Source organism: Colossoma macropomum, unplaced genomic scaffold, assembly GCF_904425465.1.
Source record: "Colossoma macropomum unplaced genomic scaffold, Colossoma_macropomum, whole genome shotgun sequence".
Classification (NCBI taxonomy): Eukaryota; Metazoa; Chordata; class Actinopteri; order Characiformes; family Serrasalmidae; genus Colossoma; species Colossoma macropomum.
The window spans coordinates 78054-145689 of NW_023496047.1; the positions used below are offsets into that span (position 1 = coordinate 78054).

At 44.4% G+C, this 67636-nt stretch overlaps 1 protein-coding gene across 1 annotated transcript; it reads left to right on the top strand.

Moving 5' to 3' along the window:
- Positions 1-27463: 27463 nt before the first annotated feature.
- On the top strand, positions 27464-41497 carry LOC118804443 (butyrophilin subfamily 3 member A2-like). Its single transcript, XM_036564951.1, has 4 exons — positions 27464-27610; positions 34401-34457; positions 40635-41000; positions 41115-41497. Exons 2-4 carry the CDS (start codon positions 34403-34405, stop codon positions 41495-41497), a joined length of 804 nt encoding a protein of 267 aa, XP_036420844.1. The 5' UTR covers positions 27464-27610; positions 34401-34402.
- The last annotated feature ends 26139 nt before the right edge of the window (positions 41498-67636 follow it).

The window sequence follows — 67636 nt, forward strand, 5'->3', positions numbered from 1 at the left end:
TACCCCAAACAAATCTGATGATAGATTCCGGGCCTGGGTGGGAAAAGGACTCTCGAGTTATTACACATTTACTGACAAGGGAAGCTTTATGAGTTTTGATTCTCTGCAGATGAAATATGGTTTGGAATGAAGTGACTTTTACAGATATCTCCAAGTCCGACACTACTTTAATCAAAATCTGGACAAAGCTGTAAAGACGAAGTAGGAATTCTTAAGGTATTTTTGTCAGCATGTAAATCGAGATGGGTAATAAAGTTATTTCTAGGTTATATAAAGGGCTTCTTCAGGCAAAATCTGAAAACACAATTTATGTCAAAGAGAAATGGGAAAAAGAGGGAAATGTGTTAATTACAGAAAATGAATGGCATGGAATATGCCAACTACAATGGAAATCAACCCGTTCAGCGTTGTGGAGAGAATCTGCTTGGAAAAATACTATACGCTTTTTATCACACCGTTGCAAAAACGACATTCAGGTGTTGACTCAGGATGCTGGAGACACTGTGGGGAAAATGATGCTGACCATATTCATGTCTTTTGGGGATGTGGGGCTCTTGCTTCCTTCTGGAAGGAGATACATAAAAATTTAGAAGCTTTTTTTTGGAAATGAAATTCCTTTCAGATGTGATTCTATATATCTGGGTAATATTCCTTTCGAGATGTGGAACAGCAAGGATAAGAAATTGGCTCTCATACTTTTAGTAGCTAGTAAAAAGGCTATCACTAGAAAATGGTTAAAACCAGACCCACCTACTGTGAATGAATGGATGGATGTAATGATACTTATATGATGGAAAAGCTCTCCGCTCTCTCTCTCCAACCCTCCTCTCCCTTCCTCTCACACACTCTCTCTTCTCTCTCCATCTCTCTCTCTCTAACCCCCTCTCCCTTCCTCTCACGCACTCTCTCTTCTCTCTCAGTCTCTCTCTCTCTAACCCCCTCTCCCTTCCTCTCACGCACTCTCTTCTCTCTCCATCTCTCTCTCTCTAACCCCCTCTCCCTTCCTCTCACGCCCTCTCTCTTCTCTCTCCATCTCTCTCTCTCTAACCCCCTCTCCCTTCCTCTCACACACTCTCTCTTCTCTCTCCATCTCTCTCTCTAACCCCCTCTCCCTTCCTCTCACGCCCTCTCTCTTCCTCTCTCCCTCTCTCTCTCTCTCCCTTCCTCTCACCCACTCTCTCTTCTCTCTCCATCTCTCTCTCTAACCCCCTCCCTTCCTCTCACGCACTCTCTCTTCTCTCTCCATCTCTCTCTCTCTAACCCCCTCTCCCTTCCTCTCACGCACTCTCTTCTCTCTCCATCTCTCTCTCTCTAACCCCCTCTCCCTTCCTCTCACGCCCTCTCTTCTCTCTCCATCTCTCTCTCTCTAACCCCCTCTCCCTTCCTCTCACGCACTCTCTCTTCTCTCTCCATCTCTCTCTCTCTAACCCCCTCTCCCTTCCTCTCACGCCCTCTCTCTTCTCTCTCCATCTCTCTCTCTCTAACCCCCTCTCCCTTCCTCTCACGCACTCTCTCTTCTCTCTCCATCTCTCTCTCTCTAACCCCCTCTCCCTTCCTCTCACGCACTCTCTCTTCTCTCTCATCTCTCTCTCTCTAACCCCATCTCCCTTCCTCTCACGCACTCTCTCTCTCTCTCCATCTCTCTCTCTCTAACCCCCTCTCCCTTCCTCTCACGCACTCTCTTCTTTCATCTCTCTCTCTACTCTCTCTAACCCCCTCTCTCCCACTTCCTCTCTAACCCCCTCTCCCTTCCTCTCACGCACTCTCTCTCTCTCCATCTCTCTCTCTAACCCCCTCTCCCTTCCTCTCACGCACTCTCTCTTCTCTCTCCATCTCTCTCTCTAACCCCCTCTCCCTTCCTCTCACGCACTCTCTCTTCTCTCTCCATCTCTCTCTCTCTAACCCCCTCTCCCTTCCTCTCACGCACTCTCTCTTCTCTCTCCATCTCTCTCTCTCTAACCCCCTCTCCCTTCCTCTCATGCACTCTCTCTTCTCTCTCCATCTCTCTCTAACCCCCTCTCCCTTCCTCTCACGCACTCTCTCTTCTCTCTCCATCTCTCTCTCTCTAACCCCCCTCTCCCTTCCTCTCATGCACTCTTTCTTCTCTCTCCATCTCTCTCTCTCTAACCCACCTCTCCCTTCCTCTCACGCACTCTCTCTCTCTCCATCTCTCTCTCTCTAACCCCCTCTCCCTTCCTCTCATGCACTCTCTCTTCTCTCTCCATCTCTCTCTCTAACCCCCCTCCCTTCCTCTCACGCACTCTCTCTTCTCTCTCCATCTCTCTCTCTCTAACCCCCTCTCCCTTCCTCTCACGCACTCTCTCTTCTCTCTCCATCTTTCTCTCTCTAACCCCCTCTCCCTTCCTCTCACGCACTCTCTCTTCTCTCTCTCTCTCTCTAACTCCTCCTCTCCTTTCCTCTCACGCACTCTCTCTTCTCTCTCCATCTCTCTCTCTCTAACCCCCTCTCCCTTCCTCTCACGCACTCTCTCTTCTCTCTCCATCTCTCTCTCTCTAACCCCCTCTCCCTTCCTCTCACGCACTCTCTCTTCTCTCTCCATCTCTCTCTCTCTAACCCTCCTCTCCCTTCCTCTCACGCACTCTCTCTTCTCTCTCCATCTCTCTCTCTCTAACCCCCTCTCCCTTCCTCTCACGCACTCTCTCTTCTCTCTCTCTCTCTCTAACTCCTCCTCTCCCTTCCTCTCACGCACTCTCTCTTCTCTCTCCATCTCTCTCTCTCTAACCCCCTCTCCCTTCCTCTCACGCACTCTCTCTTCTCTCTCCATCTCTCTCTCTAACCCCCTCTCCCTTCCTCTCACGCACTCTCTTCTCTCTCCATCTCTCTCTCTCTAACCCCCTCTCCCTTCCTCTCACGCACTCTCTTCTCTCTCATCTCTCTCTCTCTAACCCCCTCTCCCTTCCTCTCACGCACTCTTTCTTCTCTCTCCATCTCTCTCTCTCTAACCCACTCTCCCTTCCTCTCACGCACTCTCTCTTCTCTCTCCATCTCTCTCTCTCTAACCCCCTCTCCCTTCCTCTCACGCACTCTCTTCTCCTCATCTCTCTCTCTCTAACTCCTCCTCTCCCTTCCTCTCACGACTCTCTCTTCTCTCTCCATCTCTCTCTCTCTCCCCCTCTCCCTTCCTCTCACGCACTCTCTTCTCTCTCTCTCTCTCTAACTCCTCCTCTCCCTTCCTCTCACGTACTCTCTCTTCTCTCTCATCTCTCTCTCTCTAACTCCTCCTCCCTTCCTCTCACGCACTCTCTCTCTCTCTCTCTCTCTCTCTAACCCCCCTCTCCCTTCCTCTCACGCACTCTCTCTTCTCTCTCCATCTCTCTCTCTAACTCCCCCTCTCCCTTCCTCTCACACACTCTCTTCTCTCTCCATCTCTCTCTCTCTAACCCTCCTCTCCCTTCCTCTCAAGCACTCTCTCTTCTCTCTCCATCTCTCTCTCTCTAACCCACTCTCCCTTCCTCTCACGCTCTCTCTCTTCTCTCTCCATCTCTCTCTCTCTAACCCCCCTCTCCCTTCCTCTCACGCACTCTCTCTTCTCTCTCCATCTCTCTCTCTCTAACCCCCTCTCCCTTCCTCTCACGCACTCTCTCTTCTCTCTCCATCTCTCTCTCTCTAACTCCTCCTCTCCCTTCCTCTCACGCACTCTCTCTTCTCTCTCCATCTCTCTCTCTCTAACCCCCTCTCCCTTCCTCTCAGCACTCTCTCTTCTCTCTCCATCTTCTCTCTCTAACCCCCTCTCCTTCCTCTCAGCACTCTCTCTCTCTCTCTCTCTCTAACCCCCTCTCCCTTCCTCTCACGCACTCTCTCTTCTCTCTCCATCTCTCTCTCTAACCCCCTCTCCCTTCCTCTCACGCACTCTCTCTTCTCTCTCCATCTCTCTCTCTCTAACCCTCCTCTCCCTTCCTCTCACGCACTCTCTCTTCTCTCTCCATCTCTCTCTCTCTAACCCCCTCTCCCTTCCTCTCACGCACTCTCTCCTCTCATCTCTCTCTCTCTAACCCCCTCTCCCTTCCTCTCACGCACTCTCTCTTCTCTCCATCTCTCTCTCTCTAACCCCCTCTCCCTTCCTCTCACGCACTCTCTCTTCTCTCTCCATCTCTCTCTCTCTAACCCCTCTCCCTTCTCTCACGCACTCTCTCTTCTCTCTCCATCTCTCTCTCTAACCCCCTCTCCCTTCCTCTCACGCACTCTCTCTTCTCTCTCTCTCTCTCTAACTCCCTCTCCTTTCCTCTCACGTACTTCTTTCTCTCTCATCTCTCTCTCTCTAACCCCCTCTCCCTTCCTCTCACGCACTCTCTTCTCTCTCCATCTCTCTCTCTCTAACCCCCTCTCCCTTCCTCTCACGCACTCTCTTCTCTCTCCATCTCTCTCTCTAACCCTCTCCCTCCTCTCACGCACTCTCTCTCTCTCCATCTCTCTCTCTAACCCCCTCCCTTCCTCTCACGCACTCTCTCTTCCATCTCTCTCTAACCCCCTCTCCCTTCCTCTCACGCACCTCTCTCTTCCTCTCTCTCTCTCACCCCCTCTCCCTCCTCTCACGCACTCTCTCTTCTCTCTCTCTAACCCCTCTCCCTTCCTCTCACGCACTCTCTCTCTCTCTCCTCTCTCTCTCCCTTCCTCTCACGCCTCTCTCTTCTCTCCCATCTCTCTCTCTAACCCCCTCTCCCTTCCTCTCACGCACTCTCTCTTCTCTCTCTCTCTCTCTCTCTACCCCTCTCCCTTCCTCTCACGCACTCTCTCTCTCTCTCTCTCTCTCTCTCACCCCCTCTCCCTTCCTCTCACGCACTCTCTCTTCTCTCTCCATCTCTCTCTCTCTAACCCCCTCTCCCTTCCTCTCACGCACTCTCTCTTCTCTCTCCATCTCTCTCCATAACTCCTCCTCTCCCTTCCTCTCACGCACTCTCTCTTCTCTCTCCATCTCTCTCTCTCTAACCCCCTCTCCCTCCTCTCACGCACTCTCTCTTCTCTCTCCATCTCTCTCTCTCTAACCCCCTCTCCCTTCCTCTCACGCACTCTCTCTTCTCTCTCCATCTCTCTCTCTAACCCTCTCCCCTTCCTCTCACGCACTCCTCTTCCTCTCATCTCTCTCTCTAACCCCCTCTCCCTTCCTCTCACGCACTCTCTTCTCTCTCTCTCTCTCTCTAACCCCCTCTCCCTTCCTCTCACGACTTCTCTTCTCTCTCCATCTCTCTCTCTCTAACTCCTCTCTCCCTTCCTCTCACGCACTCTCTCTTCTCTCCCATCTCTCTCTCTCTAACCCCCTCTCCCTTCTCTCACGCACTCTCTCTCTCTCTCTCTCTCTCTCTAACCCCCTCTCCTTCCTCTCACGCACTCTCTTCTCTCTCCATCTCTCTCTCTCAACCCTCCTCTCCCTTCCTCTCACGCACTCTCTCTCTCTCTCATCTCTCTCTCTCTAACCCCCTCTCCCTTCCTCTCAGCACTCTCTCTTCTCTCTCTCCTCTCAACTCCTCCTCTCCTTTCCTCTCACGTACTTCTTTTCTCTCTCAGTCTCTCTCTCTCTAACCCCCTCTCCCTTCCTCTCACGCACTCTCTTCTCTCTCCATCTCTCTCTCTCTAACCCCCTCTCCCTTCCTCTCACGCACTCTCTTCTCTCTCTCTCTCTCTAACTCCTCCTCTCCCTTCCTCTCACGTACTCTCTCTTCTCTCTCCATCTCTCTCTCTCTAACTCCTCCTCTCCCTTCCTCTCACGTACTCTCTCTTCTCTCTCTCTCTCTAACTCCTCCTCTCCCTTCCTCTCACGCACTCTCTTCTTTCTCTCTCTCTCTAACTGCTCCTCTCCCTTCCTCTCACGCACTCTCTCTTCTCTCTCCATCTCTCTCTCTCTAACCCCCTCTCCCTTCCTCTCACGCACTCTCTCTTCTCTCTCCATCTCTCTCTCTCTAACCCCCTCTCCCTTCCTCTCATGCACTCTCTCTTCTCTCTCAGTCTCTCTCTCTCTAACTCCTCCTCTCCCTTCCTCTCACGCCCTCTCTCTTCTCTCTCCATCTCTCTCTCTCTAACCCCTCTCCCTTCCTCTCACGCACTCTCTCTTCTCTCTCCATCTCTCTCTCTCTAACTCCTCCTCTCCCTTCCTCTCACGCCCTCTCTCTTCTCTCTCCATCTCTCTCTCTCTAAACCCCTCTCCCTTCCTCTCACGCACTCTCTCTTCTCTCTCAGTCTCTCTCTCTCTAACCTCCTCTCCCTTCCTCTCACGCACTCTCTCTTCTCTCTCCATCTCTCTCTCTCTAACCCCCTCTCCCTTCCTCTCACGCACTCTCTCTTCTCTCTCCATCTCTCTCTCTCTAACCTCCTCTCCCTTCCTCTCACGCACTCTCTCTTCTCTCTCCATCTCTCTCTCTCTAACCCCCTCTCCCTTCCTCTCACGCACTCTCTCTCTCTCTCTCTCTAACTCCTCCTCTCCTTTCCTCTCACGCACTCTCTCTTCTCTCTCCATCTCTCTCTCTCTAACCCCCTCTCCCTTCCTCTCACGCACTCTCTTCTCTCTCTCTCTAACTCCTCCTCTCCCTTCCTCTCACGTACTCTCTCTTCTCTCTCCATCTCTCTCTCTCTAACTCCTCCTCTCCCTTCCTCTCACGTACTCTCTCTTCTCTCTCTCTCTCTAACTCCTCCTCTCCCTTCCTCTCACGCACTCTCTTCTCTCTCCATCTCTCTCTCTCCAACCCTCCTCTCCCTTCCTCTCACGCACTCTCTTCTCTCTCCATCTCTCTCTCTCAACCCCCTCTCCCTTCCTCTCACGCACTCTCTTCTCTCTCCATCTCTCTCTCTCCAACCCTCCTCTCCCTTCCTCTCACGCACTCTCTTCTCTCTCCATCTCTCTCTCTCTAACCCCCTCTCCCTTCCTCTCACGCACTCTCTTCTCTCTCCATCTCTCTCTCTAACCCCCTCTCCCTTCCTCTCACGCCCTCTCTCTTCTCTCTCCATTTCTCTCTCTCTAACCCCCTCTCCCTTCCTCTCACGCACTCTCTCTTCTCTCTCTCTAACTCCTCCTCTCCCTTCCTCTCACGCACTCTCTCTTCTCTCTCTCTCTCTCTAACTCCTCCTCTCCTTTCCTCTCACGTACTTTCTTTTCTCTCTCAGTCTCTCTCTCTCTAACCCCCTCTCCCTTCCTCTCACGCACTCTCTCTTCTCTCTCCATCTCTCTCTCTCTAACCCCTCTCCCTTCCTCTCACGCACTCTCTTCTCTCTCTCTCTCTCTAACTCCTCCTCTCCCTTCCTCTCACGTACTCTCTCTTCTCTCTCCATCTCTCTCTCTCTAACTCCTCCTCTCCCTTCCTCTCACGTACTCTCTCTTCTCTCTCTCTCTCTAACTCCTCCTCTCCCTTCCTCTCACGCACTCTCTTCTTTCTCTCTCTCTCTAACTGCTCCTCTCCCTTCCTCTCACGCACTCTCTCTTCTCTCTCCATCTCTCTCTCTCTAACCCCCTCTCCCTTCCTCTCACGCACTCTCTCTTCTCTCTCCATCTCTCTCTCTCTAACCCCCTCTCCCTTCCTCTCATGCACTCTCTCTTCTCTCTCAGTCTCTCTCTCTCTAACTCCTCCTCTCCCTTCCTCTCACGCCCTCTCTCTTCTCTCTCCATCTCTCTCTCTCTAACCCCCTCTCCCTTCCTCTCACGCACTCTCTCTTCTCTCTCCATCTCTCTCTCTCTAACCCCCTCTCCCTTCCTCTCACGCACTCTCTCTTCTCTCTCTCTAACTCCTCCTCTCCTTTCCTCTCACGCACTCTCTCTTCTCTCTCCATCTCTCTCTCTCTAACCCCCTCTCCCTTCCTCTCACGCACTCTCTTCTCTCTCTCTCTCTCTAACTCCTCCTCTCCCTTCCTCTCACGTACTCTCTCTTCTCTCTCCATCTCTCTCTCTCTAACTCCTCCTCTCCCTTCCTCTCACGCCCTCTCTCTTCTCTCTCCATCTCTCTCTCTCTAACCCCCTCTCCCTTCCTCTCACGCACTCTCTCTTCTCTCTCCATCTTTCTCTCTCTAACCCCCTCTCCCTTCCTCTCACGCACTCTCTCTTCTCTCTCCATCTCTCTCTCTCTAACCCCCTCTCCCTTCCCTCTCACGCACTCTCTCTTCTCTCTCCATCTCTCTCTCTCTAACTCCTCCTCTCCCTTCCTCTCACGCACTCTCTCTTCTCTCTCCATCTCTCTCTCTCTAACCCCCTCTCCCTTCCTCTCACGCACTCTCTCTTCTCTCTCCATCTCTCTCTCTAACCCCCTCTCCCTTCCTCTCACGCACTCTCTCTTCTCTCTCCATCTCTCTCTCTCTAACTCCTCCTCTCCCTTCCTCTCACGCACTCTCTCTTCTCTCTCCATCTCTCTCTCTCTAACCCCTCTCCCTTCCTCTCACGCACTCTCTCTTCTCTCTCCATCTTTCTCTCTCTAACCCCCTCTCCCTTCCTCTCACGCACTCTCTCTTCTCTCTCTCTCTCTCTAACTCCTCCTCTCCTTTCCTCTCACGTACTTTCTTTCTCTCTCAGTCTCTCTCTCTCTAACCCCCTCTCCCTTCCTCTCACGCACTCTCTCTTCTCTCTCCATCTCTCTCTCTCTAACTCCTCCTCTCCCTTCCTCTCACGCACTCTCTCTTCTCTCTCCATCTCTCTCTCTCTAACCCCCTCTCCCTTCCTCTCACGCACTCTCTCTTCTCTCTCTCTCTCTCTAACTCCTCCTCTCCTTTCCTCTCACGTACTTTCTTTTCTCTCTCAGTCTCTCTCTCTCTAACCCCCTCTCCCTTCCTCTCACGCACTCTCTTCTCTCTCCATCTCTCTCTCTCTAACCCCCTCTCCCTTCCTCTCACGCACTCTCTCTTCTCTCTCCATCTCTCTCTCTCTAACCCCCTCTCCCTTCCTCTCACGCACTCTCTCTTCTCTCTCTCTCTCTCTAACTCCTCCTCTCCTTTCCTCTCACGTACTTTCTTTTCTCTCTCAGTCTCTCTCTCTCTAACCCCCTCTCCCTTCCTCTCACGCACTCTCTTCTCTCTCCATCTCTCTCTCTCTAACCCCCTCTCCCTTCCTCTCACGCACTCTCTTCTCTCTCTCTCTCTCTAACTCCTCCTCTCCCTTCCTCTCACGTACTCTCTCTTCTCTCTCCATCTCTCTCTCTCTAACCCCCTCTCCCTTCCTCTCACGCACTCTCTCTTCTCTCTCCATCTCTCTCTCTCTAACTCCTCCTCTCCCTTCCTCTCACGCCCTCTCTCTTCTCTCTCCATCTCTCTCTCTCTAACCCCCTCTCCCTTCCTCTCACGCACTCTCTCTTCTCTCTCCATCTCTCTCTCTCTAACCCCCTCTCCCTTCCTCTCACACACTCTCTCTTCTCTCTCCATCTCTCTCTCTCTAACCCCCTCTCCCTTCCTCTCACGCACTCTCTCTTCTCTCTCCATCTCTCTCTCTCTAACCCCCTCTCCCTTCCTCTCACGCACTCTCTTCTCTCTCTCTCTCTCTAACTCCTCCTCTCCCTTCCTCTCACGTACTCTCTCTTCTCTCTCCATCTCTCTCTCTCTAACTCCTCCTCTCCCTTCCTCTCACGCACTCTCTCTTCTCTCTCCATCTCTCTCTCTCTAACCCCCTCTCCCTTCCTCTCACGCACTCTCTCTTCTCTCTCCATCTCTCTCTCTCTAACCCCCTCTCCCTTCCTCTCACGCACTCTCTCTTCTCTCTCCATCTCTCTCTCTCTAACTCCTCCTCTCCCTTCCTCTCACGCACTCTCTCTTCTCTCTCCATCTCTCTCTCTCTAACCCCCTCTCCCTTCCTCTCACGCACTCTCTCTTCTCTCTCTCTCTCTCTAACTCCTCCTCTCCTTTCCTCTCACGTACTTTCTTTTCTCTCTCAGTCTCTCTCTCTCTAACCCCCTCTCCCTTCCTCTCACGCACTCTCTTCTCTCTCCATCTCTCTCTCTCTAACCCCCTCTCCCTTCCTCTCACGCACTCTCTTCTCTCTCTCTCTCTCTAACTCCTCCTCTCCCTTCCTCTCACGTACTCTCTCTTCTCTCTCCATCTCTCTCTCTCTAACTCCTCCTCTCCCTTCCTCTCACGTACTCTCTCTTCTCTCTCTCTCTCTAACTCCTCCTCTCCCTTCCTCTCACGCACTCTCTTCTTTCTCTCTCTCTCTAACTGCTCCTCTCCCTTCCTCTCACGCACTCTCTCTTCTCTCTCCATCTCTCTCTCTCTAACCCCCTCTCCCTTCCTCTCACGCACTCTCTCTTCTCTCTCCATCTCTCTCTCTCTAACCCCCTCTCCCTTCCTCTCATGCACTCTCTCTTCTCTCTCAGTCTCTCTCTCTCTAACTCCTCCTCTCCCTTCCTCTCACGCCCTCTCTCTTCTCTCTCCATCTCTCTCTCTCTAACCCCCTCTCCCTTCCTCTCACGCACTCTCTCTTCTCTCTCCATCTCTCTCTCTCTAACTCCTCCTCTCCCTTCCTCTCACGCCCTCTCTCTTCTCTCTCCATCTCTCTCTCTCTAACCCCCTCTCCCTTCCTCTCACGCACTCTCTCTTCTCTCTCAGTCTCTCTCTCTCTAACCTCCTCTCCCTTCCTCTCACGCACTCTCTCTTCTCTCTCCATCTCTCTCTCTCTAACCCCCTCTCCCTTCCTCTCACGCACTCTCTCTTCTCTCTCCATCTCTCTCTCTCTAACCTCCTCTCCCTTCCTCTCACGCACTCTCTCTTCTCTCTCCATCTCTCTCTCTCTAACCCCCTCTCCCTTCCTCTCACGCACTCTCTCTTCTCTCTCTCTAACTCCTCCTCTCCTTTCCTCTCACGCACTCTCTCTTCTCTCTCCATCTCTCTCTCTCTAACCCCCTCTCCCTTCCTCTCACGCACTCTCTTCTCTCTCTCTCTCTCTAACTCCTCCTCTCCCTTCCTCTCACGTACTCTCTCTTCTCTCTCCATCTCTCTCTCTCTAACTCCTCCTCTCCCTTCCTCTCACGTACTCTCTCTTCTCTCTCTCTCTCTAACTCCTCCTCTCCCTTCCTCTCACGCACTCTCTTCTCTCTCCATCTCTCTCTCTCCAACCCTCCTCTCCCTTCCTCTCACGCACTCTCTTCTCTCTCCATCTCTCTCTCTCCAACCCTCCTCTCCCTTCCTCTCACGCACTCTCTTCTCTCTCCATCTCTCTCTCTCTAACCCCCTCTCCCTTCCTCTCACGCACTCTCTCTCTCTCCATCTCTCTCTCTAACCCCCTCTCCCTTCCTCTCACGCCCTCTCTCTTCTCTCTCCATTTCTCTCTCTCTAACCCCCTCTCCCTTCCTCTCACGCCCTCTCTCTTCTCTCTCCATTTCTCTCTCTCTAACCCCCTCTCCCTTCCTCTCACGCACTCTCTCTTCTCTCTCTCTAACTCCTCCTCTCCCTTCCTCTCACGCACTCTCTCTTCTCTCTCTCTCTCTCTAACTCCTCCTCTCCTTTCCTCTCACGTACTTTCTTTTCTCTCTCAGTCTCTCTCTCTCTAACCCCCTCTCCCTTCCTCTCACGCACTCTCTCTTCTCTCTCCATCTCTCTCTCTCTAACCCCCTCTCCCTTCCTCTCACGCACTCTCTTCTCTCTCTCTCTCTCTAACTCCTCCTCTCCCTTCCTCTCACGTACTCTCTCTTCTCTCTCCATCTCTCTCTCTCTAACTCCTCCTCTCCCTTCCTCTCACGTACTCTCTCTTCTCTCTCTCTCTCTAACTCCTCCTCTCCCTTCCTCTCACGCACTCTCTTCTTTCTCTCTCTCTCTAACTGCTCCTCTCCCTTCCTCTCACGCACTCTCTCTTCTCTCTCCATCTCTCTCTCTCTAACCCCCTCTCCCTTCCTCTCACGCACTCTCTCTTCTCTCTCCATCTCTCTCTCTCTAACCCCCTCTCCCTTCCTCTCATGCACTCTCTCTTCTCTCTCAGTCTCTCTCTCTCTAACTCCTCCTCTCCCTTCCTCTCACGCCCTCTCTCTTCTCTCTCCATCTCTCTCTCTCTAACCCCCTCTCCCTTCCTCTCACGCACTCTCTCTTCTCTCTCCATCTCTCTCTCTCTAACTCCTCCTCTCCCTTCCTCTCACGCCCTCTCTCTTCTCTCTCCATCTCTCTCTCTCTAACCCCCTCTCCCTTCCTCTCACGCACTCTCTCTTCTCTCTCAGTCTCTCTCTCTCTAACCCCCTCTCCCTTCCTCTCACGCACTCTCTTCTCTCTCTCTCTCTCTAACTCCTCCTCTCCCTTCCTCTCACGTACTCTCTCTTCTCTCTCCATCTCTCTCTCTCTAACTCCTCCTCTCCCTTCCTCTCACGTACTCTCTCTTCTCTCTCTCTCTCTAACTCCTCCTCTCCCTTCCTCTCACGCACTCTCTTCTTTCTCTCTCTCTCTAACTGCTCCTCTCCCTTCCTCTCACGCACTCTCTCTTCTCTCTCCATCTCTCTCTCTCTAACCCCCTCTCCCTTCCTCTCACGCACTCTCTCTTCTCTCTCCATCTCTCTCTCTCTAACTCCTCCTCTCCCTTCCTCTCACGTACTCTCTCTTCTCTCTCTCTCTCTAACTCCTCCTCTCCCTTCCTCTCACGCACTCTCTCTTCTCTCTCTCTCTCTCTAACTCCTCCTCTCCTTTCCTCTCACGTACTTTCTTTTCTCTCTCAGTCTCTCTCTCTCTAACCCCCTCTCCCTTCCTCTCACGCACTCTCTCTTCTCTCTCCATCTCTCTCTCTCTAACCCCCTCTCCCTTCCTCTCACGCACTCTCTTCTCTCTCTCTCTCTAACTCCTCCTCTCCCTTCCTCTCACGTACTCTCTCTTCTCTCTCCATCTCTCTCTCTCTAACTCCTCCTCTCCCTTCCTCTCACGTACTCTCTCTTCTCTCTCTCTCTCTAACTCCTCCTCTCCCTTCCTCTCACGCACTCTCTTCTCTCTCCATCTCTCTCTCTCCAACCCTCCTCTCCCTTCCTCTCACGCACTCTCTTCTCTCTCCATCTCTCTCTCTCCAACCCTCCTCTCCCTTCCTCTCACGCACTCTCTTCTCTCTCCATCTCTCTCTCTCTAACCCCCTCTCCCTTCCTCTCACGCACTCTCTTCTCTCTCTCTCTCTAACTCCTCCTCTCCCTTCCTCTCACGCACTCTCTCTTCTCTCTCTCTCTCTCTAACTCCTCCTCTCCTTTCCTCTCACGTACTTTCTTTTCTCTCTCAGTCTCTCTCTCTCTAACCCCCTCTCCCTTCCTCTCACGCACTCTCTCTTCTCTCTCCATCTCTCTCTCTCTAACCCCCTCTCCCTTCCTCTCACGCACTCTCTCTTCTCTCTCAGTCTCTCTCTCTCTAACCTCCTCTCCCTTCCTCTCACGCACTCTCTCTTCTCTCTCCATCTCTCTCTCTCTAACCCCCTCTCCCTTCCTCTCACGCACTCTCTCTTCTCTCTCCATCTCTCTCTCTCTAACCTCCTCTCCCTTCCTCTCACGCACTCTCTCTTCTCTCTCCATCTCTCTCTCTCTAACCCCCTCTCCCTTCCTCTCACGCACTCTCTCTTCTCTCTCTCTAACTCCTCCTCTCCTTTCCTCTCACGCACTCTCTCTTCTCTCTCCATCTCTCTCTCTCTAACCCCCTCTCCCTTCCTCTCACGCACTCTCTTCTCTCTCTCTCTCTCTAACTCCTCCTCTCCCTTCCTCTCACGCACTCTCTTCTCTCTCTCTCTAACTCCTCCTCTCCCTTCCTCTCACGTACTCTCTCTTCTCTCTCTCTCTCTAACTCCTCCTCTCCCTTCCTCTCACGCACTCTCTTCTCTCTCCATCTCTCTCTCTCTAACTCCTCCTCTCCCTTCCTCTCACGCACTCTCTTCTCTCTCCATCTCTCTCTCTCCAACCCTCCTCTCCCTTCCTCTCACGCACTCTCTTCTCTCTCCATCTCTCTCTCTCCAACCCTCCTCTCCCTTCCTCTCACGCACTCTCTTCTCTCTCCATCTCTCTCTCTCTAACTCCTCCTCTCCCTTCCTCTCACGCACTCTCTCTTCTCTCTCCATCTCTCTCTCTCTAACCCCCTCTCCCTTCCTCTCACGCACTCTCTCTTCTCTCTCTCTCTCTCTAACTCCTCCTCTCCCTTTCTCTCACGTACTTTCTTTCTCTCTCAGTCTCTCTCTCTCTAACCCCCTCTCCCTTCCTCTCACGCACTCTCTTCTCTCTCCATCTCTCTCTCTCTAACCCTCCTCTCCTTCCTCTCACGCACTCTCTTCTCTCTCCATCTCTCTCTCTCTAACCCCCTCTCCCTTCCTCTCACGCACTCTCTTCTCTCTCCATCTCTCTCTCTCTAACTCCTCCTCTCCCTTCCTCTCACGCACTCTCTCTTCTCTCTCCATCTCTCTCTCTCAACTCCTCCTCTCCCTTCCTCTCACGCACTTCTCTTCTCTCTCCATCTCTCTCTCTCTAACTCCTCCTCTCCCTTCCTCTCACGCACTCTCTCTCTCTCTCCATCTCTCTCTCTCTAACCCCCTCTCCCTTCCTCTCACGCACTCTCTCTTCTCTCATCTCTCTCTCTCTAACTCCTCCTCTCCCTTCCTCTCACGCACTCTCTTCTCTCTCATCTCTCTCTCTCTAACCCCCTCTCCCTTCCTCTCACGCACTCTCTTCTCTCTCCATCTCTCTCTCTCTAACCCCCTCTCCCTTCCTCTCACGCACTCTCTCTCTCTCTCTCTCTCTCTAACTCCTCCTCTCCCTTCCTCTCACGTACTCTCTCTCTCTCTCTCTCTCTCTCTAACCTCCTCTCCCTTCCTCTCACGCACTCTCTTCTCTCTCCATCTCTCTCTCTCTAACTCCTCCTCTCCCTTCCTCTCACGCACTCTCTTCTCTCTCTCTCTAACTCCTCCTCTCCCTTCCTCTCACGCACTCTCTTCTCTCTCTCTCTTCTCAACTCCTCCTCTCCCTTCCTCTCACGCACTCTCTTCTCTCTCTCTCTAACTCCTCCTCTCCCTTCCTCTCACGCACTCTCTTTCTCTCCATCTCTCTCTCTCTAACTCCTCCTCTCCCTTCCTCTCACGCACTCTCTTCTTCTCATCTCTCTCTCTAACTCCTCCTCTCCCTTCCTCTCACGCACTCTCTTCTCTCTCCATCTCTCTCTCTCTAACTCCTCCTCTCCCTTCCTCTCACGCACTCTCTTCTCTCTCCATCTCTCTCTCTCTAACTCCTCCTCTCCCTTCCTCTCACGCACTCTCTCTCTCTCCATCTCTCTCTCTAACTCCCCCTCTCCCTTCCTCTCACACACTCTCTTCTCTCTCCATCTCTCTCTCTCTAACTCCTCCCCCTTCCTCTCACGCACTCTCTCTCTCTCTCTCTCTCTCTAACTCCTCCTCTCCCTTCCTCTCACGCACTCTCTCTCTCTCCATCTCTCTCTCTCCAACTCCTCCTCTCCCTTCCTCTCACGCACTCTCTTCTCTCTCCATCTCTCTCTCTCTAAACTCCCCCTCTCCCTTCCTCTCACACACTCTCTTCTCTCTCCATCTCTCTCTCTAACCCTCCTCTCCCTTCCTCTCACGCACTCTCTCTTCTCTCTCCATCTCTCTCTCTAACCCTCCTCTCCCTTCCTCTCACGCACTCTCTCTTCTCTCCATCTCTCTCTCTCTAACTCCTCCTCTCCCTTCCTCTCACGCACTCTCTCTTCTCTCTCCATCTCTCTCTCTCTAACCCCCTCTCCCTTCCTCTCACGCACTCTCTTTTCTCTCCATCTCTCTCTCTCTAACCCCCTCTCCTTCCTCTCACGCACTCTCTTCTCTCTCAGTCTCTCTCTCTCTAACCCTCCTCTCCCTTCCTCTCACGCACTCTCTCTTCTCTCTCTCTCTAACCCCATCTCCCTTCCTCTCACGCACTCTCTCTTCTCTCTCTCCATCTCTCTCTCTCTAACCCCTCCTCTCCTTTCCTCTCACGCACTCTCTCTTCTCTCTCCATCTCTCTCTCTCTAACCCCCTCTCCCTTCCTCTCACGCACTCTCTCTCTCTCTCTCTCTCTCTCTAACTCCTCCTCTCCCTTCCTCTCACGCACTCTCTCTTCTCTCTCAGTCTCTCTCTCTCTAACCCCCTCTCCCTTCCTCTCACGCACTCTCTTCTCTCTCCATCTCTCTCTCTCTAACCCCCTCTCCCTTCCTCTCACGCACTCTCTCTTCTCTCTCCATCTCTCTCTCTCTAACCCCCTCTCCCTTCCTCTCACGCACTCTCTTCTCTCTCCATCTCTCTCTCTCTAACCCCCTCTCCCTTCCTCTCACGCACTCTCTCTCTCTCTCTCTCTCTCTCTAACTCCTCCTCTCCCTTCCTCTCACGCACTCTCTCTTCTCTCTCTCTCTCTCTCCTAACTCCCCTCTCCTTCCTCTCACGCACTCTCTTCTCTCTCCATCTCTCTCTCTCTAACCCCCTCTCCCTTCCTCTCACGCACTCTCTTCTCTCTCATCTCTCTCTCTCTAACCCCCTCTCCCTTCCTCTCACGCACTCTCTCTTCTCTCTCTCTCTCTAACTCCTCCTCTCCCTTCCTCTCACGCACTCTCTTCTCTCTCCATCTCTCTCTCTAACCCTCCTCTCCCTTCCTCTCACGCACTCTCTCTTCTCTCTCTCTCTCTAACTCCTCCTCTCCCTTCCTCTCACGCACTCTCTTCTCTCTCTCTCTAACTCCTCCTCTCCCTTCCTCTCACGTACTCTCTCTTCTCCTCTCTCTCTCTAACTCCTCCTCTCCCTTCCTCTCACGCACTCTCTTCTCTCTCCATCTCTCTCTCTCTAACTCCTCCTCTCCCTTCCTCTCACGCACTCTCTCTTCTCTCTCCATCTCTCTCTCTCTAACCCCCTCTCCCTTCCTCTCACGCACTCTCTCTTCTCTCTCCATCTCTCTCTCTCTAACCCCCTCTCCCTTCCTCTCATGCACTCTCTCTTCTCTCTCAGTCTCTCTCTCTCTAACTCCTCCTCTCCCTTCCTCTCACGCCCTCTCTCTTCTCTCTCCATCTCTCTCTCTCTAACCCCCTCTCCCTTCCTCTCACGCACTCTCTCTTCTCTCTCCATCTCTCTCTCTCTAACCCCCTCTCCCTTCCTCTCATGCACTCTCTCTTCTCTCTCAGTCTCTCTCTCTCTAACTCCTCCTCTCCCTTCCTCTCACGCCCTCTCTCTTCTCTCTCCATCTCTCTCTCTCTAACCCCCTCTCCCTTCCTCTCACGCACTCTCTCTTCTCTCTCATCTCTCTCTCTCTAACTCCTCCTCTCCCTTCCTCTCACGCCCTCTCTCTTCTCTCTCCATCTCTCTCTCTCTAACCCCCTCTCCCTTCCTCTCACGCACTCTCTCTTCTCTCTCAGTCTCTCTCTCTCTAACCTCCTCTCCCTTCCTCTCACGCACTCTCTCTTCTCTCTCCATTCTCTCTCTCTAACCCCCTCTCCCTTCCTCTCACGCACTCTCTTCTCTCTCCATCTCTCTCTCTCCAACCCTCCTCCCTTCCTCTCACGCACTCTCTTCTCTCTCCATCTCTCTCTCTCTAACCCCCTCTCCCTTCCTCTCACGCACTCTCTTCTCTCTCCATCTCTCTCTCTAACCCCCTCTCCCTTCCTCTCACGCACTCTCTCTTCTCTCTCCATTTCTCTCTCTCTAACCCCCTCTCCCTTCCTCTCACGCACTCTCTCTTCTCTCTCCATTTCTCTCTCTCTAACCCCCTCTCCCTTCCTCTCACGCACTCTCTTCTCTCTCCATCTCTCTCTCTCTAACCCCCTCTCCCTTCCTCTCATGCACTCTCTCTTCTCTCTCAGTCTCTCTCTCTCTAACTCCTCCTCTCCCTTCCTCTCACGCCCTCTCTCTTCTCTCTCCATCTCTCTCTCTCTAACCTCCTCTCCCTTCCTCTCATGCACTCTCTCTTCTCTCTCAGTCTCTCTCTCTCTAACTCCTCCTCTCCCTTCCTCTCACGCCCTCTCTCTTCTCTCTCCATCTCTCTCTCTCTAACCCCCTCTCCCTTCCTCTCACGCACTCTCTTCTCTCTCCATCTCTCTCTCTCCAACCCTCCTCTCCCTTCCTCTCACGCACTCTCTTCTCTCTCCATCTCTCTCTCTCTAACCCCCTCTCCCTTCCTCTCATGCACTCTCTCTTCTCTCTCAGTCTCTCTCTCTCTAACTCCTCCTCTCCCTTCCTCTCACGCCCTCTCTCTTCTCTCTCCATCTCTCTCTCTCTAACCCCCTCTCCCTTCCTCTCACGCACTCTCTCTTCTCTCTCCATCTCTCTCTCTCTAACCCCCTCTCCCTTCCTCTCACGCACTCTCTCTTCTCTCTCCATCTCTCTCTCTCTAACCCCCTCTCCCTTCCTCTCACGCACTCTCTTCTCTCTCTCTCTCTCTAACTCCTCCTCTCCCTTCCTCTCACGTACTCTCTCTTCTCTCTCCATCTCTCTCTCTCTAACCCCCTCTCCCTTCCTCTCACGCACTCTCTCTTCTCTCTCCATCTCTCTCTCTCTAACTCCTCCTCTCCCTTCCTCTCACGCACTCTCTCTTCTCTCTCCATCTCTCTCTCTCCAACCCTCCTCTCCCTTCCTCTCACGCACTCTCTTCTCTCTCCATCTCTCTCTCTCCAACCCTCCTCTCCCTTCCTCTCACGCACTCTCTTCTCTCTCCATCTCTCTCTCTAACTCCTCCTCTCCCTTCCTCTCACGCACTCTCTCTTCTCTCTCCATCTCTCTCTCTCTAACTCCTCCTCTCCCTTCCTCTCACGCACTCTCTCTTCTCTCTCCATCTCTCTCTCTCTAACCCCCTCTCCCTTCCTCTCACGTACTTTCTTTTCTCTCTCAGTCTCTCTCTCTCTAACCCCCTCTCCCTTCCTCTCACGCACTCTCTCTTCTCTCTCCATCTCTCTCTCTCTAACCCCCTCTCCCTTCCTCTCACGCACTCTCTCTTCTCTCTCCATCTCTCTCTCTCTAACCCCCTCTCCCTTCCTCTCACGCACTCTCTCTTCTCTCTCTCTAACTCCTCCTCTCCTTTCCTCTCACGCACTCTCTCTTCTCTCTCCATCTCTCTCTCTCTAACCCCCTCTCCCTTCCTCTCACGCACTCTCTCTTCTCTCTCCATCCTCTCTCTCTAACTCCTCCTCTCCCTTCCTCTCACGCCCTCTCTCTTCTCTCTCCATCTCTCTCTCTCTAACCCCCTCTCCCTTCCTCTCACGCACTCTCTCTTCTCTCTCCATCTCTCTCTCTCTAACTCCTCCTCTCCCTTCCTCTCACGCCCTCTCTCTTCTCTCTCCATCTCTCTCTCTCTAACCCCCTCTCCCTTCCTCTCACGCACTCTCTCTTCTCTCTCCATCTCTCTCTCTCTAACCCACTCTCCCTTCCTCTCACGCACTCTCTCTTCTCTCTCCATCTCTCTCTCTCTAACCCACTCTCCCTTCCTCTCACGCACTCTCTCTTCTCTCTCCATCTCTCTCTCTCTAACCCACTCTCCCTTCCTCTCACGCACTCTCTCTTCTCTCTTCATCTCTGTCTCTCTAACCCACTCTCCCTTCCTCTCACGCACTCTCTCTTCTCTCTGTCTCTCTCTCTCTAACTCCTCCTCTCCTTTCCTCTCACGTACTCTCTCTTCTCTCTCCATCTCTCTCTCTCTAACCCCCTCTCCCTTCCTCTCACGCACTCTCTCTTCTCTCTCCATCTTTCTCTCTCTAACCCCCTCTCCCTTCCTCTCACGCACTCTCTCTTCTCTCTCTCTCTCTCTAACTCCTCCTCTCCTTTCCTCTCACGTACTTTCTTTTCTCTCTCAGTCTCTCTCTCTCTAACCCCCTCTCCCTTCCTCTCACGCACTCTCTCTTCTCTCTCCATCTCTCTCTCTCTAACCCCCTCTCCCTTCCTCTCACGCACTCTCTTCTCTCTCTCTCTCTCTAACTCCTCCTCTCCCTTCCTCTCACGTACTCTCTCTTCTCTCTCCATCTCTCTCTCTCTAACCCCCTCTCCCTCCTCTCACGCACTCTCTCTTCTCTCTCTCTCTCTAACTCCTCCTCTCCCTTCCTCTCACGCACTCTCTTCTTTCTCTCTCCATCTCTCTCTCTCTAACCCCCTCTCCCTTCCTCTCACGCACTCTCTCTTCTCTCTCTCTCTCTAACTCCTCCTCTCCCTTCCTCTCACGCACTCTCTTCTTTCTCTCTCTCTCTAACTGCTCCTCTCCTTCCTCTCACGCCCTCTCTCTTCTCTCTCCATCTCTCTCTCTCTAAACCCCCTCTCCCTTCCTCTCACGCACTCTCTCTTCTCTCTCAGTCTCTCTCTCTCTAACCTCCTCTCCCTTCCTCTCACGCACTCTCTCTTCTCTCTCCATCTCTCTCTCTCTAACCCCCTCTCCCTTCCTCTCACGCACTCTCTCTTCTCTCTCCATCTCTCTCTCTCTAACCCTCCTCTCCCTTCCTCTCACGCACTCTCTCTTCTCTCTCCATCTCTCTCTCTCTAACCCCCTCTCCCTTCCTCTCACGCACTCTCTCTTCTCTCTCCATCTCTCTCTCTCTAACCCCCCTCTCCCTTCCTCTCACACACTCTCTCTTCTCTCTCCATCTCTCTCTCTCTAACCCCCTCTCCCTTCCTCTCACGCACTCTCTCTTCTCTCTCAGTCTCTCTCTCTCTAACCCCCTCTCCCTTCCTCTCACGCACTCTCTCTTCTCTCTCCATCTCTCTCTCTCTAACCCCCTCTCCCTTCCTCTCACGCACTCTCTCTTCTCTCTCCATCTCTCTCTCTCTAACCCCCTCTCCCTTCCTCTCACGCACTCTCTCTTCTCTCTCCATCTCTCTCTCTCTAACCCCCTCTCCCTTCCTCTCATGCACTCTCTCTTCTCTCTCAGTCTCTCTCTCTCTAACTCCTCCTCTCCCTTCCTCTCACGCCCTCTCTCTTCTCTCTCCATCTCTCTCTCTCTAACCCCCTCTCCCTTCCTCTCACGCACTCTCTCTTCTCTCTCCATCTCTCTCTCTCTAACTCCTCCTCTCCCTTCCTCTCACGCCCTCTCTCTTCTCTCTCCATCTCTCTCTCTCTAACCCCCTCTCCCTTCCTCTCACGCACTCTCTCTTCTCTCTCCATCTCTCTCTCTCTAACTCCTCCTCTCCCTTCCTCTCACGGCCCTCTCTCTTCTCTCTCCATCTCTCTCTCTCTAACCCCCTCTCCCTTCCTCTCACGCACTCTCTCTTCTCTCTCCATCTCTCTCTCTCTAACCCACTCTCCCTTCCTCTCACGCACTCTCTCTTCTCTCTCCATCTCTCTCTCTCTAACCCACTCTCCCTTCCTCTCACGCACTCTCTCTTCTCTCTCCATCTCTCTCTCTCTAACCCACTCTCCCTTCCTCTCACGCACTCTCTCTTCTCTTCATCTCTGTCTCTAACCCACTCTCCCTTCCTCTCACGCACTCTCTCTTCTCTCTGTCTCTCTCTCTCTAACTCCTCCTCTCCTTTCTCTCACGTACTCTCTCTTCTCTCTCCATCTCTCTCTCTCTAACCCCTCTCCTTCCTCTCACGCACTCTCTCTTCTCTCTCCATCTTTCTCTCTCTAACCCCCTCTCCCTTCCTCTCACGCACTCTCTCTTCTCTCTCTCTCTCTCTAACTCCTCCTCTCCTTTCCTCTCACGTACTTTCTTTTCTCTCTCAGTCTCTCTCTCTCTAACCCCTCTCCCTTCCTCTCACGCACTCTCTCTTCTCTCTCCATCTCTCTCTCTCTAACCCCCTCTCCCTTCCTCTCACGCACTCTCTTCTCTCTCTCTCTCTCTAACTCCTCCTCTCCCTTCCTCTCACGTACTCTCTCTTCTCTCTCCATCTCTCTCTCTCTAACCCCCTCTCCCTTCCTCTCACGCACTCTCTCTTCTCTCTCTCTCTCTAACTCCTCCTCTCCCTTCCTCTCACGCACTCTCTTCTTTCTCTCTCCATCTCTCTCTCTCTAACCCCCTCTCCCTTCCTCTCACGCACTCTCTCTTCTCTCTCTCTCTCTAACTCCTCCTCTCCCTTCCTCTCACGCACTCTCTTCTTTCTCTCTCTCTCTAACTGCTCCTCTCCCTTCCTCTCACGCACTCTCTCTTCTCTCTCCATCTCTCTCTCTCTAACCCCCTCTCCCTTCCTCTCACGCACTCTCTCTTCTCTCTCCATCTCTCTCTCTCTAACCCCCTCTCCCTTCCTCTCACGCACTCTCTCTTCTCTCTCAGTCTCTCTCTCTCTAACCTCCTCTCCCTTCCTCTCACGCACTCTCTCTTCTCTCTCCATCTCTCTCTCTCTAACCCCCTCTCCCTTCCTCTCACGCACTCTCTCTTCTCTCTCCATCTCTCTCTCTCTAACCCTCCTCTCCCTTCCTCTCACGCACTCTCTCTTCTCTCTCCATCTCTCTCTCTCTAACCCCCTCTCCCTTCCTCTCACGCACTCTCTCTTCTCTCTCCATCTCTCTCTCTCTAACCCCCTCTCCCTTCCTCTCACGCACTCTCTCTTCTCTCTCCATCTCTCTCTCTCTAAACCCCCTCTCCCTTCCTCTCACGCACTCTCTCTTCTCTCTCCATCTCTCTCTCTCTAACCCCCTCTCCCTTCCTCTCACGCACTCTCTCTTCTCTCTCCATCTCTCTCTCTCTAACCCCCCTCTCCCTTCCTCTCACACACTCTCTCTTCTCTCTCCATCTCTCTCTCTCTAACCCCCTCTCCCTTCCTCTCACGCACTCTCTCTTCTCTCTCAGTCTCTCTCTCTCCAACCCCCTCTCCCTTCCTCTCACGCACTCTCTTCTTTCTCTCTCCATTTATATATATATGTCTACGGTCATTGTTCATAACACACCACCACCTTATCAGTGTTACTGCAGTGCTGAGAATGACCCACCACCCAAATAGTACCTATAGCAAAATTTATCCGGGCCACATGCTTGGTTTAATTCTGGCCCAGTTCTGGCTCGGTCCCCGGCCCAGATCTGGCCCATATACTGTAAAGTGAATAGAACTAACAGATGTTGCCCAGCTCTGGCCCACATACTGTAAAGTGAATAGAACTAACAGATGTGGCCCAGATCTGGCCCATATACTGTAAAGTGAATAGAACTAACAGATGTGGCCCAGATCTGGCCCACATACTGTAAAGTGAATAGAACTAACAGATGTGGCCTAGATCTGGCCCATATACTGTAAAGTGAATAGAACTAACAGATGTGGCCCAGCTCTGGCCCACATACTGTGAAGTGAATAGAACTAACAGATGTGGCCCAGCTCTGGCCCACATACTGTGAAGTGAATAGAACTAACAGATGTGGCCCAGCTCTGGCCCACATACTGTGAAGTGAATAGAACTAACAGATGTGGCCCAGCTCTGGCCCACATACTGTAAAGTGAGTAGAACTAACAGATGTGGCCCAGCTCTGGCCCACATACTGTAAAGTGAGTAGAACTAACAGATGTGGCCTAGATCTGGCCCACATACTGTAAAGTGAGTAGAACCAAGGGTTCAGGCCCAGCTCTGGCCCATATACTGTAATGTGTGCAAGTTTAATGGCTGTGGTCCAGATCTGGCCCACACACTGTAAAGTGACCATATTTAAAAGGTGTGGGCCAGATCTGGCTCATATATGGCACACAGTTACGGCTGACTACCCACCTTGGTCCCTGGCCCAGAAGTGGCCCTGCAGGATGCCACACTCATTTATTGCAGAACATGCAAAATATTAGTAATATTTCTTCCTAATAATCGATAAGTGTTGACAGAAGCCATTTCAGAATGAAAACTCCATGTTGATTTGGTTAAATAAGTAAAAACAAAGCTTCACCTTTGTGACAGGTCATTATCTGCAGTCTTTGTGTGTACATCTTCAAGGACATATACTGCTGGTCGTTCCACAGACCATCTGCCTTTTGTCAAAGCGTATAATGTTTTCCACATTCATAAATACATTTCTCACAATATTTCTGCAGTAATTTTAAACCTTGGCGGATGAAAAATTCTTGAGCCAAGTGGAGAGGCCACTGAAATAGAGGCTAAATCTGACATCTTCCTTGGAGCACTGTTCAAGTGGGTTGAGAACGTATATCAGAGATGACAAAAGTGTCTGAAAAATTATTCTTAAGGAGTCTGTGGAATAAAAACAGTTGTGTATGTCCCTAAAACACAGGTGTCAACCCATTCAGTATGTCTTTATAAAATACATACATTCCTGAGATCAAGCCAGCTGTGTATGTCACTCCGTTTTGCAATTTAACTTGATCAACAGCTACTTTTTCTGATTCTGTATGCAATAATTACTGAAGTTTTTTTAGTAAACAAATACAAAACTGGATAATCTGCTGTATCGCTAATGATTTTAAATGAATGATTTTATTCTATGTTATGTTAAACGTGGGCCCTTTCTGGGATTTGCATTGGATCCCACTTCAGAAAGAGGTGGGTTCCATCATGAGCTTTCGTGGGTATATTATGATCATTTTGCTTTGTTTTGCATACATTCATTTTCACCAGTGCAGAATCCCTTAAACAAAACAAAAACCAAAAACATTTAGAATGTATTCAGATTGTTTATTATGTGTCACAATTATAAACATTTTCAAAGTAGAAAAAATATTAATGTCCAAAAGCAAACACACAAAACAGAAGTGTTCTGGTCTGTTGTAGATAAACTTCATACAACGGCTACTGAATACACAACATAAAACAAGCAGTGTATGTTTTTTGTTAATTACATAGCCTACAGTAATATATAATAAATAATTCAGTGACCTTAATAATAATAATAATAATAATAATAATAAAAGTTTTCAAAATGCTTGTTCTAAAGTAAAAACTTACCATTTATAAACATTCCTGAAATTCTACATCGGTCAAAACCCGTCCACTTCCTGGTGCCTGAGGAAAGAGGAAAAGCATTCAGCTATCAGTTACTTCTTTAACGGATTTCCAGATAACACAGTTTTGTGTTACACTGTACAACAAATCCCTTTACTTGAAAGTCTGGAGCAACACCACAATCAGCATTTCCAACAGTCCCCTCTGCAGACTGAATGAGCTCTGTCACTTTGGAAGTGGTTCCACTGTAAGCAGTCACAGAGCTCCAATAACAGCTGGTCTGGAATAGATGGGTTTTCCTTAGAAACTAAATAATGAGGCCAAAACTCCACAACGGCAAGATCTGTGATCAACAAGAAAGGTTTTGTTCTAACAAACATTAAGAAACCCATAATCAAAAATACGCTACTTACAGGTCTAACTAATGTAAAGCACTCCTGACAGTGAACCTTCATATGAACTAGGAAATATCTCCTCAGGTGAACAACCACAGCACCTGTTTTACACTGTTTTCTTCTGGTTCTCCTGACTTACACAGAAGGGTGATGTGTGCACATAAGAGGACTTAACACTGCTGCCAACGCGCTAACCGCGAACTAACGCGCTACACCATTATAGCATAACACTTGAAAAGCACCTGCTATTCCTTTAAATGCTCAGAGTAGTTCAACTAACGTTAGCTCATGGTTAGCACTTTAGCTCGGAGCTAGTGCTTTACCTTGGGTTAACGCGGTTAGCACTTTAGCTCGGAGCTAGCGCTTTACCTTGGGTTAACTCGTTAACTCGTTAACTCCGAGCTAACCCGCTAACCACAAGCTAACGTTAGTTAACTACTTTGAACATTTAGCTAAAAGGAATAAGTTAACATAACGAATTAGCATCGAAGGGTAACATAACCTTGAACTGACAGCCATTTCATTAATCGAGCTAGACTGTGCTTTTCCAGTGTTATGCCAAAATGGCATTGTTACCTTTAGTTATAACGTTTTATTTTCCATACTGGAACAATAATTCAAAATAGCTAATCTCACTGAACTAAACTGACACATCACAAATCATGTTAATGTATGTATATGTGATTTTAAAGTGTATCACTTACCCTCTCGTTCTTTGTCTTCTTGAAGAGAATTTGTCTTCTCTTCAGCCCCAGCTGCTGGCATGTCCATTTGAAAATGATAAACTTGGGAAAATTCGTTCAATGAGGGTTTTAACCCTCACAGCGAGTGTCATCTGTTTTCTGTAACTTCAGTAATGGGCCACTTATGAAATGCCAGACTTGGGCCAAAAGTACTGAGACGCAAATCAGCGAGCATTGGTCTGCCACAGCATTAAGGTGCGGCCCTCTTCCTTCATCCACGCTGTTGGGCCACAACGTTTATGCCAGAATTGGCCCCTAAAAGTAGATATGAGTTAAAACCATACACAGCTGTTCAGCATCTGGCCCAAGTCTGGCCCACATGCCTAATATCCATCCTGAAGTCAACCAACACTTGCGTATGTAAGCCAGAATCGGCCCAGAACGGTCTGCTATCCCGGTGGGCCACTTATGACATGCCAGACTTGGGCCAAAAGTACTGAGGTGTAAATCAGCTGAGCCTGATTCTGCCGCAACTTAATTGTGCTGTGGCCCTTTTGCATCAACCACATTGTTGGGCCACAACATTCACACCAGAATTGGCCCTTAAACGTAAATATGAGTCAAAACCTTACACAGCTGTCCAGCATCTGGCCCAGTTGTGGCCCACATGCCTAATATCTATCCGGAACTCAACCAACACTCATGGATGTAAGCTAGAATCGGCCCAGAACTGTCTGCTATCTGGGATGGGGGTCCCGACCACTGAAGAACAGGGTAAAAGGGGGCTAACAAATCTGTACAGTCTGTAACTGTAGAACTACAAAGTGCACAGTATAGTAAGTGGAGCTGATAAAATGGACAGTGAGTGTAGAAACAAGGAGGTGGTCAGAATGTTATGCCTGACCGGTGTATACACACACACACACACACATATATATATATATATATATATATATATATATATATATATATATATATATATATATATATATATATATATGTCTGTATCTTCATCTCACTCTCTCTCTCTCTTTCAGTGGTGTCTGTCGTGCTGTGTAATATGGTGTGTGTGTGTGAGTGTGTACTGTGTGCGTGTGAGTGTGTGTGTGTGTGTGTGTGAGTGTGTACTGTGTGCGTGTGAGTGTGTGTGTGTGTGTGTGTGTGTGTGTATTAAGTTTCAGTGCTGGTTAAATATATTGGGGTCTGTATCCCCCGGAAGTCCAGGCCACACAGCGCCCTTCCTGCTCCTCCTTCCTCTTTAATGCGCTTAGTAAGTTCTGAAGTTCTGGTTTCTCCACCCAAACCGGGCTCTGATTGTGTTCAGTAGTCTGTGTTCAGCTCCGTAGTGCTCTGTGTTTTGCCTCTGTGCTGTTATCCGGTGTCGACCAGAGGAGGATGGGTTCCCCTTTTGAGTCTGGTTCCTCTCGAGGTTTCTTCCTCCTGTTGAGGGAGTTTGCCACTGTCGCCGAGGCCTGCTCACTGGGGGCGCGGACCCGGATTCTCTGTAAAGCTGCTTTGTGACAACATCTGTTGTAAAAGGCGCTACATAAATAAATTTGACTTGACTCTCTGTGCGGAGCGGAGAGCCGTTAGAGGTTCAGCCGCTACTTTTCCGGTAGTTCAGTTTGATGAAGAGCGCTGTGATTGGTCAAACTGCGCATTACCAGCGGCGCCATTTAGTGGAGGAGAGAGGAGCGGAGCTGCGCTGAGTTCCTGATCTGAGTCTCTAACGGACAATAAAACTGAGGAAAGAGTCAGAACTACAGGAGGCACTGAGTCAGAAGGAGAGCTGGAGGACTCCTGCTGAGGCAGAGCTTCACCGGAGAGAGCAGTGAGTAACGATACGACTCTAACTGTAATAACTGGACCGGTCCGAGCTCAGCAGCAGCACCGCGAGCCGAACCCCCGCCCGCTGAGTCTGAGACTCTGAGTTCATTTAGTCCTGCATCTCTGTGGTACCGGGCTGAGAGACTCAGAACCGGGACGGAGAAGAGGAGCGGTTTCGCTTAGAACGGGTTCACTTTATGGTTCCGGGAAAGTTGCCTGTCTGGGTGCGGTCACACAGGACAACGTTATTTTTTCCACCCGTATTCCGGCATAGCCCACATCCTGCGCTGTGATTGGTTAGTGGAGTCCTGTCTGCGCTGTTGTTGACTTGTATCTCATTCTGGGTGGGATGTGAAATGAAGGAACACAGACTCCACCTTAAGCTGGACAAACTGTGGGCCTTATACAATCCTAACAGATAAAGCCAGACATAAACTGCAGTTTTAGAAATCCTGATCTTTGGTTATTCACTGTATGTGTATAATTTATACACTCACTCTGTAAGTACACACTCTGTCTGACATGCAGTGATGAGTGTGGGGGTCACACTGTGTGTTTAACAGCCCCCACAGACAGATCTGTGTGTGGACAGTGTCCAATAAACCTGCGTCATAATTTAAAACTAATAATATGTCTAATATATCTAATAACATTCTCTCTATGGTCTGTTTTACACACACAAATAAAAAACACTGTATTAATGTTTAAACCCCACAATTCTGTTCAGTGAAGCAGAGTAAAGTCAGCATAAACAGACTGTAGAGGCAAATACTGACTTCTCTGCCCCAGTTTGTGTGAGTTCACCTGTGTGGTGCAGTGGTGGTGCTGATTATCTTTGTGTGTTGTTTTTGACGGGATGGAGTGCAAAATAGACGATAAGGCAGAGAGAGAGAGAGAGAGAGAGAGAGAGAGAGACACAGAGAGAGAGAGAGAGAGAGAGAGAGAGAGAGAGAGGGAGAGAGAGAGAGAGAGAGAAGAGGAGAGAGAGAGAGAGAGAGAGAGAGAGAGAGTATAACACACAGTTTCAGCTATGAAAAAGAACTCAAACTCCCAGATCCCCCCATCATCACGTGACACAGACAAAGCTAAACTGGATCAGATCAGTTTGTGTTTGTATGTGTTGTGAAAATGGTAATGGTAATGATAACTGATTAGTGGATCAATACATTATACATATGATAAAGGTTCTCGTTTGGAGGGCGAAGTCAACATCGTCTTGACTTCAGCAGCAGAACTTGTCCAGGAATCACTGTGACCTCATTTCCCTTTATAAAACTGAAAATACTGTCAGACGCAGCTGTTTACAAACCATAAACTACTGTAAGATGCTTAATATTAAAATAAAACATAACAACTGATTGCTGATATACGACTGCTGCACAGTCTTACTCTGCGCTAAAGGATACACATAGAGCTGGGCGATATGGCCAAAAATGTTATCACGATAAACAAAATTCATATCGTTCAATATCGATACATATCGCCATAAATGTCATTATTTATTTTAAGTTTGAAGGCTGATTTTTGCTCCTAGGTGGTTAATCACTGTTTTAAACTATCCTTTATGGTCAGAACACGACAAACACTCACCAGACAGTGGAACATTTCACAGATCTGTAATGGGAGAGTGGGAGAGAGTTACTGGTGAGCTGTTTTTACCAGCTGGAAAAGCACAGCTGTAGTTTTTGTAATAGTCATAATTTAAGAAAGAAAACAGATTATTTTATCTGTCTGGTGACGAGCGCTCGGCTATCCCGTTACAAATGATAAACAAGTGGCATCAACAGAGCTAAACTGCTTAGTTTCTCAACAACGTCAACTTAGTACAAACAGCAAACATTAGCTGACTCAGTACGTCAGTGCTGATCACACCACCTTACTGCCGTCACTCCCACCACATCCACATCAGAGCATATCACAGTGTTCAGACACAGCTAGCAGACGACTGGGCTTCTCTACTCTATCGTAGTAAATTGAGGGGTGAACCGCAACACCAGACAAACTGAGTCCTCCTTTTAGGTGCGTTTAAACTGAAAGCGGTGCTTCTGTGTCTTGTCTGATCTACAGTAACATCAATTCTCCGTGCTGTGAGAGTGACAGAGCTGCTTCAGGTTAGCCAGCTGCTAAAAACAGCTAGCCTGGAAAGATAACACTCTCCCATTCTCCCAATGCCTCACAGCTTCCTCAGTTTACTTTAGTTTAAATCAGGGCTGTAACTGCATGAACCACTTCTTTCTTTCACTTTCGTTGCTTGGGAAAGCACTAATACTGAAATATGACTGAGTGCTGTAACAGTGCTGTAGCTGTGAGGAGCAGACGTGATTTAACGCTGCTAAAGCTGTTAGGACGTTAGGAAAGAGGTGAGTTCACTGTAGGACAGAACAGTTACACCACTGACCTCGTCACTCACACTCGGTCACAGAAGGACAGATCACCGTCGCTCCACTCAAACAGGGAATGTATAACTCCACGTTTCAGACGCTGCTCAAGTATATTTGGTGACTCAGTTTTACTCGTCGCCCCTCCCTCTCTAATCATGTTGAAAAACTCGGAAGTGCACCCTCTCCTGGTGACAGCAGAGTAGTGTCGCTTTCTTTACAGTAGAAAACGCCACCAGGGCTGTCGCTGAACGTGGATGTGTGAGAATGGTGTATTATATTGAAATTTATCGAACATTTCTTATTGTTATATTGAGGAAAGTTATATTGCGATAATTATCATTATCGTTTTATTGCCCAGCCCTAGCTACACAGCTAACAATAGCCAAAAAAGTCATTACGCCACGGCTCTGCACCACGTTTATAACCTGACAAAGTTTTTTTTACTCTTTAATTTTTATAAAACCCACATCCCCACATCCCCCCAGTCTCTGTGAGACTACTTTATTATTCTAATAATCAGGAGTTCAGTATTTGTACATATACAGTAAAGTACATGCAGCAGCTTAAGGACACATAAATATAAAGCTGGTAAACGTGTTTATTTGAGGATGTTATAATTAGAGGTGTTGAACTTTGGTACAGTTGGCGCTGGGTGTGATGCTCAGATCTGTCTCCCATTGTGCATCTGGAAGTTGTGATGTTAAGCCAGTGTAGTTTAATTGTTTAGAAAAGTTTGTGAGGGGATTTTAAAATGATACCTTTAAACATTTCTTCTGCTGTGAGGTGGTTCTGAATCATGTTACTAAATGTATTAATATATTAAATTATTAAATGTATTAATATTTTAAATGTACAGTGTGGATGATGGCAGATGGCAGATTTTAGTTGTAGGTACTGAAGAAAAGTTTCAGAAGTACCAGTTCTGTACTTCTGGACTGATTCTCTGGACTGAGGTTTGTTTAATGTCTTGTGTGTCAGAGATGCTTTTGTTTGTCCATTCAGGTATATCTGTTATTGTGCAGACAGTCTGGCCTGTTCCAAAGTGGAGTGGTTGTTTCCATATCTGTGCTGTTGAGTTGGTGATTTTGATGGCTGTTGTTGGTGATTAAAGTAGGTGTGATATCTTACAGAGGGTCTGATCAATAATAGATCAGAAATTTATATTTCTTTACACTTTGATTGGTTTCAATCCAGGAGTTACATTGATCATTAAGGGGTTTCCATTTTTAATTAAATTGCAGTCGTGTGGCACAAAAATAACTGTAAAAATTAAGGGATTTAAACCACCTCGCAGTTTAGTTTTTTTTGTAATGTGAACAGCTGAATTCTTTTTTTTTTCAGTATAAATTGGATCTAAAGGTGTGAAGGGAGTTGAACCAGGTAGATGGAATAATTGGATTGGAATATGAGTTGAGATAAAGTATGTTTTTTTTTGTAATTCAGATGTTTAATTGCTTTTCTGCTGTTCAGCCTCACAACAGTGTGTAATAAAAAGGTAGTTTATTTTTGGTAGTGCAGTTATTTTGATTTGATTTCTGATCGGACTGTGAGAGTGATGTGTTCATCAGTGGATTTAGACCATCCTGTACTGATTTGAGGAGAGGATTATGGTTTACATATGTATAAGATTTATGCCAGACTGTGTGATTTTGTCAGAACAGAGAGGGTTGGTTATTGTTTTTGCTGCAGAGTTCCAGTTGTGTGAATGTGGTGGTGAAAGTGTGGATCAGCTGACAGAATAATTAGAGATCTTTGAGAAAAAGTTGATCAGTTTAGTAGTTATTTATAAGGACTCTGGGGGATTTTACAGATACAGAAGTCTACTGTGTGCATATAGACTCATTTTATACTGGCTGTTGTCGACTTATATTCCTTTAATCTTACTGTTTTGATTCTGATTCCTCTCTGTAGTGTGAAGCGTGATGTTAATCCATTACCTGTGATTGAGGCTGTTGGTGAGTTGTATAATGCAGTAACCCATTTGTTAAATGACTCTCCAAACACAGTATTCTATAGTGCAGTTAGTATAAACTTATATAATTACGATGTACATCTGAGTGGTCAGTCTGAGTGGGTGAGGACATGTTAAAGTATTGAAATGGGCCGCTGGACTGGGTACCAGTTTAGCATATGTGTGTACTCAGTTTGTGTGTAAAGTTGAAGTCCTTATTTAACACGACTGAGTTTCAAACAGAAACTAAAGTCATGTTTAAGGTAGTAACAGCTAACTAATGTGTACACAGCCTCATACACTGAACACTGTTGCTTTAACAGGACGATAACAAGTGGGGCACAACTTGTTATAATTGGTTAGTTGGTCCATTAATTAATCAGTTAGTTGGTAAATGTAAAACTGCAGATGATAGTCTGGATTTTTTTTTTCAACAGTTGTAAAATAAAATAATTATTCCTTTCATTCCTTCTTTATAAAAACTGGTTAAAATTCATCTGAAGTTATGAGTTTTGTCATTATGATTAAACTGTTATGCTGCAAATAAGCTTAGATAATGCCGTGAACATGCAGCGCTAAGCACGCTGATTCCACACCATCTGTGTAGTGAGCAGTCTGAGGTCAGTGTGTTTGTTGTTGAAGGAGCGTCAGATTGTAATGAGTTAATGAGTTAAAGGGGTAAATCACATGCAGTCAGGTGGTCTCAGCTAATACTGATAGCGTGAGTAGCTTCAATGTTTGGCGAATTCCAGCAGCATCTGATGATCTTAGATGAAAGTTTGAGTGTAAGAGATGCACAAATGAGACAAATGAGTTGGAAAAATTCAGATATAAAATATCACTTAGCCGCGTTTTGGCCGGGTCAGTCGGTCATGCACAGTTCTGTACTGCAGTCTTTGTTAATCTGTATTTCCGTCTTTCAGTCATGTGATGTAACTGTGAAGTGCAAACTCATCAGGCCCACTAACAGATACCGGGATCCACTGCCCACAGTTTTTATTTTGTTATTGGTTATTGGTTATGCTGATTGGTTATTAAAGCCCTGATAAGTTCAGAACCGGTTAAGAATCAATAAACGTGCTGCCATGGAAACACAGATGCAGCTCAAATTGTATTTTTCTGCATTTAATGAAACAGAAGATTGTGAACACGTTTTATGAACTGATTAAAACTGAATACCTGTAATCTGAATACTTCATCTGTTACCTGTATATTTTAAAATATTTTCTCAAAACAGCTGAACTCTATATTAGTGCGCCACAAAAGATCCTTGTGCTGAGAGCAAACAGGCTGAACAGCTCCATCACTGATATCACAGGCTTGAATTAAAGTACTTATGATGTGATTCACTGTAAATCTGCAGTATAAACGTCTAAAAATGTCTCTTTAATGGCTCACATGCTTCAGCATGTCTGTGTTTCACTCAGATCTGCTGTGGGAGTTTTGAAAGTGGAGCTTCTAAACAGTGCAGTATTTGTTGAGTATGGATGTGTCTGAGTCCCACATGACTGTTTGATAGCTATATTTTGCGCTGTTTGGCTGCAGCATCCAGTATTTAAATTCCTACATAGGGTGCAGGGAGCCGTTTGAGATCTAGCCCCATTGTGGGAAAAAATGCTAAATAGGACCTGCGGTGGTGATTTGGTACCAAGAAGCACTTATAAAGTGAAGGTTTGAACAATGAAATGATCACAGTGCACAATAATGGGCAACCGAACATTCTTCTGCTCTGTTTTGCGTCGTGAACCCCCTTCCTGTGGTAAAATCACAGTTATGCACGAACTCTCTGGGCTTATCACTTAGTTAAAGCTATATATCTATGGAAAAAGTCCTGCAAATTTTTTCACTGTCACATAGCAAGAATATGGCTGTGTATGTATTTTCATCATCATCATGTTGGCTGCTGTTTAGAGACCAGCGAAGGAACGAGTGATGACCAGTGGGAAGGACAGGCATATTGGAGTCTTTATGGTTTTGAAAGTTGGACTTGGACTTGGATACAGTTACCATACATTGTTCCTTTTGCGCAGCTTGTTATTGTATTATTTGTTATTGTTTGTTTGTTTCAGTTTTGTTCATAAACATGTTCATATTCAATTATGAATCTCTTCATTTCATGAACTCCCCTGCCCTCCATTTTGTCTCCTAACCCCCGACACATTTCAGGCACAGAAGGTTTCCTTGTTTTAAGTCTTGTAAAAAAATTAATAGCATGTTAAACATTTATTCTGTCAGGTGATGTTTTAGTCTCTGAGCTGTCTGTGTGGTTCCTGCTGGTTTCAGCAGCTCTTATTCAGCTGCTCAGTGAAGATATTATTAGATACTAAACTCTGAAATGGCTAAAATCATTCAAAATGTTGATGTAAGTGTATTAAAGTGTGTTAAATTCAGCACTGACTGAGTTTCAGTGTGAGTGTGATCAGCTGTGCTCAGTGAACTGAAATGTTGTTCTTGTGTTTCAGAAATGAAGTGTGTCTGGGTGATGATGATGTTCCTCCACTGTTCCTCCGCTTCTGAAGGTACAGTAACTCTACTATTAGAGGAATACCAAACAGGCTGAATCACTTCTGAAACTGAATCACTCTAGTTAGGTCTGAATGTCTCCTCTGCTGGATTGAGGATGTTTATTAAAGGTGTCAGGGGACGAACACAGATGTGAGTTAAAGGAACACAAATCACACAACTTTTAAGCAATCAATGGTCTTTTAGGAGATTTGAGTAGATTATCTGTGGTGTGTGTTATTGAGTAGATTATCTCTGGTGTGTGTGATTGAGTAGATTATCTGACATGTGTGTGATTGAGTAGATTATCTGTGGTGTGTGTTATTGAGTAGATTATCTGTGGTGTGTGTGTTATTGAGTAGATTATCTGTGGTGTGTGTGATTGAGTAGATTATCTGTGGTGTGTGTGATTGAGTAGATTATCTGTGGTGTGTGTGATTGAGTAGATTATCTGACGTGTGTGATTGAGTAGATTATCTGTGGTGTGTGTTATTGAGTAGATTATCTGTGGTGTGTGTGATTGAGTAGATTATCTGTGGTGTGTGTGTTATTGAGTAGATTATCTGTGGTGTGTGTTATAGAGTAGATTATCTGTGGTGTGTGTGATTGAGTAGATTATCTGACGTGTGTGATTGAGTAGATTATCTGTGGTGTGTTATTGAGTAGATTATCTGTGGTGTGTGTGATTGAGTAGATTATCTGTGGTGTGTGTGTTATTGAGTAGATTATCTGTGGTGTGTGTTATAGAGTAGATTATCTGTGGTGTGTGTGTGATTGAGTAGATTATCTGTGGTGTGTGTTATTGAGTAGATTATCTGTGGTGTGTGTGATTGGGTAGATTATCTGTGGTGTGTGTTATAGAGTAGATTATCTGTGGTGTGTGTGATTGGGTAGATTATCTGTGGTGTGTGTTATTGAGTAGATTATCTGTGGTGTGTGTTATTGAGTAGATTATCTGTGGTGTGTGTGATTGAGTAGATTATCTGTGGTGTGTGTGATTGAGTAGATTATCTGTGGTGTGTGTTATTGAGTAGATTATCTGTGGTGTGTGTTATTGAGTAGATTATCTGTGGTGTGTTATTGAGTAGATTATCTGTGGTGTGTGTTATTGAGTAGATTATCTGTGGTGTGTGTTATTGAGTAGATTATCTGTGGTGTGTGTGTGATTGAGTAGATTATCTGTGGTGTGTTATTGAGTAGATTATCTGTGGTGTGTGTGTTATTGAGTAGATTATCTGTGGTGTGTGTGATTGAGTAGATTATCTGTGGTGTGTGTGTGATTCAGTAGATTATCTGTGGTGTGTGTGATTGAGTAGATTATCTGTGGTGTGTGTGTTATTGAGTAGATTATCTGTGGTGTGTGTGATTGAGTAGATTATCTGTGGTGTGTGTTATTGAGTAGATTATCTGTGGTGTGTGTGTGATTCAGTAGATTATCTGTGGTGTGTGTGATTGAGTAGATTATCTGTGGTGTGTGTGTTATTGAGTAGATTATCTGTGGTGTGTGTGATTGAGTAGATTATCTGTGGTGTGTGTTATTGAGTAGATTATCTGTGGTGTGTGTTATTGAGTAGATTATCTGTGGTGTGTGTGTGATTGAGTAGATTATCTGTGGTGTGTGTGTGATTGAGTAGATTATCTGTGGTGTGTGTTATTGAGTAGATTATCTGTGGTGTGTGTGTGATTGAGTAGATTATCTGTGGTGTGTGTGTGATTGAGTAGATTATCTGTGTTGTGTGTGTTATTGAGTAGATTATCTGTGGTGTGTGTGATTGAGTAGATTATCTGTGGTGTGTGATTGAGTAGATTATCTGTGGTGTGTGTTATTGAGTAGATTATCTGTGGTGTGTGTGATTGAGTAGATTATCTGTGGTGTGTGTGATTGAGTAGATTATCTGTGGTGTGTGTGATTGAGTAGATTATCTGTGGTGTGTGTTATTGAGTAGATTATCTTTGGTGTGTGTGATTGAGTAGATTATCTGTGGTGTGTGTGATTGAGTAGATTATCTGTGGTGTGTGTGATTGAGTAGATTATCTGTGGTGTGTGATTGAGTAGATTATCTGTGGTGTGTGTGATTGAGTAGATTATCTGTGGTGTGTGTTATTGAGTAGATTATCTGTGGTGTGTGTGTTATTGAGTAGATTATCTGACGTGTGTGTGATTGAGTTGATTATCTGTGGTGTGTGTGATTGAGTAGATTATCTGTGGTGTGTGTTATTGAGTAGATTATCTGTGGTGTGTGTGTGATTGAGTAGATTATCTGTGGTGTGTGTGTGACTGAGTAGATTATCTGTGGTGTGTTATTGAGTAGATTATCTGTGGTGTGTGTGTGACTGAGTAGATTATCTGTGGTGTGTGTTATTGAGTAGATTATCTGTGGTGTGTTATTGAGTAGATTATCTGTGGTTTGTGTGTGTGATTGAGTAGATTATCTGTGGTGTCTGTGATTGAGTAGATTATCTGTGGTGTGTGTGATTGAGTAGATTATCTGTGGTGTGTGTTATTGAGTAGATTATCTGACGTGTGTGTGATTGAGTAGATTATCTGTGGTGTGTGTGATTGAGTAGATTATCTGTGGTGTGTGTGATTGAGTAGATTATCTGTGTTGTGTGTGTTATTGAGTAGATTATCTGTGGTGTGTGTGATTGAGTAGATTATCTGTGGTGTGTGTTTTTGAGTAGATTATCTGTGGTGTGTGTTATTGGGTAGATTATCTGTGGTGTGTGTTATTGAGTAGATTATCTGTGGTGTGTTTGTGTGATTGAGTAGATTATCTGTGGTGTGTGTGATTGAGTAGATTATCTGTGGTGTGTTTGTGTGATTGAGTAGATTATCTGTGGTGTGTTTGTGTGTTATTGAGTAGATTATCTGTGGTGTGTGTGATTGAGTAGATTATCTGTGGTGTGTGTGATTGAGTAGATTATCTGACGTGTGTGTGATTGAGTAGATTATCTGTGGTGTGTGTGATTGAGTAGATTATCTGTGGTGTGTTTGTGTGATTGAGTAGATTATCTGTGGTGTGTTTGTGTGATTATCTGTGGTGTGTGTGATTGAGTAGATTATCTGTGGTGTGTGTGATTGAGTAGATTATCTGTGGTGTGTGTGATTGAGTAGATTATCTGACGTGTGTGTGATTGAGTAGATTATCTGTGGTGTGTGTGATTGAGTAGATTATCTGTGGTGTGTGTTATTGAGTAGATTATCTGTGGTGTGTGTGTGATTAAGTAGATTATCTGTGGTGTGTGTGACTGAGTAGATTATCTGTGGTGTGTGATTGAGTAGATTATCTGTGGTGTGTGTGATTGAGTAGATTATCTGTGGTGTGTGATTGAGTAGATTATCTGTGGTGTGTGTGATTGAGTAGATTATCTGTGGTGTGTGTTATTGAGTAGATTATCTGTGGTGTGTGTGATTGAGTAGATTATCTGTGGTGTGTGTTATTGAGTAGATTATCTGTGGTGTGTGTTATTGAGTAGATTATCTGTGGTGTGTGTGTGATTGAGTAGATTATCTGTGGTGTGTGTGTGATTGAGTAGATTATCTGTGGTGTGTGTGATTGAGTAGATTATCTGTGGTGTGTGTGATTGAGTAGATTATCTGTGGTGTGTGTGATTGAGTAGATTATCTGTGGTGTGTTTGTGTGATTGAGTAGATTATCTGTGGTGTGTGTTATTAAGTAGATTATCTGTGGTGTGTGTGATTGAGTAGATTATCTGTGGTGTGTGTGATTGAGTAGATTATCTGTGGTGTGTGTTATTGAGTAGATTATCTGTGGTGTGTGTGATTGAGTAGATTATCTGTGGTGTGTGTGATTGAGTAGATTATCTGTGGTGTGTTTGTGTGATTGAGTAGATTATCTGTGGTGTGTTTGTGTGATTCAGTAGATTATCTGTGGTGTGTTTGTGTGATTGAGTAGATTATCTGTGGTGTGTGTGTGTGATTGAGTAGATTATCTGTGGTGTGTTATTGAGTAGATTATCTGTGGTGTGTGTTATTGAGTAGATTATCTGTGGTGTGTGTGTGATTGAGTAGATTATCTGTGGTGTGTGTTATTGAGTAGATTATCTGTGGTGTGTGTGATTGAGTAGATTATCTGTGGTGTGTGTTATTGAGTAGATTATCTGTGGTGTGTTATTGAGTAGATTATCTGTGGTGTGTGTTATTGAGTAGATTATCTGTGGTGTGTGTGATTGAGTAGATTATCTGTGGTGTGTTATTGAGTAGATTATCTGTGGTGTGTGTGTTATTGAGTAGATTATCTGTGGTGTGTTATTGAGTAGATTATCTGTGGTGTGTGTTATTGAGTAGATTATCTGTGGTGTGTGTGATTGAGTAGATTATCTGTGGTGTGTGTTTTTGAGTAGATTATCTGTGGTGTGTGTTATTGGGTAGATTATCTGTGGTGTGTGTTATTGAGTAGATTATCTGTGGTGTGTTTGTGTGATTGAGTAGATTATCTGTGGTGTGTGTGATTGAGTAGATTATCTGTGGTGTGTTTGTGTGATTGAGTAGATTATCTGTGGTGTGTTTGTGTGTTATTGAGTAGATTATCTGTGGTGTGTGTGATTGAGTAGATTATCTGTGGTGTGTGTGATTGAGTAGATTATCTGACGTGTGTGTGATTGAGTAGATTATCTGTGGTGTGTGTGATTGAGTAGATTATCTGTGGTGTGTTTGTGTGATTGAGTAGATTATCTGTGGTGTGTTTGTGTGATTGAGTAGATTATCTGTGGTGTGTTTGTGTGATTGAGTAGATTATCTGTGGTGTGTGTGATTGAGTAGATTATCTGTGGTGTGTGTGATTGAGTAGATTATCTGTGGTGTGTGTGATTGAGTAGATTATCTGACGTGTGTGTGATTGAGTAGATTATCTGTGGTGTGTGTTATTGAGTAGATTATCTGTGGTGTGTGTGTGATTAAGTAGATTATCTGTGGTGTGTGTGACTGAGTAGATTATCTGTGGTGTGTGATTGAGTAGATTATCTGTGGTGTGTGTGATTGAGTAGATTATCTGTGGTGTGTGTTATTGAGTAGATTATCTGTGGTGTGTGTGATTGAGTAGATTATCTGTGGTGTGTGTGTGACTGAGTAGATTATCTGTGGTGTGTGTGATTGAGTAGATTATCTGTGGTGTGTGTTATTGAGTAGATTATCTGTGGTGTGTGTTATTGAGTAGATTATCTGTGGTGTGTGTGTGATTGAGTAGATTATCTGTGGTGTGTGTGTGATTGAGTAGATTATCTGTGGTGTGTGTGATTGAGTAGATTATCTGTGGTGTGTGTTATTGAGTAGATTATCTGTGGTGTGTGTTATAGAGTAGATTATCTGTGGTGTGTGTTATTGAGTAGATTATCTGTGGTGTGTGTGATTGAGTAGATTATCTGTGGTGTGTTATTGAGTAGATTATCTGTGGTGTGTGTGTTATTGAGTAGATTATCTGTGGTGTGTTATTGAGTAGATTATCTGTGGTGTGTGTTATTGAGTAGATTATCTGTGGTGTGTGTTATTGAGTAGATTATCTGTGGTGTGTGTGATTGAGTAGATTATCTGTGGTGTGTGTTATTGAGTAGATTATCTGTGGTGTGTGTGATTGAGTAGATTATCTGTGGTGTGTTATTGAGTAGATTATCTGTGGTGTGTGTGTTATTGAGTAGATTATCTGTGGTGTGTTATTGAGTAGATTATCTGTGGTGTGTGTTATTGAGTAGATTATCTGTGGTGTGTGTTATTGAGTAGATTATCTGTGGTGTGTGTGATTGAGTAGATTATCTGTGTTGTGTGTGTTATTGAGTAGATTATCTGTGGTGTGTGTGATTGAGTAGATTATCTGTGGTGTGTGTTATTGAGTAGATTATCTGTGGTGTGTGTGATTGAGTAGATTATCTGTGGTGTGTGATTAAGTAGATTATCTGTGGTGTGTGTTATTGAGTAGATTATCTGTGGTGTGTGTGATTGAGTAGATTATCTGTGGTGTGTTATTGAGTAGATTATCTGTGGTGTGTGTGATTGAGTAGATTATCTGTGGTGTGTGTTATTGAGTAGATTATCTGTGGTGTGTGTGATTGAGTAGATTATCTGTGGTGTGTGTTATTGAGTAGATTATCTGTGGTGTGTGTGATTGAGTAGATTATCTGTGGTGTGTTATTGAGTAGATTATCTGTCGTTTATTAAATGTTCTGTTTCTCTTTTACAGAGAGGTTTAAGGTTGTGGTTCCAGTTGCTCCTGTTGTCGCTGCAGCTGGCTCTGACGTTGTTCTGCCATGTTCTGTTCGACGCTCGGCTGATCAGTCCAGTCTGAGTGCTGTGGATTTGAACATTACGTGGACCGGATCAGACCTGGGAGGCGCTGTAGTTCATTTCTATGGAGATCATAAAGACATGAACGCCGGGCAGATTCCTCATTACAGAGGGAGAACAGCTCTGTTTAAAGAGGAGCTACAGAACGGCGACGCCTCACTGAGACTGAGTGAAGTTAATCTTCGTGATGAAGGAAAGTACAGATGTCGTGTTGACTCTGACTACTTTGATGATGAGGCCTCTTTTGATCTGAAAGTTGAAGGTAAAAGTCGTTATGTTTACATTATATTTAAAATAAAGTTTATTATTGTAGTAAATGTTCGTGTGAAAGGAAGTGATGTCACACTCACTCGTATTTTTTTCCTTTAATCCACAGTTATTGGAGAGCGTCCAGTGATCACCTTGGAGAGCTATGATAGGAACTCAGAGGAGTTCAGTTTACTGTGTGAGTCTAAAGGCTGGAGGCCTCAGCCTGATCTTCAGTTGCTGAACAGTAAAGGAGACATTCAGACTGCAGGAGTTCCAGAGTCACAGAGACACGCTGAGCTGTTCAATGTGAAACGACGCTTCACTGTACATAAGAACAACATTGACACGTTCTACTGCAGAGCCACACTGGGAAAACACAGGATGGAGGAAGAGATCAAACCTAGTGTCTTCTATGGTGAGTTACTCCACACAGCGGAAAACACTCTGAATCAGCACAAGAACTCTCTGAACTCTCCAAGAAGGAGCGATTTTAAAATTGTTTATATTTAATTCATTAATTTAGGCTTATTTATTTATTAATTTATTTTATTAAATTAAATATTAAAATATTTAATTTACAAATACAAACTCAGTTTTTTTTTTTAAATAACCACCTGTTAAGGCAGCATTTAAAACACGTCCAAAGGAGAAAGAGCATGTAGAGTCAATTAATATACAGTATTAGGGGTGGGAATCTTAGGCACCTCATGCCTCTAGGCACCTCAGCCCTCTGAATTACAATTCAGAGGGCTGCGATGCGATTATAAAACAATTATTGATGCATCTCGATGCATCTTTTTTTTCTATATAGCATTTCTATTTTCTCACTGTGTGAGCCCAAGTTTCAAGTTTATTTGTCATTTGCACAACATGTCAGGACATTTAAGCATTGAAATGCTTGTGGTGAGGCTCAGCTAATCACTCTACAGAAAGTAAATAAGTAAAAATAAAAATACAAGAAAAACCAACTGAAATATATTAAATATACACAAAATATACATAGAATATAGAGACAATATACATTTTAAAGTGACTAAGTGACTCAGTGTTGTTATTTAAAGTGACTTGGTACTTTTAAAGCAAAGTATCTGTAATGATCCATAATGAATTTACTTCCAATATCTTTTATTAATAAATCAAATGGAAGTGATGTGGCAGGTGAACTGGAAGGCTCTCATTCAGTGCTCTCATTTGGAGCACGAGAAGCTGCTGCCACTCATCTGCGATAAAATGCGCAGTTACGGTGAAATAAGATCCAGTGTCAGTGGATGACCACGCAGCACATGTTACAGCCGTCCTCCCCGTTTTCTGTAGTGATTTTATAACTTCGGTTTTGGTCTCATTGTAGAGACGGGGGGGTCGCTGTGTCAGTAAAGTATCTTTGAGACGGGTCGTGTGCAGCATAGCGCGAAAGCCCTGTTTCACAACGACTGAGAACCGCCGTGCAGACTACAGGTCACACAGCAGCGATGCGCTATTCGCATTTATAAGCAGCGCAGTTGGTTTCCTGGTGCGTTAAATCTGCAACGAGAGACAGTCAAACACTAAAAAGTGGCGAAGCTGAAGTCGCTTCTCTTTCGAATTCTTCCGTTCCACCTTAAATGGTGCCACATTTTCATTCGGCGCCTCAGTTAGAATTTAAGGTGGAACGGGTAAATTTGAATAAGAAGCTGGAGAATAAGAAGCGACTTCAGCCTCGGAAAACAGTCGAAAAGGTTTCTGCCGGAGATGGGAGGAAAGCGGCTGTAGCTAAAGCTTAAAGCAGAGCGAAGTAAATCTGCGTTCGTGTTTATATTGTTTAGCCTCTACTAGGACATCAGCACACACTGACACATACTGGACATTAAATGTTGTGGCTCCCAAGGTGGTTTGACTTTGTTGAAAGGTCAAAATGTCTCTTATCATTTGTGTTGTGACTCCTGACTCCTGATTTCTCGCTCGTCCAGTGGTGTTTTTGTTATATGCCGCCGCAGACTGTCCGGGCGCTGCACTTCCGCCCTTTGTGTTCCGTCAACATTACGTTATAAATGAAATATTTAGAAAATCGATTTTTGACATTTATGAATCGATTCAGAATCATTCACGTCCGCATTGCGATGCATCTAAGAATCAATTTTTTCCCGCACCCCTATACAGTACTGAGGAAAAGTCAGAGACCACCCTTTTTCCTGTGTCTAGTTTCCAGTAGGGGGCGACTCAGTGCACATTTTTAGAGACTGGGTTTGTGAGAAGATGCGCAGTGGAAGTGAAGAGAGTCAGATTTCATGGTACCGAATATGATAATGAGAATAGTTTGTGCTGCTCTGTTTAACACGTTACACACATTCCTAAAGTAATGACCATCAGTGGCTCTAAGAACTGGACACACCTGGTTTGGTCAGCTGACCTTAGACGGCCGATTAGCCCAGCTGTTTAAAGTGGCCAGGTTTCTCAGTTGTGTTCAGTAATGAGGGAGGTGCTGATACGACTTCTCCTCTTCTGATACCGATACTGGATTATTGAGTCTGGGCTGATACTGAGTACCAGGTCCAGTACTAGTTCAGTCTGACCTGTCTGGTCCTGATGTTTCTATAATTTCACTGTTTAAATATCTGATTCTGGTAAAACTGTGTTCTGTCTGTCTCTGCTGGACTGAACGGTGTTTAGTTGTTGGATCTGATAGATATTTTTTCTGAAGTTTTCAAAATGACATTTAAAGAGTCTCATTAACAGGATGTGATGTGTGTTTTTGGATCTCATTTATCTCTCTGTGTGTTTTTGGATCTCATTTATCTCTCTGTGTGTTTTTGGATCTCATTTCTATCTCTGTGTGTTTTTGGATCTCATTTATATCTCTGTGTGTTTTTGGATCTCATTTCTATCTCTGTGTGTTTTTGGATCTCATTTCTATCTCTGTGTGTTTTTGGATCTCATTTCTATCTCTGTGTGTTTTTGGATCTCATTTCTATCTCTGTGTGTTTTGTGTCTCATAGTGAGTATCAGAGCTTTAACTGCCTGTATCAGGTATTGAGCTGTGCTGGTCTGGCTGCTCCGTCTGGCGTTTCAGACTCATTTCAGATTAAACAGGAATATAATCAGACTGTAGAAACCTTTGGTCTTCAGTCTGAGTTTATATTTACATTTATTCACACAGATAAATAAAACTGTAATAACTCCACCTTTTCCTGGTCCTCCTGAGGTCAGACCACCTGACATGGTCAACTCAACCGTTCTGACCGCGACTCAGGCAGGACACTTTTACTGAATCTGTAAAAGGGACGCTGACCCTGGCGTTGCACCATGAAAGTCTATTGGGCTCTTCTTAATGATGCAATAACCTGGCCCCTCTTTCATAAAAATGTCAAAATAAAAGTCCTCTGTTTTTCCTGTGCTGACATTTGAGGAAGTCAGAACTTCTGGGCGAAGTTTTTCATTTCAGTGAGTTGAGCTTTTAAAATGACCTTATTTTGCAACTTGGATTTCATTTTAAACTTTTCAAACATAAAATCACGACAAGTTATTTTATTTAGACTTTTATTTTAAATGGGAGCTTCTAGGAGCAACAACAGCTCAGCCAAGAAGCGGGAGACCACTCAAACTCACAGAGTGGGACCCCCCAGTGTCTGTCCTCTGCTGAATCACTAAAGAGCTCCAAACTGCCTCTGGAAGCAACATCAGCACAAGAACTGAGTGTTGAGCTTCACTAAATGGGTTTCCACTCCTGAGCAGCTGCACACAAGCCTAAGATCAAGGGTCCGGGGGTGGGGGGTGTAAAGCACGTTGCCAGTGGAGCAGAGGAGACATGCTGTAGTGGAGGTGGAGCTCTTTTCAGCTATTTTTTTTGTATTCATCTAATGATCACTTTGATTGTGGATTAATCTGCTGAGTATTTTCTTTATTAACTGTTTGATTGTTTGGTTTTTATAAAATAGTGAGAAACACCATCACTAATGCTCTAAATGATGACCAACACAGAGGTCAGTTTACTGTAGGAGGGCCAGACTGATCCCCTCTGTACCTTTAACTCCTACACACTCACTCCTGTCAGCCTTCTGAGCTGAGACAGTGTGTGTGTTCCTTTGTGAGGTCAGATCAGGGTCAGCGTGTGTTAGTCAGAGGTGACCGAATGGACAGACGGGCAGGTGTAGCCGGGAGCCGGATGAGGAGAATTATTTCATAGCTCGTTTAATTAACGACGTCAATAAGGAAGAGAATATCACAAACACAGCGTACCGGAGTCAACCTGCACTCTCGAAAGAGACGGTTCTTCAAGGGTTCTTTAGTACAGAAAATGGTGATGATTAAAAATATCTTCAGACTGATGGAGAATGTGCTGTAGATATTTCTATATAGAACTATTTTGAAGAGGTTCTATATAGCACCCAAAAGGTCAAGCTTGTAATAATAGAAGAACCCGTTTTGGTGCAATATAGAACCCTTTTCAAAAAGGGTTCTATATTGAACCATCTATAGGACATTCATGCACACTTTCCATCTTAAGAACTTTTTCTTGATGCAAAGAACCCTTTAATCATGCAAAGGGTTCTTTGAGTGTTCATGGTTCTATATAGAATCAATTCTTTACTAAAGAACCCTTGAAGAACCTTGTTTTTAAGAGTGTGGTGTTCACTCTTCCACTCCAGCCCAGACGGCGGAGAGCGTTACTGATGAGCAGTGAGCAGATGAGACAGGAAGGACGTGGAGTCGATGCTGATCAGTGACTCCATCACACGCTGACAGAGCTCCAGCTCGTCAGTTCATCAGCTACCTGATCATGTAGAGTCAGGTCACTGCCTCACCTGTGCTTTCAAACATGAACTGAACCCAGTCCAGAACCCCCTCAGTGACGTTAGTAGAACTTAAAGAGGGATGATGGGCAGAGTGCGGTCCGGTGGTCTTTATCGTGTTACAGCACAAACGTTCTCTCTCTCTACTGCACAGCAGAGCTGCCCTCCTCCACTCATCACTGCAGCACGTTTAAAACACACAGTACGTCTGTTACTGACCGGTACAGCAGGGGGGAGTTTACATCGGTTACATTTTAAAATACTGATAATAAACAAATGTACACGATATGATAACCATCAATATTCATACCATGATATACCATGAAACCAGTCGCTGCTGCAGCCCTACAGACGAACAGGCCGACTTCAGCTGCAGATGAGAGAGACAGTGAGCTGAGTTTGGGTGGTGGTTTATGTGAGAGTTAGTGATGAATGAAAGAACGTTAGTTGTTCGTGTGAAAGTCTGAAGTGGAACAGGGAGTCAGGGACTTGTTGGGGAGCAGATTTCAGTGAGAGGAGCAGCTGGAGCTCATCGGTGTTTAAGTAGAGATGCATGATGATCAGAATCATATCAGTATTTACAGATATGTGCTCTAAAATGATCAGCACTGGACCGATGATTAGAAATGACCGACATTTCAAACCGGTATTTGATGATATTTTTATCCACAAGAGTGGAAAGTGTGGGACGCTGAGTTACTCTGCCATAATGTCTGTGTTTGATTAGTTTAGTCTATTTGTAACTTTACAGAAAGTCAGATTTCTCTGTAATGCAAACTACATAGCAGAGTAAAACAGTGAACACTTTAATAATCATATTTCAGTGTTTGTCTTAAATGTTAATGTAGGTAAAGTGGCTCACTGAGACTCGAGAGCAGCACAGATGAGTTTATATCTCCATCAGATCTGAGAGCTTCAGTGGTAGAGTGCTAGATAACACTCTGGAACATGTGAGACCAGGAGGCAGATTTACTGACTTGTTTTGTGTGGCTGTAGTGATTTATTGGTCCTGTAGCAGCTTAAAACAGTCAACAGTGCTTTGTGCTTCTGCCTCAGCGCTTCTGCCTTTATAGGAGTTTCTCTGTCAGAGAGCACTGAGATTATTATAATGAGGCACAGACTCAGATCACCAACACTGATTAAGTACTGACTGTGTTCTGATCAACACCTGAGAGAAGATCAGCTTCTCTTCACTGCTAACACTGAACTCAGAGAGAAAAGAGTTTCTCTGACAGCTTCAGTGAAACATAAAAACACATGGAAACACCTGCAGTGTCACTTTATTCCTAATGTGGTGAAAATATATAAACAAGCAGTTTAAGAGGTTTGATTTACTAATGATGTCATACTTTTCCAGACAGGTGATAAAAGTAGGAATGAACTGATCAGGAGTTATTATGGCAGATTCCAGTTTCTTTAGATAAACTGGCAGATGAGCAGTTTTTATTAGCCTTTTCTGTTTGAAGTTTGCACTTTATGGGGTAAATAAACAGATGAAACACACCAGCACGTTTCCAGTTTATCTGAACATGTGTGTTTATATAAAAGACTGACTGTCAGGGGTGGCGCCACACCTCCAGACATATTGTTTCCAAAAAAATAAAATAAAAACGGTGGGCTGAGTGATGAAATACAATTAGGCCACTGACTAAAATTGCGTTTCATGTCAAAAGACTTTCATGACGTCTTTATAGACCTATTCAGAGGTTGGTAGTAACTCATTACCTTTACTGAAGTACTTTAGTGAAATATTGATGGATTTTTACTCTCCTGAGTTTTTTAAGTCATATTAGTTTTATATCTGTTCAGGTCTTTTAGTGAGTAAAGGAATCTTTTACTCCGTCACATTTCAGCCATTCATATTTAGATACTTATTCAATTTTATCTGTTTAATTTCAGTTTGCTTTGATGGTGATATTTGTACTGCTTTGTGATTGGTTACATCTCTGACTTTGGAGTTTCTGTATTTTAAACAAAAAAAAACCCAAGAAGAGAAAAACAGCTGCACAGTCTTCGGTTCCTGTGCTGATAAATGCTGAATGCAGTAAGAAGTTCCACTGCAGTCCTCAGTACTCAAGTAGATTTTATCCTTCTTTGTTGTATTTCTGTTCAGTTTATTCTGTCGAAGGTACTTTACTTAATTATTGTATAAGATAATAAATAAGATAACAGTATTTATTAGCAAACATCTCTGAAGAGAGTCAGGCTGTTTTCATACCCAGTTCATTTTTGAAGTACCACATTTAGTTGTTGTGATATTTTACCTCTTTCCTTTTGTTCGGATGGTGAACTGCAGAGGCTAAAGTGGACTGAATTACACTTGTGGGTGTTTATTGATCAGAAGTTTTTCAGAGATGCCAGCGCTCTGTTATTTTCACATTCACCACCAGGAAAACTGAAACAATAGAGGCGCTTGTCGTCTGTGTGTATACCAGTTTAAATTTAATCAGGTCGCTGATGCTTGGACAGAAATTTGCTCCAGGATCCATAATCAAACACACATCATTATTTTGCTGCTTCTCTGTGGTTGTTTACTGCAGCTGGCAGTGCAGGAGAGATATGAGTGTTTATGAAGAGTGAGATGTTGAAGCAGCAGGTTGTTCAGACGGTACAGCAGAAATGAGCTCTAGGAAGAAAACGTGTTGGATTCCCTCGTGAATCAGCGCGGTTCAGTTGTTTGGTGCTGCCTGAATTCAGTTGGAGTCGCATGTCAAAACCAAACTAAATGAAAGGTTGGACAGGTTCACACCAACCAAGGTGGGTCTGAAAGCACCTCCCACTGAAATGGAGGTTCTGATTGGCTCTGTCTCTCAGTCTCACTCTGTCTGCTTGTGCTGGTCAGCGCTTCATGAAGTTTAGGGAAAGTGGCGGTTTTTATGTCGTGTCCTGAACTTAGAAGTAGCAGGGCGTCGCCACAGTACTTTGAAAAGTAGTGGGTCAAATGCCCGCCTGCCACCGTGGATCCGGCGGCCCTGCTGACTCCTTTCTCTTTTAAACTTTAGCCCAGATGAGATCTACTGTGGCTCTTTGCTGTCTCTATAGGGCTTTAATTTAATGTAGTAATGAGAATATACTGAGTGGAGCTCTGAGAAATGAAACAGTGCTCTGAGTCACAGCTGTGTAGTGTTAGCGCTGGTGTGCATAGCTTCATTAAAAACAGTGGTTTTGAATATTCTGGATGCTGTGTGGTTCGAGGCGATGCATCCAGTGTTTAATTGAGTGAGAGTCGTGTAATTATCTCACAGCGTTTTAATGCAGGTGCAGCAGCAGTATTTAAGTACATAAGTCACCTCATTAGCAGGCAAAGGAGCCATCAAACCACACGGCTTTCTCACACGATATGAGCAGGCTTTCTTTACAATATTAATTTAATATAAGGTTAAATTAGTGTCTTTAATTTAATGACTTTTATAGAATGTTAGCACTGGTGACATTTATATGGTGTGGATATCATCATTTTAACTGACAAAAAGGAGAGTAAGTGCATGTGAGAGAGAGAGAGACAGAGAGAGAGACGGGTAATGCTAACTGAGCTTTAGTGAGAGCTGCAGGCTCTTCTAGGTTTGAGCTTCTTGATTTGGTTATTTGATTCTTCTTGTGAGATTTAGTGATTAAGTGGGTCTTGTGTGTGATGAGTGGGCTCTGTGCACACAGAGGTGCTGACGTGATTCTGGGAAAATCTCAGCAGCTACAGCACTTCAGCTATTCGCACTGCTGCTGTGGTTTTTGTTCAGTGATAATGTCTCAGGAAAACAAGTTTAAGTTTCAGCAAGTCAGCCGCGCTACAGCTGAACGTTGCTGTGTGCCTTTGTGTCGAGCCTCCAGTAAGTACTTAGTTTCATACAGAGAACTTCACTGTTAGTCCCCATGCCTGCATTTGTAGGTGGGTTTTAAAAAAAGAGGATGTTTGTGAACCTGAGTCCGAAACAGGGCAGTTAAAGAAGGGAGCGGTTCAGACGTGGTTTTAGTGGAGCAGTTTCTCCGGTCCACATTGAAGAGCCGGGGTTTGGGACAGGAGGACGCTAACAGTGGAGGCTGACACACGGAGTGAGGAGGCTGATACAGCTCAGGCCATTGCTCACCTCAGGCTGTGTGTGGAGCGTCTCATACGCCGAGTGAAGGAACACAGGTTCTTTGACTCTGAGGTTCCACTCTGGCTTTGGTGATATTAGTCAGCTCTGCACTGCTGCAGGTCTCCTCACAAACTATGAGAACAGGCCTCCCGTAAAGGCTCAGGCAAAGAAGCCAGAACTGCACTTATACATTACAGTGGTTCCCAGCCCTTTTCCTGGAGGACCCCTGTACTGCACAGTGTTTCCCCTGTGCCCAACACACCTGATCCAACTAATCAGCTGATTAACCAGCCCTTCATCACTTGAAGTGGGTGAGTTTGGAACAGGAAAGTACTAAAATGTGCAGGGCAGTGGAGCTGAAGGACCAGAGTTAGGAACCTGTGATGTATTGCATTTACATTTAGTCAGCTGATGTTATCCAGAGTGACGTCCTCTGCTGGGCTTTTTTGAACATGGAGGAAATGTTAGGCTCCCACCACACTGTAAAAAACTGTAGCTTGCACAACAAAAAAAACTTGGTACAGAATTTCCCCCAATTTTTTCTTGTTCACTCAACTTTCATAAATTATTAGTTATACTGAAAAGAAATGTTTAGTTGAGCTAACATGAGAACATTTATCGTACTAAGAAGTTCAGCTAGTCTTGAGCAAAGCTCTTTGAGTTGCACTGACTTTTCTTTCTTTGTTTAACAAACAAAGAAAATTGTGTTTATGTAACCATTACATTCCTGTTTACTAAGCAAAACTGTCTAAAGTTAACTGAAAATATTCACAGTAAATCAGTACTGAGGAATATTAAGTTTTGTCATTAAACGTAAAGAACACAGCTGTGTGAAGTGTAAAGAAACAGAAGAGGCACTGTTCTTTAAAAGAAACAAGCTTTGTTTTATTAACCTCACAGCCTCAGCAGAGGCAACAAGAATGTCTAAAACTAACACCAACCATGCCAACACCTCCTTCTGTCAACAGGCCTTTCATTTCCTCCAGCAAGAGGAGACAAACTGCAGATTAGCAGTGTGACTGTGTATTAAGTTTAGAAGAGTGAAATACATTTATATTCTAATTATTTTAACTTTAGTCCACATCTGAACACAAAGTTAATATTAAGGAAGCATTAATAATCTGTGACAGGATAAAAAGAAAATGAACAAAAACAGATGTTTAGCTGTTCCTGAGTTCACCAACAATACAAGGCTTTACAGTGTTGCAGCCAACAAACAAAGAAACCTGACAGTCTGCCTGTCTTTGAAACTGCTGAGTTTAGGTCAGGGTCCAAAGTGGTGCAGCTACCAACCCAGCAACATCATAATCTCTAAAAAGAGACTTAACTATTCTTAAAGGATGGACTTCAGTGATAAACGTGGGTAAAATACCCACCAACTGACCAGCAGTACTGTCGCTGTTTACAGCTTGAAGAGTTTATTCTGTAGGGACTGAACTCTGCTGGTGCGCCTGTCTCTTAGTCCGACAGATGTTTTGCCCTGCCTCAAATGTGTATTTTAGTCCCTTTGGATATTCCATGTTCAGCGCATACAACGGTCCAGAAAGCATCATGAAGGCTGTGGTGAAGTCCACTGTTCAGTCAGTGACAATGGCCAGGTTAACAAGTGTCTGTGGTGTTGCCTAAGCAAGGTCATCCTCCATCACTTCAACAATGGTCATTTTACCTCCGTTTGTGTAGGACTCCTCTGGATCAGTGTCCTTTAAAAAAAAAAGACAAATTATGTAAAATCATGATGCGCTTGCATGTTCCCTCACAAAGAACGCTAAACATGTAAAATATTTCAGTGCAGCAGATAATTTCCTAACTACATACCTGTGATATCAAAACATACCCCCCAAATTGAGGCCAAACCTTTTTAAAATGTTTAATCTACTATACTGTGCAGAAGTCAGAGACCAGTGATTAAGTTAAAATTAAAATTAAAAACCCTTTTGTTTTTTTAATTTCCAGTCAAAATAGCCATTACAGTTTTTCTTGATCACCAAATCACACTTAACAAAACTCAGGTCAACGTAATCTTCATTGTCATTGTCTGAGCAGAGCAGAAGTGTCCTTCTGCAGATGTGTGAACATGTTCTCACCGCTTTCAGTCATTTTTCACACTTCTATATGCAGTGGGTATGTACATTTATACGTAGTGACAGTTTATAGAAAACAGATAAAAACACCTTCAGCACGTTTGGGAAATACATAGTGCACAATTGTTAACTCAGCAATCAGTCATCATTAGCTGCTAATGTAAGCTTTGATAAAGAGCTTTTAGACAAGTGTTTATCAGATGAGGAATAATAGGAAACAGGTATTTATATATAGTTTATATAAAACTGATTAACAAAATAACAGCTGAACCTGACAACTGATTCTACCGGAGACACTGTAACCATGTGTTGAATGATACAGGAGTCCAGAGACAGCGTCTGTTAGAAGAAGGGTGTGTAATAGGTTTATAAAGTGTCAGACCTGCTTATTAAGGTTTACTTTTTTTTACAATTAATGCTATTGTGTGTCAGCTTACTTAGGTTTGGTCCTTCTTCCACCTTCTGTCATGGACATGCCAAGAATGAGGACATGGTTTATAACTGTTTGTCTGATTTTCACTTCAGTGTGGTATGAATGGCGAGGCCTTCTGTTTGAGCCCCTGCTGCACCTTTGTCACTCTTTTGATATATCCAGACTGAGGCCTTGGCATTATTTTGGACATTGTTGCGGTCCAACACCCACACCCATGTGTCAGGAGTGTAGAAAAAAGAAAAATAAATATATTTGTTTTTGAATATTTTGAGAGAAATCTTTTGTGTGTGTTTACTTGTTTTGCAGGGTTTAGAGTAAACTGCGCTGAAATGTGTTCTTGGTAAAGAATAGACTTTGGCACGTTCTAAAACAGTTCACAGTGAAGTATCTGCAGATAGAACAGTAGACATACAGGACTAATGAAGGCTGAAACTGAAACCTCTGTTTTGTGTTTTTTTTTTTATTTGACTGAAGGAATTCACTATCCTGACTCAGTTCTAGTGTTTGATGGAGAAGTTTGCTTTTGTAGAGGTTTGACCATTTAACAAAGAAAAAGCATTATTTGTTTAAAGACGCTTGTTTACAGTACAGAGGGAGCAATAGAGACCACAGTTAGTGACCATTTACTGCTGGACAAACAGGCCGAGGATAATTCTGAGCAGAGTAATTCCCTGTTTTGTGTAGAGGTGATTCTTGACGGACTAGGACAGCTTGCAGCTGCACAAGCACCAGTGTTAGTGATAGTGTGACTGGCTTCAGGCAAAGACTCGCAGTACTGTCAGAGGAGCGGAATGGCCAGTGACGGATATTCCCATTAAGGAAATGCAGGGTCACTGTGTGTTTCCTGACCCTGGTCCTAAAGGAACGCTATCCAGCACAATGTTTTCACGAATCAGGGCTTGGTTTCCTGAAAGCGTCTTAGCACAAAGATTGCTGTTAAATGGTAGAGCAAGCACCACAGTGAACACCAACTCTCTCTACCAGAATTATTAAGATAATCTAAACAATAATGTAATTTTGGAGATCTGGCCCAGCTGAATAATAACAATAATAATAATAATAATAATAATAACTGCTGACTATTGGTAATGTGTGTGTTAATGCGAGGCAGCACTAAAACTTGCAGGGCAGGATTTATCCTAAAGTCCTGCAAGCCTCTGCCCTAAGCCAATCATGAGGTCACTAGCAGTGGTGCTTTGGTCTTCAGTCAAGAATCACTTCCACAATTCTACAACAGTAAATCACTTTGGACAGAGTGACCCTAGGCCTGGTTGGTGAGTGTTAGTGTGTCACTAGTAGTGGTTGCTAATGCTCCCTACATACATACATCATCTAAACCACTTATTCTTCTGGGTCGCGGTGGGGTGCTGGAGCCTATCCCAGCTGTCATTGGGCGGAAGGCAGGATACACCCTGGACAGGTCGCCAGTCCATCACAGGGCAGTTTTCCAGCCAATACACGCAAAAAATACAAACACAGACACACATTCTGAATTTGAATTAAATGATGACTTTTTGAAAATGTAAATGTAAAATGGAAAATGCTAATTCAACTGTGTATTTACAACTGCATCTCCAGTGTGTATTTATATTTCTGTGTATAATGGCTGTTAAAGTTAATAAGGAAAGGCAAAGTTCTTTTAACGTCTCATTTTCATTGTCTTTATGGTCTGACTGACATATTAAGAAAGTGAAAACAACTCTGTTTGCAGTTGCATTTCCTCAGTGTGGTGCTTCAGCCTGTTTGCTATTGCTTTGTCACTGTAAGCGAGGGTTCCTGTCAACCATATGTTGTGAGTGGGACATCAGGAGGGACCTTTCAGAGCACAGCGTGTTTTAAGAAGTGAAGAGTCGAAACTTTGGTGTTACCAGCACATTAGCAACCACTGCTAGTGACATTTTGACATTCACCAACCAGTCCGAAGAGAATTCTGTCAAAAATTATTTTCGTGTGGAAGTGGTTCTTGACCGACTAGGAGAGCTTGTGGCTGCATAAGCACCAATGTTCGTGACATGGTGACTGATGTTCTGACAAATTGTGCTACTGTACACAAAGTTGAAGTCAGCTTCTTATTCAAATTTTCCCGCTCCACATTAAATGGCGTTTCTCTGAAAGTCCTACGAGCCTCCGGTCACAGCGTCACTAACATTGGTGTTTGTGCAGCCACAAGCTCTCTTACCATGAATCACTTTCGGACAAAACAGCGGCTTGTTAACAACAATTCCACCAAAGTTTAGACTTGTCTGTGTGTGATTTGACTGGCAACGCTGGACGAGTGAGGAGAGTTTATATGTAATGTCAGTGTGGCGTGATGCCCGTTATCAGTGGCAATTTGAAATGATGATGCATAGTAATGGGTGATATAATGGTTCATCTGGTATACTGGTTTGAACTTCTTAAGATGTCAGTTTTATGATTACTGTTATTGTGGTCTGCATATAAATGCAGATAAGCCGATGTACAAACAATGCAAAACATGTCGATTCCCTCACCTGTTGTGTACTAAGGTGCAGCCTGAGGTAAGTTAGTTCAGCTTATTGTCAAAGGAGCAGACATCGGATTGTAATGAGTTAACAAGGGGAAAAGAGAGTGGAAGTAAGAGGAGTTAGCCATTAGCCTAGCATGGAGACTAGCTGACTCTCAGTGTGCACCGAGGCCACCTATGGCACTCCTCACTCAGCCAGCTGTCTCAGGCAACACCACTGTCTCAGCCTAGAAGCTGAGAGGCTCCGCAGCTTCTCTGCTAAAACTGATAGTGTGAACAGCTACTGGTGGGCGTAAAATAACATTCAGCACCATTTTTACACTCAGAGAAGCTGCTGTGGGCTTTACATACAGTTGATACCTTGTTAGGGTTAAAAAGCAACATTAACATCTATCTCATTTCTGTTATTATGATTTCATCCCCTAAAAATATTTCAGATTTTAATGTGGTTCTTATGAGTCGGACATCCAGAATAATACACCATTGGTAATCTACAGAAAAAAGGATTACTTAAGCTTCCAAAATGGTTTTCTTTGAAAAAATAATACATAATTACAAAATACTGTGATCTACCGAAATCGCCACTAATCTTAATCATACCATGATGTACATTTTTTTCCATACCTCCCACTTCAAATTGTGCACAGTATAGCATACTGGAGAGAAAATACACCAAATCGTGTCACAAATATCCTTAAAGCTCCTTTTGGTGGCGAAGTGAAACTCACCAAGCGCCACTCATCACCGCCCTGCGAGAGGTATTTCTGAGATATTTCATTTTCCTTCTCCTTGTAGTTCAGCCATCACCAAAAATGTTGTGGATTTCTATAATCTTGTCATGAACTTAAAGATAAAGGGATTGGGTCAAACCAGTCTCCATTTAGCTGTTGAAGAACAAAAAGGAGGTACTGTTTTCTGTCACCCAGTTTTGTTAGTATATTACTGAGATGTCCATTTGAACAGAGGCTTTATTACTGATGGAGCTCTGACTGGTAAATAATGGGAGGTAATTAACTCCAGAATTATTACTTAGCAGACCCCTGACACTGCATATCTATATTGGATTAAAAAAATGGATCTCATTGGTAATCACTCACATTACAGCACCTCTCCAAGTAAAACTAACCCAGTTCAAATAGGGCTTAAGGCTGACCTTTGGAGCTGTTTACAAGAAGCATGTACAAATACTGCTATAGATTTCTGGAGAAAAAAAATGAAGTATCTGTTGTATTTAGTTGTTGATGCTTTTGTGTAATTTGCTGTTGAATATGTTTTTGCTTTTTTTTTCCCTGATGCCAAAAAAATTAATAACTTTTGACTGGAAATTAAAACATGAAAATGAATGAAAAGTTGGCCTCTGACTTCTGCACAGTATTGTCTGCATTATTAAATACAAAGGAACTCATTCATTCATGCCATCCAGTATTCACACCTGTGGAGTTTTACTTCCAGAATCTAACAAGAGCTTTCAGATGATATTCCCAAAACTCACCAGGCAGATCTTTGATACTGGCTCATGTTCCCTTAGATACAGTGTCAGTCCCCTTAAAGCTGTAGCCCTCCTATGGGATACTGTGTCTGTTGTCTACAAAGTGGAACAAATTCACATATTAACTGCCCTCAAAACAGGGTAACACTACAACTCTGTTTACTGTAGACCAGGAATGCTCACCTCAGGTCCTGAAGGGCCACTGACCAGCACTGTTGGGTAATTTCCCTACTTAAACAGACCCGCTAAACCCAGCAATTAACAGATGAGTAGAACATCGTGTTTGACCAGGTAAATCCCCTGTGCTGGACACCGGCCTTCTAGGAGTGGAGCTGAATATCCCTGCTAAAGTCTGTATATGATAAATACATTTATAGCTTTAATACAGCCTTTTTTAATCATGTGCTTATTTTCTGTATTTTTTAATGAAAACATACAAGAACCCCAACAAATTAGTTAATAAAGATATTGCAGGTCTAAATATACAGTGAATCATACCTACCCATAATCACCTGGTCATCAAGTTTGTCCTAGAGAATTCTCATCTCGTCTCCATGGTCTCTGGTCTTTGCCCGGCACATTTTAATTAGTGTGTTGGTTGGTATGCTTATCAAGAGATGTCATGAAGGCGGTTTTGAGGTCCATACAGGTGATCCTATGGAATTCAGCAAAAACCTGAAGGGGGAGGAAGAGACGGAGGGAGACGGACAGAGAGAGAGAGAGATAAAGAGAGAGGGAGAAGAGCATTATGAGTACAAAATTACAATGAACTATCACAACACAGTGGCATATTGGCATTTAAGACCAGACATGTAAATCTAAAGGGACACTTACTTGATCTCTGATCTTCTGGGCTTCTTAACAGGAGCTTTTGAGCCATCCTCTCTCTTACTGCTGAGTTCTGTACATCCAGCGAAGCGCAACTTTTGCCTGTAATTGCCCATTTTGAATTTGAGACTCATTTTCCAGCCTTGGCATCCTGTGTCACAGCCAGGCTCCCTCAGACATGGGTGTCTAGAAACCAATGCGGCTGCGATTTGCTCAATTTCAGAATCACTTGGCCTTGAAGGAGTACATAGTTTCTGCCAACTTCTCCAATATGTCCATCTTCATCTCTCTTGTCATATCCAGAGTAGTTTTCTGTTTGTCATAGACTTCATTAGCTTCCCTTAGTCTGAACTCCACATCATATGAGAATGCTGGTATTTGAAATGTCTTTGGCCACTGATCTGCCCTGGATGTCGAAGAGGACTGACCAGACTGACTGGATACACCAGCTGCGTCAAGGGTGTCAGACTCTGTGCTTTCATTCCTGGAAGGCTCTGCTTGTGACGCAACGTTAAACAGTTCCTGAATTATTTTCAGTGTGACTTTATCAGTTGGAAGCTCACTGATGTCAGTCACATTACACAGTTGGCCAGCAAAATCAGGGTCCTCAAACTGGATAACAAAGTTTTTGTCAATTTTTAGTTTGTCACAAAGAACTTCTTTAAGACTATCTACTGAGGAGGGCACTTCAGGCAGAGTCAGCTTCTTTATGCAATCAGGGCAACTATTGTCACTTTCTAAGAAAAGAGATAAGAAAAAAATCTCTTACATCTTTTAGAATGTTACTTCAACACATGAACAACCTTTGTCCCCTACCAGTTCCTTATGTAAATCTCTGTTAGTGTAATAAGAACCCTTTTAGGCAACACCAACAGCTTTCTCCCAGTTCTGTAAGCTGCAAGAGGGTAGAAATCATTCAGATCCTTTGGGTCAGTAACAACCAACTCTGCATATGCACTGTCTACCACCTCGTAAGCCCTGAGACGTTCAACATACCAAGAGGAAAATCTCTCCAATACTAAAGAATCTTCACTGACAGCTACCAAAATGCTATGGATTCTTCCAAATTCTGGCACCACAGCTTCCGACAGACACCATCATACCTTTAAAGTACGAGGTTCCATTCAAGACAGCACTCGAAGCAGAAGACGCCGTATTATGATTAGCATATTTTCTCTCAACAGCTGTTTTCAATCTTCCGTCCAGAGAGAATGTCGACAGTTTTGACTTTGTCAATACACAATGGGTGTTTGAAAAAGCTAGGAGAGCGTAAGACGTGTGCCATCATGAGTTGGTGCTGGCTGGCCAATGTCTGAAGGATGTTTCTGAAATTGTGTGTGTTATGGACAATTGTTTTGAAGTACTTGTGTTTGGATTCAAAACACATAGTCCACAGCTCAACAACTGGGCCAAAGCAGCGTATAAGGTTTGGATAGTATTCCAAAAAATGATGCTTTGGTCGAATTTTTTCATTTGGAAACACTTCTGTAAATAGCTGGCGATGATCAGATATTTTAGTCTCCAGATAACAAAGACTGTCCTCTAAAAACTTGGGTGAAACAACAAGCTCAACAATATTTTTGAGATCCATCAAGAGCTGCCATGCTTTCTCTGTTTCTGGCACAATATGACCAACCATAAAAGGTATTAGCCTAATCAGTGTCCAGTTTTCGTGGCCATGGCCACCAATGTTTTTTTAGATGAGAATGTTTCGGGAATCTTTTGTGGACGGTTCACCTTATCTGAGAAGCTGTAGGGGAAAGACTGAATTATGCTGTTCAGGTAATCAAGGGTAAAGAACTTTCTAGCAATTAGCTTCTCAGTGAACAAAGACGATTCAAAAGGCACTTTGCCTTCGAACAGATCATGTAATGCATCCGGGGGAAATCCAGTCACTGAATGGAAATATGCGAGATGCGTTTTCAAAACACAGTCTCCTTTTACCCCATTCACACTTGTCAAGCTTGAGTTTGTTTTGAGCTCCTTAAGCAAAGTGTTATGCTGCTCTACACTTTTTAATGAGAAGAGACCCTTCCTCACTTCAGTGGTCTGAATGTCACTGATGGAAGCAAGACAAAACCTACAGAACTTCTCCATATGAACACTTTCTTGAAATCCTGCTGGGCCATGTGCCCCAAGATTGTCTGCAGAGCCAGTTAAAACAGTTCCTCTGACATTTTTACCAACGTGTTCTAGATACAAGCCCTCTTGCTCAGGTATCTGTACATCCTTCACAAATGGCTCAAAAAACACTTCATAGTCAAATTCCCTCACATCACTGCTTTTCCCCGGCAGGGCTTACTAAATAGAATTCAGATTGGATCTGAACTGGGAGGGCCAGTTTAAAATCACCCAGTAGGCCGCTGTGATCTTGTGCTTTTTACGTGACGTTCCCAGGGGACTGACTACGTCAAAGTCATCAATGTACAGACCAAGAAAAATAGCTACATTCTCTTCTCAGAGTAGTGGGTGTTGTCTGAAATACTGGCCATCAAAGTAAGATGCATAGAAACCATGCGTGGCATTACTGGAAAAGAAAGTCTTTACAAGTACCTCACTGAGAAATGGCACATAAACAAATGTCTAGTTTTTTGGTCTGCTGAACACAAACTCAACATTATTGTACAAAAAGTTCTTTTTGTAGTATACATTACGCTTATGATCAGTTGACAATGGTCCCTTAGCTGTAGTAGAGTAAAGAGGATTTGTCTTATGAACAGCCTCAGTGATTTCAGTGATAACAGACTGATCAGCTTCACAGTTGTGATTGCGTAAAGTATCACTGACTTTTGCAGTAGATATTTTTGAAAGGGTCAAAATATCATTCAGACCATCAAAAACCTGACTTATAGCACTTCTAGATACATGTAATTCTGTCTGCATACAAAGAAACAAAGATGCCAATTTCTTCTCAAGGATTTTTTCAATGTCCTCAGATTCTGCAGCCTCTGCCTCTACATCTAATGACTCAGCATTGCCAGATGCCCCCTCCTCACAGTCTGATGCAGAATCTGCCCAGTCATCCGACTACGTGCTATTATTCGTTACAATGGATGATCTATGATTGTGAAAAGTTTGATCTTGGTGATATTTAGATTTGTGGGTATGAAATGTTACGTAAACCTTTGTCTTAAAATTACAGTGCAGAAATGGGCACTGTAGAGTCTCATGCTTTTTTCAGATGTGTACTCAGATGCCTGATGAATGTATCTTCAGTTCACAGTGAGAAGTGGCTTGCTCTCTCTGTTTGTCTGCATTTAAATGAGCTCTATGGAGATGAGTTTTAAATGTGCACGCACACTCTGGATACAAGCACAGTAATGGTAAACGTCGCCCTGGTTGCCAGTGTCGGAGTCTGTAGTGTCTCAGCAGCAAATTACAACAGCAAAATCTACACTGCATGAGAGGTGCACCTTCAGTGATTGGTCCAAAGTAAACCTACAAGAGAAAGTACACAAATCTGAATACAAGATCACAAAAAAGTCTAACATCAGTGAAGAAAAAAAAACAGATACAATCTTTAAAATATTAGAAACACTTTACTCACTAATATACTTCTAAATATGTCCCATATATTACATATATATTTATCATAGTTTTATGATAAATAAATTTGTTTGTAAAACAGCAGTAAACAAGCAAGTGATGAACAAACTCTGAAGTCATTTTTAAACATGCTAAATGTTCAACATAAATCTTAATTCATTAATGATACAGATTTTTTAATGTAAATTTAACGTTTGCAGATTTTATTTTTCTCTATTTTTTTCTGTAATTTTGAAAAGCACACAGACTGAGAGCAATCCAGTGACAAATGTCACAAACTGAAATGATTGAAATAAAGATGAAAGGAATATTTATCATCTTGATATTATTTCAACGGTTCAGAAGTTCAAACGAGGCTCATTTACGACAGACAGGATCGAGACTGCAGGGTGTGCGAGCTTGTACGTTGGTGAAAGTGGTAAAACGTGGACCTCTGAAGCTTTATCTTTTTAAATATAATTTAATTATAATTTTAATTGTAACTCTCTCAGTATGGCATTAATGTCACTAACCTTACACTGAGCTTAGTATCACTGAGACATGTTCGTCTCTTTCACGCTACGTTCTGTTTTCCAGCGTGTAGATTAATGTTAGCTTTACCTGGGTGACCTTAGCCACTTAGGGTAGTTAGTTACAAGCACTTAACCCCCGTCAGAGCGAGCAGGAATCCTGTTGGACCTGAGGTGCTTTAGTGAAGCGCTAGCTGGCAAACTTTGTACCTACGCTTGCTGCGCGCTGTGATTTTTGCCAGTCTTGCTTTCTAGAGTTAATCTCTCTTTGGCGTCGTTTAAAGTTTGTCTGTGCCACGAGTAACATAACGAAACGAAATGCAAAACATTCAAACAGTCAATTCAACTTAGAATGTTAAGTTGGCAGATATGAACTTTGAATGAACTCATTAGATATTCTTCATCAAACTTGTCTTCATTTTCTGAAGGAAATCCTTAAACAGGTTGAAGAAACTCAGAATGTGTTGTTCAGACTTTTTAAAAGGCTTTTTGTTCAGTCAACGTGATAAAAATAGTCATTTAAACTTTCGTTAAGTTGGATTTTTACAGTGAACCTCCAACCCCAAAAAGCCTGTCAGAGGATGTTTATGGTCTTGAGGACTAAATGTAAATCTTCTAAATAGCAATTATCTGTATATACTTACATGGAATCTGCTTTATATTGTTCATTAATTGATTTATTATATTAATAAACTCAATCTGTTCATTGAATAAATTCAATTTGTTCAATTTAACTAGTACTCATTTTTTAGGCCACCCACCAGTCGGTCCTGCTCCCCTACAATCCTCTAACAATCACCATAGTTTACACAAGACAGCAGAAACACTCCAATACTAGTCATCTATCTTTATTACACTGTTAATCATTTCCCATATAAAATCGTTATATACACATATAAGTGACATTTGTACAATAATTAATAATAATAATAATAACAATAATAATAATAATACAACTCATGTTTAAATTGTGTATGGACAGTTTGAAGTGATGAAAACAAAGGCATGTTTAAAATGAAATTCGATGTCTAACAGCAACACTTCACTGCTGTAACATTAGTAACAGCTGTAACTTACTGAGCTCTAATAAATGAATGAAATGGTAAAATAATAAAACAATAAAATATTTTAATTACACATTGAAAGTCAGTTCTATCTCAGTCTATTTATCCAGTGAAGTATGGAGATAAAAATAAAAAAGGAAAGGTCAGTTTTTGGGGGGACAGGTGGGCTTCGGTTCAGAATAATGTGCAGTCTGGTACAAAAGTGCTGCCACATGGTTACACAAAGCTGTACCTGTGTGATGATGACTACGACAGAGTCACCATCACCAGATAAGTTCTACGAGGCCACACCTCCTCACAGGAAAAGAGAACTGACCACTGACTTTGAGGTGATGTGTAAGGACGCAGTCATTCATTTAAATGCCTCTGTGAAGAGAGTGGACATAACGGAATGGGCGGCATAAACTTTCACTTTAAAACACGTTCCAGACATCTAACTTGGTACACATTAAGAACCCTAAGGAGGAAAACATGAAGGAGGACGATAAAGGAACTGTATACTTACCTTCAGACCCGGGGGAAGAAATTCAAAAGGGCACGCGTGCTGAACACCGTCCTGTGTGGGAGGGGGTACAAACCACCTGTTTTCCGCCGGGGGAGCAGTTTGGTTTTCCGCAGCTCTCAATACGGACTTGTAAACGAGCAAGGAGACGATCACCGCTGGGTGGTACAGTCCGATCACGTTTGGTGGGAAGAGGAATGCATAAAAGCGATAGAGCTTAACTCAGAAAGAGGGGGGGGCTTGTCTGAAGCTGGAAAGAGGTGGACTGAGCGGACTGAGTCGTCCTTAAGTGTCCAGCAGACAAACAGCAGCAGTTGAGAGAGGACAGAATCTGTGGATTAAATCCAGAAGTTATTGCTGTCGAGTCCTAAGCTGTGGGGTTAATAACTAATATAAAGGCTGAATTGAGCCTCATTTATTTTGTAATAATTTTTTAGTTTTGTTTGCTTGTTTTGTATTTTACTTTCGTCACTTGTAAATAGTGCACTTATTTGGTGGTTTCAGGGACTAATAAAAGGCGTGGCTATTAAACTGGAACTCCTAGTGCCCTGGCTTCCCTAACACCACCCCTTGGGTGCTATGACCACACACAAAAAGTACCACAACCTTCACACAGGTACACTGGCAGGTACAGGTGCACTGCACAGGATGGGAGTCCCTGAGCACATCCTGTGAAAATACACATCTGTTACAGTACATAGTGTAGTGCATGTCTTAACAATACATGAGTGAACTTTTGTTATAAAGGAGAATACATGAGTACAGGTTAGCAGTGTTATTATTCTGTGTTTTTTTCCTGACACTAATAACTTATAAACTAATAAAAGCTGCACTATGTAAGATGTTTTTGTTAAAGTTGAAATGAGTGTCTGAAATAATCATTTAACAGTCAGAGGGGGTTTTTCACACCATCATATGTCTTTATGTGTTAACATCACACACACAAATTCAAAAAGAAGGTCCAGCTCGATGTTTGGGCCTCAGATGATCTTAATATCAACGTTATAGTGATGAAGATGTGATAGTAGTAGATATAGTGGATAACAGTAGATAATTCACTCACATAGTCCCTCCATTTCCACAGGCTCAAAACTAACTGGACTGTTGACTGATCAGCGTTCATGGCCAGGTGTGGCAGGTTCCCTCGTTATTTCATGGCAGCTGAAGGAGGTAAAAGGTCTGGAGTTGATTCCACGTGTTGAATATGTATTTGGTAGCTGTTCAGCTCTCTCTGGGATCTCTCTATATGCAGTCCAAACAGGTGCTGATACTAGAGAAGAGGGGCCATCATTAGACCTTTAGGGCCATCAAAAAACAAAATAAACCTGCTATAAAGAAAGTTTAGGAGTGGCCAGATCAACTATTTGCTACATTCTTAAAATGAAGGAATGCACTGGTGAGCTTAGTAACACTACAAGGCCTAGAAGACCACAGATGACCACTAAAGTGGACAATCACGGAATTCTTTTTGTGGTGCATAAAAACCCTTTACAACATCTGGTCAAGTCAAGGACCTTCTAGAGGAGGCTGGTGTATTAATGTAATTTGCATCCAAGTATTAAAAGTAGTTCTTTATAATGATGTTAGTTTGTTCAGTTTTTTGAGGCTGTGAAAATGGAGGGACAATGTGAAAAATGTTTTACAGTGTTTGAATTAAAGCTGGAATTCTGTATTTCCACCACGTCTTTACTTCTTCATTTCAAATCCATTGCACTGGTGTTTAAAGACAAATTTACAAACATTGTGTCACTGTCAAAACACTTGTGGACCTGACTGTAGTTCCTTTAGAACAGGTAAATGTTAAAAATAATTCAGTTGTAGCTGGTTTAGCTCACCTCAGAGATCATCACTGAACTGGTTTCTATGTGGACACTGAAGCTAAAACAGCAAAGATGAGAAACCATCTGCAGGAAGATCACTAAACCTTTAAATAGTCAAACAGTGGAACTTTAAATGATCAGATTAGAAGAGAAACACTCAGCAGCTACGTTTACATGATAATCCGTTAATAATCAGACTAACAGCTGAATCAGAACAGAATCCATCCATGTAAACACCTCAATCAGACTAGCCCATTCCGAATACAGTTACTGTCTGATTGAACAAGGTGGGTAATCCTGTAAATAAAGCAGAAGAATAACAGCCCTGTAGTGTAAACGCCTGCGTCTGATTGCTGTTCTGTTCATGCATGTTTGTGTGAAACTGAAAGTTTATATGCACGATATACACACACTATCATGGGAGCAGAGACTGGTCTGCAGAGGAGACGAAGGTTATCCTCTGAGCTTTACAAGACTTAGGAAAGTCAGCAGGATGGACGGCCGTAAAGCTCACAATAATGAGTGTGTGAGAAAACTAACGACAGTGGATTTAAACCAACTATAGAGCAAAATAAAAACAGATGGAAGTTTCTGAAATCAGCGTTTTACAAAGCTAAAAGCCAGAACGGTGAAAGCGGCTCTCCCTCTGACTGGACTCACCTGATGCTCGTTGTCATGGTTAGTCCACACTGAGTGGTTCTCTATGCAGGTGTGTGATTTTGGATCTGATTACCTGTAGCGTTCATGAAAACAGGAGATCTTCATCAGACTGTTGAGCAGAATGTGAATATAAACGCCTCAGTCTGAATCTGTAATCAGAATGAATCAGTCGGGTTGGTGAATCTAAATGTAAACACAGCCAGTGAGGGATGTTCAGTGAGAGGCTGCTGAATCATGGAGGCACCGTAGGTTTGGTGAATCATCTCAGATGTTACTGAATCCTTTTCTGAGTGCTGTTTGATTGACTACACTGGTCACTGATGCTTTCTGACACAAAGATAACGGTCATGTTAAGTTGGTGTTATTCTATGGTCACTAGTTACAACTTATAAAATGTAGATACAAATATTATAATCTAGATATCAAAAGGTATTTTTTACTCAATACTTCATATATTTTAAGGAATGATGAGAGATTTTGAAATGATAATGTAATTTTCATGTTAGAATAATTTTCAGGGCATTTTAGTATTATCTTATTCAGTTTGTGATGTTATACAGGTTTATGAGTCTACAGCTCTGGTCATCATTGTGGACACTTTTTTTTTTTTATTCACCTCAGTTTCCTACCGGTCATTTAGAGTGTGTGAAGACACACAGCGCCAGCATATGAGGAGAGTTTATACATTTATCTGCAACCAAATGTGTTTTATTTTACTGAAACCGTGGATTCCAAACTCTTGAATGGTAGTGTGTGTATTACAGCTGATTCCCTGTAATAATGTTGATGAAATGGATTCTTCAGTCCAGCTGCAAATCACTGCAGTTAGCTTAGCAAATAAAGGAAAATGACCAAACTCAGAGCTACATTTACAGTTTATTACACAGGAGACTGTTTTCAGTTGGTGTTGATATCAGTCAGGCACATTACAAGGTCAGCATTCACAGTTTTTACTGTGGAGCCCCTCCAATAATCACCACATGCAGAAGCAGAGCTTCCGGCTCAGACGGACATTTGTAAAAGCCTACAGTCTAATAAACGTTGGGGCAATTTTCATGTGCAAAAGCACCCAGAGAGCATATTAGCACACTAAACAGCATAACAGAGTTCATATACACTCACTGAACACTTTACTAGGTACATCTATGTTGTTTCTACACCTTTGGTCCATTTAATCGGCTCCACTGACCATTTATGGACCCTCACAGATCAGGTACTATTTGGGTGGTGGATCATTCTCAGCACTGCAGTAACACTGACATGGTGGTGGTGTGTTAGTGTGTGTTGTGCTGGTACGAGTGGATCAGACACAGCAGTGCTGCTGGAGTTTTAAACACCTCAGTGTCACTGCTGGACAGAGAATAGTCCACCAACCAAAAATATCCAGCCAACAGCGTCCTGTGGGCAGCGTCCTGTGACCACTGATGAAGGACTAGAGGATGACCAGCACAAACTGTGCAGCAGCAGATGAGCTATCGTCTCTCACTTTACATCTACAAGGTGGACTGACAAGGTAGGAGTGTCTAACAGAGTGGACAGTGAGTGGACACAGTGTTTAAAAACTCCAGCAGCACTGCTGTGTCTGATCCACTCATACCAGCACAACACACACTAACACACCACCACCACGTCAGCGTTACTGCAGTGCTGAGAATGATCCACCACTCTAATAGTCCCTGCTCTGTGAGGGTCCATGGGGGTCCTGACCACGGAAGAACAGGGTAAAAGGGGGCAAACAAAGTATCAGAGAAACAGATGGACTACAGTCTGTAACTGTAGAACTGAGTAAACGCTCATCTTTCCTCCTCTAGAACATTAAGTATTTAAACTGCCATTAACACACATTGAAGCCCAGCTTCAGTAGAGTTTTACTGGACGACCGTGAGTAGGGTTCTATTAGACATGCTTCAGTAGGGTTCTATAGGCTTCAGTAGGGTTCTCTTAGACAAGCTTCAGTAGGGTTCTATAGGCTTCAGTAGGGTTCTCTTAGACAAGCTTCAGTAGGGTTCTATAGGCTTCAGTAGAGTTCTATTAGACAAGCTTCAGTAGGGTTCTATAGGCTTCAGTAGGGTTCTCTTAGACAAGCTTCAGTAGGGTTCTGTTAGACATGCTTCAGTAGGGTTCTATGGGACATGCTTCAGTAGGGTTCTGTTAGACAAGCTTTAGTATGGTTCTTTTAGACTAGCATCAGTAGGGTTCTCTTAGACAAGCTTCAGTAGGGTTCTATTAGACAAGCTTCAGTAGGGTTCTGTATGCTTCAGTAGGGTTCTCTTAGACAAGCTTCAGTAGGGTTCTATGGGACAAGCTTCAGTAGGGTTCTCTTAGACAAGCTTCAGTAGGGTTCTATTAGACAAGCTTCAGTAGGATTCTATGGGACAAGCTTCAGTAGGGTT

Coding starts and splice junctions, on each gene's coding strand:
- LOC118804443 (XM_036564951.1), top strand. CDS start 34,403: ATGAAGTGTGTCTGGGTGATGATGATGTTCCTCCACTGTTCCTCCGCT. Junction 34,458..40,634: donor CTGTTCCTCCGCTTCTGAAG/GTACAGTAACTC, acceptor TCTCTTTTACAG/AGAGGTTTAAGGTTGTGGTT. Junction 41,001..41,114: donor TTTTGATCTGAAAGTTGAAG/GTAAAAGTCGTT, acceptor TTTAATCCACAG/TTATTGGAGAGCGTCCAGTG.